This window comes from Pantherophis guttatus, chromosome 4, assembly GCF_059756535.1.
Source record: "Pantherophis guttatus breed Tessera chromosome 4, ASM5975653v1, whole genome shotgun sequence".
Lineage (NCBI taxonomy): Eukaryota > Metazoa > Chordata > Lepidosauria > Squamata > Colubridae > Pantherophis > Pantherophis guttatus.
Window position 1 is genome coordinate 15,380,794 of NC_142066.1, and position 67,649 is coordinate 15,448,442.

The 67,649-nt window shown below is 40.9% G+C and overlaps 3 protein-coding genes and 2 non-coding genes across 5 annotated transcripts; 2 read left to right on the top strand and 3 right to left on the bottom strand.

Moving 5' to 3' along the window:
- Positions 1-3,722: 3,722 nt before the first annotated feature.
- Positions 3,723-25,722, bottom strand: LOC132709187 (vomeronasal type-2 receptor 26-like). Its single transcript, XM_087893355.1, has 7 exons — positions 25,511-25,722; positions 23,804-24,095; positions 20,517-20,648; positions 19,773-20,225; positions 14,314-14,532; positions 12,982-13,108; positions 3,723-4,621 (listed from the first exon to the last, which is right to left on the bottom strand). Exons 1-7 carry the CDS (start codon positions 25,720-25,722, stop codon positions 3,723-3,725), a joined length of 2,334 nt encoding a protein of 777 aa, XP_087749481.1.
- Positions 18,467-18,539, top strand: TRNAM-CAU (transfer RNA methionine (anticodon CAU)). Its single transcript has one exon. It is a non-coding gene; the product is annotated as a tRNA-Met (tRNA).
- Positions 19,042-19,114, top strand: TRNAK-CUU (transfer RNA lysine (anticodon CUU)). The gene has a single exon. It is a non-coding gene; the product is annotated as a tRNA-Lys (tRNA).
- A 2,327-nt stretch (positions 25,723-28,049) lies between the features above and the next one.
- On the bottom strand, positions 28,050-38,496 carry LOC132709195 (vomeronasal type-2 receptor 26-like). Its single transcript, XM_060682182.2, has 6 exons — positions 38,153-38,496; positions 35,785-36,076; positions 34,315-35,184; positions 32,095-32,313; positions 31,592-31,718; positions 28,050-28,976 (listed from the first exon to the last, which is right to left on the bottom strand). The coding sequence occupies exons 1-6, from the start codon at positions 38,362-38,364 to the stop codon at positions 28,078-28,080; spliced, it is 2,619 nt and encodes an 872-aa protein (XP_060538165.2). The 5' UTR covers positions 38,365-38,496; the 3' UTR covers positions 28,050-28,077.
- A 3,706-nt stretch (positions 38,497-42,202) lies between these two features.
- Positions 42,203-46,928, bottom strand: LOC132709188 (vomeronasal type-2 receptor 26-like). Its single transcript, XM_060682135.2, has 4 exons — positions 46,275-46,928; positions 44,576-44,794; positions 44,013-44,139; positions 42,203-43,135 (listed from the first exon to the last, which is right to left on the bottom strand). The coding sequence occupies exons 1-4, from the start codon at positions 46,785-46,787 to the stop codon at positions 42,237-42,239; spliced, it is 1,758 nt and encodes a 585-aa protein (XP_060538118.2). The 5' UTR covers positions 46,788-46,928; the 3' UTR covers positions 42,203-42,236.
- Between the last annotated feature and the right edge of the window lie 20,721 nt (positions 46,929-67,649).

Genomic DNA, 67,649 nt, shown 5'->3' on the forward strand with positions numbered 1-67,649 from the left:
AATCATCAATCAATCAATCAATCAATCTCCCTCTCACATACAAACACAAAGGCTAAATTTAGGCTCCTAATCTTTCGCATATTGTGGTATATGCCCAAAATTATATGACTAGTAGTAGGAAGGGATAAATAATATTATGGTCACTTGGAGGGGTTTCTTTAAAATGTCTATGGATATTCTCAGTCATCCAGGTCATAATCAAACAGATAGAACAGAACAGAACAAAACAAAACAGAACAGAACAGAACAGAATAGAATAGAATTTTTTATTGGCCAAGTGTGATTGGACACACAAGGAATTTGTCTTTGGTGCATATGCTCTCAGTGTACATAAAAGAAAAGATACATTTGTCAAGAATCATAAAGTACAACACTTAATGATATAATCAAATCATATTAGGAAACGGTCAATATAAATTGTAAGGATACCAGCAACAAGGTCTATTATTTGGCTGAGTGGCCTATTGTTCAGAGTTACATACATGAAATTTGTAGCCATATATGTTCTCTAAATCAATGAATGAATTGATGATCAATCAATCAAGTGCGGCCGCACGGGTGGTTATGGGAGCAACGTGGAGTTCCCATGTAACACCTCTCCTGCGCGAGCTGCACTGGCTCCCGGTGGTCTTCCAAGTGCGCTTCAAGGTTCTGGTTATCACCTTTAAAGCGCTCCATAGCTTAGGACCTGGTTATCTACGGGACCGCCTGCTACCACCAATAGCCTCCCACCAGCCAGTACGCTCCCATAGAGAGGGGCTCCTCTGGGTGCCGTCGGCCAAACAATGTCGACTGGCGGCCCCTAGGGGGAGAGCCTTCTCTGTGGGGGCACCTACGATCTGGAACGAGCTCCCCCCGGAGAATCCCGTATCTGCGCACCTTCCGTCGCGCACTTAAGACTTTCCTATTCCATCAATCTGGCCTGGCCTAAATCTTCTCCCCTTTTTAAATGTAAATTTTAATTTGTTTTAAATTATGGGATATTTTAAATTCAGCCAAATTATTTAATTCGTTTTTAATTCATTTTAAATATTTTGTATTTATGTGTTTTATCTCGTGGCTGTTCACCGCCCTGAGTCCTTCGGGAGAAGGGCGGTATAGAAATTTAATTAAAAAAATCAATCAATCAATCAATCAATCAATCAATCAATCAATCAATCAATCTCCCTCTCACATAGAAACACAGAGGCTAAATTTGGGCTCCTAATCTTTCACATATTGTGGTATATGCCCAGGGGTGGGATTCAAAAATTTTAGCATCCAGTTCTATGCCTGGTTGCTGGGCATCATGGACGTGGCCTACTTGGCCTTTTGCTCCACGGCGGGGGTGGGGGGCGTTTTCACCCTCCGCAGGCTATGGAGGCTTCCCTCAAGCATCCAGGATGGTGAAAATGGCCTCCCCTGGGCTCTGCTGACCGTCCGGAGGCTGGAAATGGCCCCATTTGCAGACTTCTATAACTTCAGGGATGCCTGTTTTTCACCCTCCCAGAACCTCCACATGGGCACTGCATTTACATGGTGTCCAAAATGGGTCCTGTGGAGACTCCTGGGAGGGGCAGGATGGGGTTGGGAGGGGCCAACCAGTCTTTACAACTACCAGTTCAGTGAACCAGATGCAAAATTAGTATCTGGTCCACCCGAACCAGTCCGAACCAGCTGAATCCCACCCCTATATATGCCCAAAATTATATGACTACCAGTAGGAATGGATAAATGATATTATGGTCACTCAGAGGGGTTTCTTTAAAACATCTATGGATATTCTCAGTCATCCAGGTCATAATTGTCTCAAAGTTGCTTTTTCAAACGGCAAGGGGACTGTGTCTTTTTTTGTTTGTTTGAGGTAGAAGAAGGTGTTTCACTTCTCCTCCAAGAAGCTCCATCAGTTCTGACTAGATGGTGGGGAGAAAATCCAATTGCTGTTCTGTCCCCGTCTCACACATGCACACAAACAGTCAGCCAGGAGTTAAATAAAGCTTGCAGACAATAAATTCCTTCGATAACAGGATTGGCAGCAACCCAGTAGCTGCTTGCCAAGAACTTTACTCATAGAGAATAAAAACAAATACACAAATCCACAGAATTGTCAAGTCCAGTCGGTATTAAATCCAAGGCAGGCAGATAACATAGTTTCAGAGATACAAGGCGACTCGCTAGTTGTTTAGTTTTGTCCATCACAGAGCCTGAATGGCCACCACACCCCCTTTTATCCCCTGTGGAGGGTGGTCCAGTGACTCAGCTTAATCTCTTGTACGCCTCCTTTTCTGCTGCGTGCGCTTGTCTCTCCGACGCTGGCGTGGATCCAGCCAAGACTTATCTTCGTCACTGTCCGATTGCGACTGCTCGGCGATACCTGGCTCCTGGCCAATCTCTTCTCCTTCGGGAGACACCTGAGGCATTGCCAGAGAGGAGGGTCCTGGAGAGGGAGGCCTGGCCAACTCCTCTCCTTCACTTTCGGAGCCTTCTCCCTCTGATAAGATGGGATCGGGGGTCAGAGTCACAACAATTGCCTTTTGAAAAATCACCTTTGAGGTTTCCTTAAAATATTCCAATGTCACCTATAATTTTTTTCTGTGATACCCTATATAAGACCTGGTTTGCTGCTGCTTATGTGTGCTCAGCAAAGTATCAAAAGCTTTGCTGGGGATCCAGAATATACTGTATTATTGCTTGTATGCATGTAAATGAAATAATGTCTCTTCAAAGAGAACAGCTTGCCTTTGGAAGTTTTGGGAGCTTCATCACTTGAGACTTTCAAGAAGAGATTGGACTGCCATTTGTCAGAAATGGTGTTGGGTCTCCTGCTTGGGCGGGGGGGGGGGTTGAGTTTGAGTTTTATTAAATTTGTATACCGCCCTACTCCCGAAGGACTCAGGCCAGTGAACAGGCACAAGATAAAATACAGAAATACAAAAGTTTAATTTAAAACCAAATTAAATAATATTGGCCCACGACAATTAAAATCCCAATAAATTTAAAACAAATTAAAATTTCAATTTAAAATTTAAAATTTAAAAGAAAGGGGAGAAAAATTAGGCCAGGCCGGCTTGCTGGAATAAGGGTTGGACTAGATGACCTACAAGGTCCTTTCCAACTCTTTTAATCTGTTAATCTGTTAATTTTGTTGCTTTACCTGAGCCTAAATTTGGTCACCACACTATGCTATGTCCTCCTTTTCTAATCCATCTGACAAAACCATAAAAAGGCACGGATTTCCTCTGGATATACTTGTTTTCATCTAAGCAAAGAAATACTTCTTTACGTATATTTAAAGCTTCATGGCATCAAGAACTGCCCATTAAAATGATTGCTCAGGTGGTATCATGCATCTCCCAATTTAATTGGGAATGATGTAAAGTTTCAGAATGACTGTATTATCATCTTCATTGGCAAAAGTCAATTTATCAGCAGTTTTAAATGGGTCAGGAAATCAGTCAACGATCTTCAAAGAATCTTGAAGTTTGTTCTTTGTGTTACTTCTGATGTCTATCTTGATATTAACCCAGTTGTTATGTTACTACTAATGAAAACCCAAAGCTTAATTAAATCATATGGAAAAGTGCTTGCTGAAAAATTAATATACCCTATTCTTCCAAAACCACATAATTCTGAGATGGAAGATGAATTCAGTCAAATATGTATGTACACACACACACACACACACACAGAAGCACAATTCCAAGTAGTTTTGCTTATTCAAAATTGAATCTTGTTCCCTTTTTCTATTTCTTATGTGTTAATTGCTCTCTAGTGTTGAGGTCAGGTCTCAGTATAATTATATAGATTTTCGGGGTGAAGATGCATCCCAGTAAACCAGCACTGGAAGACAGGATAGAGAAGATCTCCACAGCCACCACGTACTTCCCTTTGGTGCTCAGGTAGGTGGGGACAAAGGTCAGCCAAACATTGCAGAAAACCAACATGCTGAAGGTGATGAACTTGGCTTCATTAAAACTGTCTGGCAACTTCCTGGCTAGGAAGGCCACAGTGAAGCTGAGAAGAGCCAAGAGGCCCATGTAGCTCAGGACACAGTAAAACAAGGTGATGGAGCCTTCATGACATTCGACTATCATTTCTCCATAGAGTGTCTCCATGTCTAAATGTGGAAATGGGGGAGATGTACTCAGCCAGATGGCACAAATAGTTACTTGAATGAAGGAACAGAACCAGATAATAGAATAGGCCAACTTTTGCCCCACCCATTTGTGGAATAGGCTCCCTGGCTTTGATGCTAGGAATGCTACGATGACTGTGATGGTTTTGGCCAATATAGAAGAGATCGCAATAGAGAAGATGATGCCAAAATTGGTTTGTCGGAGGAGGCAGGTCATCCTATTGGGCTTTCCAATGAACAGAAATGAGCAGAGGAAACAGAGAAAGAGGGAGATAAGTAGAACATAGGTGAGGTTGCGATTGTTGGCTTTGACAATGGGAGTGTCCCGTTGCTTAATAAAAATTATGAACACCAAAGCTGTAAGTAGGGAAAAAAGAAGAGACAGAGACACCAGAGTAATGCCCAGTGGCTCTTCAAAGGAGAGGAAATGCAATGTCTTTGGAATGCACTCATCATGAGCTTGATTTGGAAATTGATCCTTTGGACAACTGTCACAATTCTCCATGTCTGAAAAGAAGAAAAAAGTTTCTGAACAGACTTAAACTTTTCAGAAGTTTCAGAATTTCTTTTCTGGATTTTCCTGCAATGTACATTTTTTCTATATCCTTTTGTAACTTAGATCAACCTAGATGAGCCATGGTGGCACAGTGGTTAGAGTGCAGAACTGCAGAACTACTTCTGCTGATTGCTGGCGGCCTGCATTTTGGCACTTCAAATCCCACCAGTCTCAAGGTTGACTCAGCCTTCCATCCTTCTGAGGTGGGTAAAATGAGGATCCAGATTGTTGGGGTCAGGAAGCTGACTCTGTAAACTGCTTAGAGAGGGCTGTAAAGCACTGTAAAGTGGTATATCAGTCTAAGTGTTAGTGCTATTGCTAGATTGTAAAAATGAGTACTGTAGGGAAACACTATTTAGATTTTTCTACATATCAATGTTCTTGCTGTGCAGTAGGTTTTATAGCATTTCTGAGCAAAAGAATAGCATGTCCCACTTTCTAAACCTGTGTCAACTAGTGGGAAAGAGAAAAGAGGTGCTTGATACATTAGATCCTGAAAAACGTGCAGTAGTGCTGGAGCAGGAATGTGCAACTTAAACACTCAAAGAGCCACTTGGCCCGTTCCTCACAGAAAACAAAACAATGGGAGCCAGAAAACCTGGGTGGGCGTGGCCAGCCCAGCTCAATGTGACTTACTCCCACCCAGTCACATGACCTCCCCCAGCCATGCCTACCCAGATTCTGTGGCTCCCTGTGTTCTGTTTTCTATGCGAAATAGGTATCTCCACCCCTCTCTCCCCCTCCCTCTCACCTTTATCTTTCTCTCATCTGTCTTTTTTCTCTCTATCTCCCTCTCTATCTCCCTCTTTCTCTCTCTATCTTCCTCTCATCCCTCTCTCTCTCATCCCCCCCCTCTCTCTGTTTCTCTCTCTCTCTCTGTCACAAGTAAATGCCTTATTCTCCATTGTGTAAATAGTACATGAACAGGGTATCAGGGGTTAACTTATTCTTCACCTCTTAATGTATTCATATTTCACCACTCCCATATCTAGCTCCACCCATTGTATATATAAGGAGCTGCATACGTCCATTCTGTGCTTCTATCTGTGAATATTCAGTGAATATAGAATGCCTTATGTAAATAAACAGTGATTTAGTTGAATTGATAATTCTCAACTTATTTATTGAGTCTGATCCTGAAAATATCGTAACAATCTGGTAGCAGAGGATGGTTGAATTGACTCAATAAAAACTTAAACATGTCTAAAAGAGATAGGCCCAACACCAGGGCATACAGCAAAGAAATGGAAGCGGATCAAGAAATAATCGATGAGTCCACGAATGCAATTTCGAGAGAATCTGAAGAATACACCACAGACGACGAAGAAATAATAAATGAAGATGATGACCAAGAAGAAAACGAAATAGAAAACAACGAACTCAGGTCAGAGATACGGAAACTTTTAAAAAGCCAAAAGAGCGATGAAAGTCTCGTCGCGAATCTCCAAGATATACTAAAAAACAACGGAGCAGCGAAAGAGAAGCACATCGCTACTGAAAAATCAAAAGACTCAAAAATAGTGAGTAATATGATTGCAGATGAAAACGCAACGAAGAAGAAAACCAACAATCCCGCGCAAAATTTTGAATGGCAGCTGTCTTGGTTTCAACAGACCCCTAAGATGAGCGAAGCAGAGCCAATCAGAAAGCAGGATTCAAAATATCTGGCGCGAAAAGCCTTACCCGATGCAAAAATGAAAGAGAAAAAAATATATACCTCAGAAGAATCAGACACAGGGAACGAAGAAGATTCAATAGACATGCAAGTAAAATCAGCAATGAAAACGCTTTTTGCAGCATTTGGACCAAAACTGAAGATCACTAAAAGATCAACAAAAAAACAAGCAAACGAGCCAACGCCTCAAAATCTACCCGCTCCTATCCAGACGGCGAGAGCACCGACGCCTGAGCCCAGAGAGCCCTGCAGATACCGCCCCACGCCGCAGACTAATCCAAGGACCAGCACCTTCAGCGAAAGAAAACGAGCGCCCGCTATCACCAGGACTCCAAAGATCGAGCCGGAGACTGATTCATCGGGAGAAGAACAGAGCGAGAGAGCTGCAGCAGCGAGAACCTCTCACGATGACTCCAGAAACAAAATGAGCAACGCGCATGCGCAAGACTACGCAGACAACTTCGGGAGACATGAGATGCGGAGAGAATCATGCAAACTCGTTGCAAGCATCCCCACGCCGTTTTGCAACTTTCGTCATTTGCAAGACCACGGACTACCTCCGGTTGTAAGTAATGGACCCAACAATGTTGGGAATTTACCCAATGACTTTCCAAAGCTGAGAATAGATGGCATTAATTTGCAAGAATGGTATCAGCAGCTCCAGGTTGTCTTTATGAAAGAAAATTTACTCTTCTTTATTACTAACCCCCCAAAAAGACCTTGGACTCTAAAGTTAGATTGCCTACACCATAGAACATTCTTCTTATTAATTTCCAGTGTATCTCCTGCCATGTATCACAGTATTAAGCAAAATCTGACTGTCTCAGAAATTATTCAATGCATGTTTAATTTATTTCACAGTGAAAGTGTAGCCACTACCACAAGAATGTCTAAAGATTTCTTCTCTTCTAGGATAAAGCCAGGGGTTTCCATAAGTGAACATTTAATATCTTTAAACAAAATTAGAGCAGAACTGCACTTAAGGGGGGAAGTAATTTCAGATCAAACGATGAAAAGTGTTATCATCAACTCACTTGACCCATCATGGGATAATTATATGTCACATTTAGACACAATCAATCTAGGATACTTATCCATAGAAAGTCTATCTAACAAGTTAATAGCTGAAGACAATTCAAGGAGGAGTCGTTATAACAACCACATAGAACACAAACAATATAAAAAGGTAGCATTTCAAGAAAGATATCATGAACCATTTAAATGCCACGATTGTGGGTCCAGAGAACATAATAGGAGGGATTGTCCTAAAATTCCAAGAGAAAGACACAGGTCAGAATATAGAAATAGGTACAACAACAGACAATCTTCCATTGATAGACATAGATATAGAAGTCCACCCAACTATAGAGAACGTAGAGGGGGCAGAGACAATTCAAAGGATAGAAAGTCTGGTTCACTGAATGGGCTAGACAAACATGACAACATTAACATACAACAACCAGAGAACAACAATTGGCTTATTGATTCTGGAGCAACCAATCACACTACAAATAATAAAAATATATTATCTTCTTTTGTAGAAGATAAATTTGTAATCAAAGTAGCTAATCAAGAAAAGGTTCAAGTAATAGGTAGAGGGAATGTAATCTTACCAGGCCTAGGAAAAGTAGAGGGGGTATTACTAATACCTGAGATACCTCATAACATACTTAGTGCAATAAAACTAAGCAGAGATTCTGACATTAACATTGTGTTCTCAAAAGGAAAGGCAACATTAGAGAAAAACAGAACAAACATAGGCACAGTAATAATCAAAGGAGGTCTACCTTATTTAATGACAAAGGAGAAATGGTTAAACAACATTGATTCAAATATGGAAGATGACAATGAAATAGATAATGGAGACAATAGTAATAGTGACAATGAGGAACATGAAGTAACTCATAACCACAAAGATACACACAATGGAAAAAAACCTAAAATAGGTAAACCAATTCACGATGAGTGTGCTCATGTCTTACATAGGAAATTAGGACATGCCAGTTTTCCTGTAGTGCAAAAGATGACTGAACATGCAGAAGGTGTTAAAATAAAAAATTGTGAAAACTATTTGGAATGCTCAGTATGTAAATCTACAAAACTCAAAACTAGTCCCAGACCTAGAAAGTCAACGAGATCAACTAACAAAATTTTTGATTTGGTACACATGGATCTAGTTGGTCCATTAACACCATCAATTACTTATAAAAAACGTTACTTTCTAACCATTGTGGATGATTATAGTCATTATGGATTTGTTTACACATTAAAACATAAAGATGAAACCTTTCAGAAATTTAAGGAGTTTTACAAATGTATAGAAACACAACACAATATTAAAATAAAACAAATCATGACAGATAGGGGATGTGAATTCATGTCTAAGGAATTCTCCCAATGGCTAAAAGACAAAGGGATGTTACATTACACATCTAGCCCATTTTCTGCATTCCAGAACGGAGTGGTAGAGAGAAAGAACTCAACATTACAAACCATGATTAGATGCACATTAGAGGATGCTGGCTTAGGTAAACAATTCTGGTCAGAAGCCCTACAATATTCTAATTACACACAAAACAGAACTTGGTCCAGTATTGTAAATAAGACACCGTATGAAGCAATGTATAACAGAAAACCAAAACTAGCACACATGCACATATTTGGAGTCACTGCAGACGTACACATACCTAAACAATTGAGGCGCAAAGGTGAGAACGTATCCAGAAGACTTAGATTTATGGGATACGAGACAGGTACAAAAGGATACAGATTTATCGATAGTAATAACAAATTTATAGTTTCCAGAACAGCTGTGTTCCATGAACAGGCCAACTGGTCTAGAATACATCTTAACGAAATATTCCCAAACACCAACTCAGGCACTAAACTCCAAGAAAAAGGGAATAGAGAAGAACATAGTAACAACACGCATAAAAATAAAGTCAAAACATGGACAAATAGTCAATACAAAATAAGAACAGATTCATTAACAAAAAAGGAAGCGAGGTATATGCAAGACAATGATACTAAACCAGAAAGAGCAATCAGAAGTAGCAGAAACCAAGTGCCAAACAAATATAAAGATTATTAATGCATATGGATAGAGAATCACCAACACCTAACACATATGAGGAAGTGTTAAAACTTCCCCCTGAAGAAAAGAAAAAATGGGACTCAGCCATGAGTAAAGAGATGGATAGTTTACGAGGGCTAAATGTATTCACACCTACAATTGCACCAAAGGACAAAACCATCATTGGCACTAGGTGGATATATAAAATTAAAAATTTAGAGGGAGGCAATACTCTATACAAAGCTAGATTAGTTGCACAAGGTTATGCACAGAAATATCCCGAGGATTATACAGATACATACTCCCCCACAGTAAGAACAGAGAGTGTCAAGACAGCTCTGGTTATAGCATCAGCACTCAACCTCGATGTGTTCCAATACGACATACAGACTGCGTATTTACATGCAAAATTAGATAAAGAAATATATGTGAGGGCACCCCACAGTCAATACACAAACAAAAATGAAACTTGGTTACTAAATAAAAGTTTATACGGGTTGAAACAATCTGGTAAACAATGGTATGATTGTTTAGTAAAAGTACTCAAAACTATGAATTTCAATGCCACTACTGCTGATAATTGTTTCTTTGTCAAAAAAGAGGATGATTCACTAGAATTTGTATTGATCTATGTGGATGATATTTTGTACATAGGTAAACATAATGAAAGGAGAGAAGCATTTGTAACAAAACTGAATGAACATTTTTCATTGAAATCTTTGGGTAAAGTAAATAAGTATCTTGGTGTTCAAATCAGTAAAACCAGAAGAGGATTTAAGCTTTCTCAAAAGGACAAAATCATAGAGCTCTTGAATAAATGTAATTTAAGTAATGCTAAGCCTTGCGATACTCCAATGCAAATTGATTTTTTGAAGAATACAGATGAATCATCCCCTGAATTCAAAGACAATACATTTTACAGGTCAGTCATAGGTTCACTTCTTTATATCTCCAATTGGACTAGACCTGATATTGCTTTGCCTCTCAACTTATTGTCCAGACATGTTAGCAAACCATCACTATACCATTGGGAAGCTGTCAAAAGGATATTAAGGTACTTGAAGAATAGTTTAGACTTCTGTTTGTTATTGGAACCTAATACTGTCAAAGAGCCCATCCTCACATGTTATGCCGATGCGGATTGGGCTGGCAATACCTCATGTAGAAAAAGCACATCTGGTTATTTATTTTTCCTTAACGGTTGTCCAGTTTACTGGTATACTGGCAAAAAAGATCTAGTAGCCACTTCAACAACAGAGGCAGAATATGTTTGTCTATCTAAGGCAGGAAATAACCTTGTATGGTTTAACGATTTACTTTCTGATATTTGGAAGAAACCCATTTTGTCTTTTATTATGCATGAAGACAATAAAGCTGCTATCGAAATATCTAGGTCTGATGCTATTGGACAAAGGTCCAGACATATAGATATAAAGTTTAAACATGTGAGACAATTATCTCAAGATGGATTTATCAAAGCAGTTCATTGTGAAACATCAGAGCAAATAGCTGACATATTAACAAAGCCTTTGCCGTCTAAGCAACATAAATACTTGACTTCTAAATTACATGTCTTATATTGTTCTGAATCTGATTGTAATTGTTGTAATATATCGAATCGGCATTTAGAGGGGGATTTGTCACAAGTAAATGCCTTATTCTCCATTGTGTAAATAGTACATGAACAGGGTATCAGGGGTTAACTTATTCTTCACCTCTTAATGTATTCATATTTCACCACTCCCATATCTAGCTCCACCCATTGTATATATAAGGAGCTGCATACGTCCATTCTGTGCTTCTATCTGTGAATATTCAGTGAATATAGAATGCCTTATGTAAATAAACAGTGATTTAGTTGAATTGATAATTCTCAACTTATTTATTGAGTCTGATCCTGAAAATATCGTAACACTTTCTTTCTCTCATATCTTTCTATTTTTCTCTCTGTCTCCCCCTCTCTGTGTCTCTCTCTATGTCTCTCTCTCTATGTGTGTATCCCCTCACTTTCTCTTGCTCCCTGTCTCTGTGTCTCCTCTAACTCTCTCGGAAAGCCCTCCGTGCTCAAGGCTTTTTGCTACCTGTTTTTCTTCCTTCCTTTTGGAAATCCAGGCTGGCTGAGAAATGAGCAAACCCGCGGTGGAGGCTTCCCTCCTCCTCCTCTCCCTCCTCTCACGACCCCCGGCTGGCTGTGGCGGGGCAGGGATGGTGTGCATGAGAGGGGGAGGAGGGGGAGGAGGAGGGAACCCTCCACCACGGGTTTGGTCATTTCTCAGCCAGCCCGGATTTCCAAAAGGAAGAAAGAAAAATGGGTAGCAAACAGACCCAAGGAGTGCAAAAAAAAAAAAAAAGCACGCTATGCTGCGCAAGGTGCTGCAAGAGCAGCAGGCAGGCTGTGGAGGGGGTGTTGGGTCTTCTCCCTACCCCATGCCAAAGGAAAGCCAGCTGGGCTTTTCCTTCCTTTCTACCCTTCCCCCCATTCAATCCTACTTTGGGACAGAGAAGCACGCGCTGGAAACATGTGTTGAGGCAATGTCGGAGCACATCTTCTGACCCTCCAGTGCTCACCTGCAACTCTCCGCACTCCTCCAGGCCCAGCTTGCTGAGGGGAGGGGGAGTAGCCCTGAGGCCTCTGCTCCCCCCATGGCCATAGCCATCGTGGCCCAGGGAAGAAAACAGAAAGCAGCGCATTTCAACAGCTGTGAGAGCCGGGCCACGCCTCTCCACCATCCAACTCGCCAATGGGGGTGCTTCTGCCAGGCCATCTCCTCCCCCCACTGGGCTGTTGTGCTTGGTGGGGAAGTGGAGGGCTTCCCCATGCCGCCCCCTTCTTTCTCTTGGCCTTGCTGACAAGGGAGGAGGAAGGCCAGGCTTGGGGGATGGCCCCCACCCCACAAGATCTGCCCCCTTCATTCTATCCCAGCTTTTGTGCTGGCGGCAACAGCAAATGTACCGCAATGAAGGAGGAATGTTGTTGTCGCACAAAGGCAAGTAAAGGGGTGCTTCGCTCCTGCACTAAGGCTCTGGTCATGTCACTGCCACAACAGAGAGCCGCAGCAGAGGGCCGAAAGAGCTGCATGCAGCTCCGGAGCCACAGGTTGCCAACCCCCGCACTAGAGGATGGGAGAACAGGAACTGTGCTACTTGATTCCTGTTTCCTTTATGTGATATGCCCATCATATGAATGAGGTTCAACTTCAAGGATAGAGAGAGATGGGGTAGAGCAGGGGCCTCTAACACCCTGGCTGTGGCCCACTACCTATTTAGAACTGTGCCACACAAGATGTGGGTGAGCAAAGGAGGAAAAGGAAAAGGAAGAGACATAAGTGGTGCCTGCTGCTTGCAAAAATGGAGTTGCATGTGCCCAAGACATTGACATAGAACCATCCTCTCTATCCCCCCTGCTGGTCCACCAAACTGGAAAGATTGGAGACCGCTGGGGTAGAGGACATCACTGATGTCTCTTCCTCCTTTGTGATGCATCAATACAGAGAGCAAGAATGTTGAAAAGATTCTTGTTAATGGGATACAGGTTGGTTCCATTGGGATGCCATGAATCTTACCCATTTTTCTGGATATCATCTTTTCTGGACATGGAGCATAAGCATAGCAGCAAAATTTCCGCCCTTCGATCTTGTGCTTTCTTTTTCCAAGAGGACATGGCTCATTACATAAGGAGGGAGGTGGGATCTGTCCCCAAATAAAGAAAAAAGTCAGTATTTTTTTAAAAAAATAATTTTTATTAAACAGTTTTTTTTAAAAAACAAAAAGAGATATTAACACTTTCTTCTTTTCAACAGTTTCGCATCAGTAATCCATACTTATAATTATACATTTTCTCTCTCTTATCTTAGGATATCTTTTATACATGTATTTCTAATATACCATGTATATACCATTATAATGTATATTATACATTATAATGGTATACATGTATATTACAATAATACATGTATATTATTACAATATACATGTATATTATTCTAATTGTTTTATTTACATTTGACATAAATGTGTACACAATTTTCTTTCCACAATTTTTATTCCTTCCCATTTCTTCTTATATTTCTCCACCTAATTCAACCATTCTTTCTTTTGTTTGTTTCCATACACAGCATTTTCTCAACCATCTTTGTTCTTTTGACTTGTTTTGATGCCTTTGTATTGTTTCTTGTTTTAAAAACTTTTAACAATTTATAAACTGCCCAGAGTGACTGACTGTCTGTCCATTTGTTCATCTATCTATCTATCTATCTATCTATCTATCTATCTATCTATCCATCCATCCATCCATCCATCTATCTATCTATCGATCTATCATCTATCTATCTATCTATCTATCTATCTATCTATCTATCTATCATCTATTTATCTATCTATCATCTATCTATCTATCATCTATCTATCTATCTATCTTCTATCTATCTATCTATCTATCTATCTATCTATCTATCTATCTATCATCTATCTATCTATCTATCTATCATCTATCTATCTATCTATCTATCTATCTATCATCTATCTATCTATCAATCTATCTATCTATCTATCTATCATCTATCATCTATCATCTATCATCTATCATCTATCTATCTATCTATCTATCTATCTATCTATCTATCTATCTATCATCCATCTATCTATCATCTATCTATCTATCTATCTATCTATCTATCTATCTATCTATCTATCTATCTATCTATCATCTATCATCTATCATCTATCATCTATCTATCTATCTATCTATCTATCTATCTATCTATCTATCATCTATCTATCATCTATCTATCTATCTATCTATCTATCTATCTATCTATCTATCTATATCTATCATCTATCTAGCTAATTTGAAAGCACCCATCTCCATCTCAGAGCCCATATTATTGTTATGGTACCTGAGTGAATCCATGATGCCACTGGATTTTGTCTTGATGAATATGGAAGTTTTTTCCTTGTGGATCTATTTCACCAACTGGGATGTTGATATAGGAGTTGTTTGGAAAAGTAACCAAATTTACAATGTCAAATCCAGCTTCCAGTGCTCCATCTTCATTTAATTTAATTTCATCTCCAGCATTGTTGTTGAAGGAAATTCTCTGCAGTAATGAATGGAGCTTGCAGAAGAAAAAGAATAAGGGTTAAAGGTTTTAGATGAGATTAGATTCACAGAATTGGAAGGGACCTTGTAGGTCATCTAGTCCAACCCTCCCCCCATCCAAGCAGGAGACCCTACATCATTTCTGACAAATGGCAGTCCAATGTCTTCTTGAAAGCCTCCAGTGATGAAGCTCCCACAACGTCCGAAGGCAACTTCCATTGGTTGATTGTTCTCAGAAAATTTCTTCTTATTTCTAGGTTGAATCTCTCCTTGATTAGTTTCCGTCCATTATTCCATGTCCGGCCTTCAGGCACTTTGGATAATAGCTTGAATCCCCTCCTCTCTGTGGCAGCCCCTCAAATATTGGAACACTGCTATTATGTCTCCTCTAGAACTTCTTTTCATTAAACTAGACATACCCAGTTCCAGCAACTGTTCTTCATAAGTTTAGTCTCCAGTCCCCTAATCATCTTGGTTGCTCTCTGCCCATTTTTGGTTGCTTCTTCTCTGCACTTTAAAGGGAAACAGATTAGCCTCCAAAATGGCTTCAAACAACACCACTTTTTAAGTTTGGAGTCTTTCTTCCCCAGGAATAATGAAGTATAGAGGACTGAAACAATCTAGTTGTTATTTGGACCATAGTCCACCTTATGGACTAAAATCTCTTTTAGTACATCTTGATTTTTTTCAGAGAAGTAGTTGAAAAAGAACAAGATGAAACTATGGGAAGAAAATCTACAGAGAAGTACAAAGGCAGAAGTATGTTAAAGACAAGGTTTGTTGATGCGGGAGGAGGAAATAGCTGAGATGTGTAGAATGAAAATCCTTGGATGAAAATCCTAAAGGGGAAAACGACTCAAGAATCTTGGGAAATTCTGAAAAAATATGATCATAAAAGCCCAAATCAGCACAATATCACTGAGAAAGAAAAACAAGAAATCCAAGAAGAAACCAGCATGGCTGCACAAAGATCTCTCTGACAAATTGAAAGACAAAAAGGACAAGTACAAAAAATGGAAAGGGGGTCACACAACTAAAGCAGAATATCAGCAGATAGCCAGAATCTGCAAAGGTGAAGTCAGGAAAGCAAAGACTCAGAATAAAGAAAGACTTGTAACAAAAGTCAAAGATAATAAAAAAAAAGTTTCTTCCAACATATAAATAACAAGAAACAAATCAAGGAAACAGTTGGTCCACTAAAGAGAGAAGCTGGCAAGGAAGTAACAGGTAAGAGAGAGAAAGCAGAGCTGCTCAACTCATTCTTTGCATCTTCATGCAAAAAGAAACTGTAGCTCAACCTACCAAAAACATAACTGTAAAGGACAGACTAGAAATAAAAGTTAAAATAAGAAAAAAATAGTAAGGAAATACCTGTCTGATCTTGACAAACACAAATCACTGTGAACTGATGGATTATATCTCAGAGGCCTAAAGGAGCTGGCAGATGTCATGTCGGAACAACTTTACCACATCTTTCAAAAATCGTGGAGCACCAGGGAACTACCAGAGGACTGGAAAAGAGCTGATATGGTTCCCATCTTCAAAAAAGGAAAAAAACAAAAACAAAACCCAGACCCAGGAAACTACAGACCAATCAGCCTAATATTAATACCCGGGAAGATACTGGAAAAGATAAAACAAAAACAGATCTGCCTGTCACTGCGTTCTTTGTATTTGCCAGCTGAGCTTCCATTCTGAACATTACGGTAGCTTGCCAGAGAACCGTATCTCTAAGATAATCCTGTCTTGTGATTTCTGAGCCACTGCGCATGTCTACATTCTTTCTTTCTTTCTAACTTCCTGTTTTACATTTTCCGTCTCTGAGATATCACTGCCAGTAAGATGTAATTAGCTAGTTTTTTTTTTACTTTTATAATAAAAATGTTTCTTAGAAGAATACATTTGGGTTTTCTTTCTTTGAGAATATACACCATGGAAAACAAGATCCATTCACCTCTAATTAATTACAGTTTCCCCAGGAGAGGAACGAGGCTGATTCACGCTCCGACACTGCCAGCATATAGAAACAAATAAAGTAATAACTAGCAGTCAGCATGGGTTTGTTAAAAACAGATCATGCCAAATCAATCTTATTTCATTCTTCAACATAGTGTCTAAATTAGTAGACCAGCAAAATACTGTGGACATAATATACTTAGACTTCAGCAAGGCATTCAACAAAGTAGACCACAACCTACTTCTTGGTAAGCTAGAAAAAAGTGGGATAGATAGCATCACCACCATATGGATTCCCAACTGGCTGACAAACCATACTCAACGAGTAGTCCTTAATGGGTCTACGTCTACATGGGGGGAAGTAAGCAATGGGGTCCCACAAGGTTCCATCTTAGGCCCAGTACTCTTCAATATCTTCATAAATGACTTAGATGAGGGAATAGAAGGGGAACTTACCAAATTTGCAGATGATAGTAAGCTGGCGGGAATAGCTAACACCCTAGAAGATAGGCTCAAGATCCAGAAGAATCTTGACAGATTTGAACACTGGGCCCTATCTAACAAAATGAAATTCAATGTAGAGAAAAGTAAAGTCTTATACTTAGGCAAGAAAAACCAAAAGTACACATATAGACTGGGTGAAACCAGGCTTAATAGCACTAACTGTGAGAGGGATCTTGGAGTCTTTACTGGATAACCAGCTAAATATGAGCCAGCAGTGTGCGGCGACAGCCAAAAAAGCCAATGCAATCCTAAATTGCATTAACAGAGGGATACAATCAAGATCAAGGGAGGTACTAATACCACTCTATAAAGCCTTAGTAAGACCACACCTAGAATACTGCATCTGGTTTTGGTCACCACACTATAAAAAAGATGTTGAGACTCTAGGAAGAGTGCAGAGAAGAGCAACCAGGATGATTAGGGGATTGGAGACTAAAACATATGAAGAAAGGTTACAGGAACTGGGCATGGCTAGTCTAGTGAAGAGAAGGACCAGGGGAGATATGATAGAAGTGTTCCAATATCTGAGGGGCTGCCACAGAGAGGAAGGGGTCAAGCTATTTTCCAAGGCACCTGAAGGCCAGACAAGGAATAATGGATGGAAACTAATCAAGGAGACATTCAATCTAGAAATAAGGAGAAATTTTCTGACAGTGAGAACAATCAATCAAAGTAACAGCTTGCCTTTGGAACTTGTGGGAGCTTCATCACTGGAAGCTTTCAAGAAGAGATTAGACTGCCATCTGTCAAAATTAGTGTAGGGTCTGCTTGGGTGGGAGGGGGGGTTGGAGTAGATGAGCTACCATGCCAAAAGCAGGGGGGAGGGCAGGAGGGTTGCAGGTGCATGTGCCCACACCCTTAATTCAATGCGCCCCACCCTAGCGCACATGCGCGTGTGACCCCTGCGCTCCCACTGCTTTTTGTATGCAATGGCATGGTGGGCCCAATAGGCCCATTTTTTTGCCCTCCCCAGGCTCCAGAGGCTTTCTTGGAGCATGGGGAGGGTGAAAACGGCTTCCCCCCCACCGAGGCCCTCCGGAGGCCAGAAATGGCCCATTTTCTGACTTCCAGTGGGCCCGGAAGGCCCAAATATCAGGTGGCTGGTGCATGCATGCGTGCTGCAGCTGAGCTAGGGCAATGCTCACGTGCCCACCAATATGGCTCCGCATGCCACCTGTGGCACGCGTGCCATAGGTTCACCATCACAGACCTACAAGGTCCCTTCCAACTCTGTTAATCTGTAATCTGTAAATTGCCTCCAACAACACCTCTGGGCTGCACATAAAACAGTAAAAAGGATAGGAATTTCCAAATATAAATCAATGAAAAGTCATTTGTGAGTGGAAAAGCTGAGAAATAAAGAATACCAACGCAGAGGATCAAAGAGAGACGAATCAATACACTTTTAAAAGTGATTTAACCCAATTAGCTCTTGCTTCCAAAATAGAACATATCTTCCAGTTTAAAGATGTCACAACTCTATACCATGTGCCTTCTTAGCGCAGTAGGCAGCGCGTCAGTCTCATAATCTGAAGGTCCTGAGTTCGAGCCTCAGAGAGGGCAGAATTTTTCCTTTTAAGGAAGGGGGGGGGGAAAGAGAGTTTTTATTTTAGCGGCATTTTCAAAAAAATGAAATAAAATACCTTGCTGGGGGGAAATTGCAGGACCCAGGCTGAGTCTTCTAAAGGGAGATTTGGAGGTTTTGGATTTAAGGCGGGAGGTAGGAAGACATTGCTGGGACACACACACACACATACACAAATTTATTGGGATCTTGTGCAGGCTTTGCAATTTGGCTGCAAATAGTATGAGAAAAAGATGCAGCCACTTCCTTTAGACCAGTGTTTCCCAAACTTGGGAACTTCAAGATGTATGGACTTCAACTCCCCAAATCCCACAGCCAGCCATGCTGGATGGGGAATTCTGGGAGTTGAAGTCCACACTTCTTAGAGTTCCCAAGTTTGGGAAACACTGCTTTAGATCACCATTGACTTCTCATTGCAATGCACTGACCAATGCATCTCATTGCAGAGTAAAGCTACATAAACAGCAGTAATTCCTAAATGCCCGGCTAGCTTAGTCGGTAGAGCATGAGACTCTTAATCTCAGGATTGTGGGTTCAAGCCCCACGTTGGGCGCACAGCTATTTGCTTGCTTTTTTAAATAGCAGCCTTTCCCTCTCTTTTTAAATAGTTTAAAAAAAACCCCACACACTTTAGCCAGGACACATCACAGAATAAACTGCCCTTGCTGCAATTATCCGGCCCCAGCGATGTTTTACGGTAGGTGGACATCATCTTTTTGAAGATGGAGCGTTCAGAAACAGAATTGAAGGTCTAAAACTGTGTCGGGAATGATAATAATAAAAATGGATGGAAACGGATCAAGGTGACATTCAATCTAGAAATAAAGAGAAATTTTCTGACAGTGAGAACAATCAACCAATGGAACAGCTTGCCTTCAGAACTTGTGGGAGCTTCATCCCTGGAGGCTTTCAAGGGGAGATTGGACTGCCATTTGTCGGGGATGGTGTAGGCAGGGTCTCCTGCTTGGGTGGGGGGTTGGACTAGATGACCTACAAGGTCTCTTCCAACTCTGTTAATTTGTTTAATCTGTAGGCAAAAGACAGTACCTTCAGTGGCTCAATATTTGTAATGTATTAATCTTGAAGAAAGATGAACATCAGTGATATTTAGATAGATAGTCTACCATGATCTGTTGACTCATTAAGTCTTAGCACTCTGTTGTAACCAAGGAGAAGATTTCAAAAGAGCATTGAGAAAGGGAAAATCTTACCTGCCAGGCTTCTACAGTCTTTGATCGCCCTTGATCCCTGTCATTTTGTATCTTCTGATAAGTCCTCCCTGTTTGAGCAGCATGTAAGGCCTGAGCCACAGCATAGATTGCATTATAGATACTGTAACTATGACCAAGTATGCTGGTTTCAAAGAAGGGTGCAATAAGGTCCTCTAGTCTTTCCTCTCCAGTACATTCCTCATCTTGAGAAACACCATTATTTGGTGGCGAACAGCCAAAAGTGTGGCTCCAGAAATCTCTAATAAAGCCATCTTGATTTGCCTCAGACGGGGTGATGTCCTGTATAAATTGTTGGAAACCTGGAAGTTCTCTTGTGCTAATTGAGAAGGAAATTGCCCCATGGAACGCTTGCATATCGACAGCTCTTTGTAAGGAATATAATGTAAAATCATTTTGGGCCATTGTGATCCATATTTTTCGTGTGGAAATTTTCTGTGAGGAATCCGAAGGCATTGGAAATAAAAATTGGATGCCTTGTAAAATAGAGGCCAGCCACGTAAAGACTGTATTTTCTCCATGCATAATAACTGCATTTGCTGTTTTCTCTGTGAACAAAGTAATGTGCCTCAGACAACGATCAATCAAGTCTAATCCTTTAGAAGAATGTAAATTTCTGTCAACCCTTTCAGTGAATTCGGAGCAGATTTTATTTTGAGAGAGCATGGGTTCCAGAGTTTGTATGAAATGTTCTCCATGTTTATCATCTACAATGACAAATCCTACCCACTTCCATCCAAAGTACAGGAAGAGCTGGATTAAACCCTCGTACTGGAGAGCTTCATCGGGGGCCATGCGATAAAAAGGCGGGAAACGCGATTCATCAGTCGCTGCCAATTGAAATGAGCCATATGAAATCTAAAAAAAAGAAAGGAGGTATAAGTGAAAGAGAGGGAATGATAAAGTAAGTGAAAATATCAATGGATGCATTCTATTTCTATTGATTTAAACCACTTTCACTTTTAAAATATGGAAGTTTAATATTTTAATTTAGTTTAGAGATTTCCCCAAAAGGGAAAGATTGTTTTATTTATTTATTTTTTAAATATACTTTATTAAATTTTGCCATTATAAAAGAAAATATACAATCTCTATGTCCTTCAGAGGTACAGTGTTTATACAATTTACGGAATCATACGTTAAATAAACTTCATCTTTGTCTATTCAATATTCTATACAATATAGCTCGTATTTCAAGTGCATAACAAGTCATATCCTGAAATCATGTTTTTGTCTTATTCTTCAACCAGTTGTACCAATTTCCCCATACTTCATAATGTTTAGATTTCTCCTCATCGTTTATCTCACTCGTCAATTTTGCCATTTCTGCGCACTCAAGGATTTTGTTTATTAGTATTTCTTCTGTGGGTATGGATTTGTTTTTCCAGTATTTTGCAAAAGCTAATCTAGCCGCAGTTGTAATCTGGATTATGAGTTGGGTTTTGTTGTTATTTAGGCCATCTCCAGTTATACCCAGGAGGAAGATTTCTGGAGATAGAGCTATCTCCTGTCCCGTTATTTCACAAAGCCAATATCGAATTTTTGACCAGAACCTTTTGGTCTCTGGACAAGTCCACCATAGATGATAGAAGGTGCCGACCGTTTTTCCACATTTCCAACACGAAGCTGAGAGATTAGGAAACATTTTTGCTAACCTAACTGGTGCTAAATACCACATGTGTAACATTTTATAATGATTTTCTCTAAATGTTGCAGATTTTGTCATTTTATAGTTTCTATTCCAGGCCATCTCCCAATCATTGAAATTTAGTCTATATCCCAGATTTTTTTCCCAAATATTTAGCTGGTTTTTTGCTATGGTCTCTGCCCTATCCTCATCTAATAAGAAATTATATATTTTTGCTAACATTTTCTTGTCTATTCCCCAAATAATTTTATCAAAATTTCCATATTTAACTTCTATACCAAATTTGTCTCTATCAATGGATGCATTCTATTTCTATTGATTTAAACCACTTTCACTTTTAAAATATGGAAGTTTAATATTTTAATTTAGTTTAGAGATTTCCCCAAAAGGGAAAGATTGTTTTAATACTTCTCTCTCTCTGTCTCTCTCTCTCTCTGTCTCACCATGTTTTTCTGTGTGTCTCTCTCTCTGTCCCTCTGACTCTTTCTGTCTCTTTGTCTTTTTCTGTCTGTCTGTCTGTCTGTCTGTCTGTCTGTCTGTCTGTCTGTCTCTATACATACACACACAGACATCTATGTCTGTCTGTCTGTCTGTCTGTCTACCCATCCATCTATCCGTCTATCCGTCTATCCGTCCATCCATCCATCCATCCATCCATCCATCCATCCATTCATTTTTAAAATTCCTTCCCTGGCCTAATCCTATTAAGAACAAGGAGAGATTCAACCTGGAAATAAGGAGCAATTTTCTGACAGTGAGAACAATCAATCAATGGAACAGCTTGCCTTCGGAAGCTTCATTGCTGGAGGCTTTCATGAAGAGATTGGACTGCCATTTGTCAGAAATGGTGTAGGGTCTCCTGCTTCGTTGGGGGGTTGGACTAGATGACCTACAAGGTCCCTTCCAATTCTGTTAATCTGTATGATCTGTAAATTTCTATTGTTTCTGTGCTGACTGCATTCCTGCCGTTTTGTTATAGCAACTAAGTATTTGCCTGTAAAATGGTTCTTGGCTGTCCATTAACTGACAGGAGAGAGAAGGGGGAAAAAAACTACACCTCTCTTCTACTTTAAGCCTGAGTTTTAAAGGGGCTAGAATTTTTCTGCTGAGCAAATGTCTATGTGGTTATTTCTTCTTTTTCTTTTCTTTGGTTAATTACAAATGAGCAGGAATATCTGAGGTGTGTGTGTGAGCTATTGGAATCGTTAGGCAGGCAGGCGGCCTTTATATATGGCCGTGATAAGGGGGGCATTTGCACAGGTTCGCCTGGTGCACCAGTTACGCCCTTTCCTAGACAGGGATGCCCTCCATATGGTCACTCATGCTCTCATTATCTCTCAGTTGGATTACTGCAATGCCCTCTACATGGGGCTGCCCTTGGGGTGCACCCGGAGGCTCCAGCTGGTCCAGAATGCGGCCGCGCAAGTAGTTACGGGTGTGTCCCGCTACTCCGATGTGACACCATTTTTGTGTGAGCTGCACTGGCTGCCAGTGATCCTCCGGATCCGCTTCAAGGTGCTGGTACTTACCTATAAAGCCCTTCATGGCACGGGCACGGGGTATTTGCAGGAGCACCTCCTACCGGCCTCCCACTGCCCAGTGCGCTCACATAGGGCGGCCCTCCTCTGGGTCTCCTCAGCCAGACAGTGTCGGCTGGTGGTCCCCAGGATGAAGGCGTTCTCTGTGGTCGCACCGACCCTCTGGAATGGGCTGCCCACCGAGCTCCGGATGGCCCCCGATCTCTGCACCTTCCGTGCTGACCTAAAGACATGGCTCTTTCAGCAGCTTCCCTGATCTGTTGTAGATCTTACTTTGGGGTTTTGGGGGTTTTATATTTGCTTTTAATGTTATTTAAATAATTGTCGGGTTGTTTTATGGTGAGCTGCCCCGATTCCTATGGGAGAAGGGCGGCATATAAATCTGACAATAAATAAAAATAAATAAATTATTCAGCCGGTTCATAGAACTCCACAAAGAGTTAACAAACGGTTCTCCTGAACCGGTGTGAACCAGTTGAATCCCACCACTGTCTATATGTTGTCCTCCCCATGTTTAATATAAAACAGATGTTGTCCACATTATGCTTAAAATGTATGAATTGAAATCAGTGAGGCAGTTAATGATAGCTAGCATAAACCTGTTCCGGTTCAGACAACTAAAATTCTGTACGTCTCGATTCATCTTACTGAAAGCCATGATATACTGAAGAGAAACACGGATTCATCAAAGTCCACCCTTTACCCTCATTTCTTTACATCTCATTAGTGATACTGATAAAGCATCAAGTTACTTGTTGAAGGGGAACTCTAAAAGAGACAATCTGTGTGATTGTCCTAATTTTGAGATCTTTAGTTATGGCTCCAACCTGTGGGATCTTGAAAAGCTGCAAAATTTCTGCCATGCGTATGGATGTTTCGGGACTCATCCCTCCAATGATTCCCATCACTTTCTTTTCAGTCCCACAAATATAGTTGGGGACAATTTTATGCGACTTAAAAAGCAGGTCCAGAGTGGTGCGATAGGTCATTAGTGCATTGGAGTAGCTGTCATAGATATGGAATCCAAGAGTGATGTTGGGCAAGATGTCAGGATCCTTGTTGATCTCCTTCACGGCAAATGCTAAAGCCAAGACGTGTTGGTAGAACTTGGTTACCACACTGTAAAAAAGTCATTTGTTTCAAAAGAGAACTGTGCTATGCATTACATACTAAGGAAGACATATCCAGTGACAGAAATACTACGAGGAAGACACATTGACAAGAGAGCTATGCTGAAATTCACAGTTTTAGGGTTCTTATCCTATATGAAGTGGTTCGTTTAATTGTATCCTTTAACAGATACTTAAACTGATAACCCAAAAAGGATGTGATGGATAACTGATATACCCAGAAATTAGAAATTATACCCAGAAATTAGACTGTCTACTGTTGAACTCACCCATTCCTAAGAGGTCTGTAAGGGGCATGCATAAGTGCACCAATGTGCCTACTGTTCCCTGTCCTACTGTCCCCATTTATTCGTACCCATATCCTGTATTTATAATCATGTTGATACTTATATCTGTTGTTATACATGTTTGACAAATAAAATAAATAAATAGATAAAAAATAAATGTTAAAGGACATGATAGAATAAAAAAGTAATGCATTCCCTTGGAAAAACTGGAGGAACCACGGAAGACTTTAGAGAAGGAAGACAGGATAATGTTCTCAAAATATCTGTATAGTTTTCACGTGGAAGAGATCTACAGAAGAAATCACATTTTTCCTGCCCTTAAAAAAGAGAACTAAATTCATGTTAAAGTTTCCATGCAAGTTTGGGTCCTCCATTCAGTTCCATAATGCAAAAGGGGGAAAAAAAAGCACTTCCTGTCTGAGCAGGGGTTGGACTAGAAGACCTCCAGAGTACCTTCCCACTCTGTGATTCTGTTAAAACATGCATCTTATAATGAAAACAATTCCTGTACAATCAGCTCAAGCATGTTCAGTGTTGTAAAAACTAAACATTTTGCTCCTTGATATGCAACAAAGTAAGGGATAGTAGGAATCATTAGATACTCCATAAGAAAACTCTGAAGAGAAGGCAGGTTATCGAGTTGAAATAAACAGAATGGGTTCACTATTTTTTAATAAGAATCTGAGCTGAGTGGAATAGGACAGGTGGATCACAAACGTCTAAGCGATACATGAAAAAATAGAGACACGGTAGTAAAAACTAGTGCCACCCCAACATTTTGCAAATGATTTTTCATTCCACAGTCAATGCCTCTATTTAAAATATTATAGTGCCTATTAGGTGATAATGAATTAAGGCCGGTTGTTTTTCCTCCAAGTTGGAAGAGCTTTCAGTTCTCAACAGAATATCCGCTTGTCCTGGTCTATCGGATTTTGGCTTAATTAGAAAAGAGGATGTTGAATTAACAAATAATTTCTATATAACCAGCTGCTGTTAAGGATATGCCCCATGATACATTTATATTCATTAACAGTTGATGATGGAACCTCTCTGTTTTACAAAGATGGGGAAAAAAAGCAAGATTAGATTAAAATAAACTAAGAGAGGGATTTCTTACAATGGGAAGTCAACCGATTCCTCAGAAGGATGTTTCTGAAAAGTAACTTTGGGGAACATGTAGTGAACATGAGACACCAATCCACCAATGAGAAGGTCTCCCTCCTGGTACCATTCCTGTGGAATTTGAATGGCTTCATCTCCAGTGCACTTAAGGGGCTGTATCTTTATGGCCAATTCTTGAAACAGTAAAATGGCAATAATCCCCAACATTCCTGCTGATTTGGCTTGTCCTGTATTGCTGTTGCCAACAGCCTTGAGTCAAACAGGATACTATAGAGAGTGAAAGAAATGCTACCTTTGTTGAGATCTGTTTTAAGAATATGTTGCGCCTCATTCATTGATCTGATCTGTTATCTTCAGCCTCCCTTATGTCTGGATGCTCAAAGTGTAAAGGAGAGAGTTGACTTTCAAGTCTAATACCTAATTATTTGCAATATAAAAGACCCCTGGATATGAGGCTTTAGGAGAATTTTAATGGTCTCGTATAATTACTCCAAGATGATGGTCAGTGTATATTTCACAGGTGTGGAGTAATGAAGCTAGTTTCACATAGAGAAATCTGGGAGAATCTGTCAGCTCTGGAATTGACTAGGCATTGGCTGATCAACAATCTAAAAATATTAGCACAAAGCCCACAAGAAATAGATATTTATGCTATGAACACCAAATAGATACAAGATTCTGAGAACCCAAATTTATAGCAACAGCTCTCATATTGACCCTATCATGGTTGGGGAGCACTTCAATCAATTTTGAGGAATGGTCCTCAGCAGGGAGCAATATATTGGAGAGAAATACATATATCTATTCTGAGATTTGCCCTTGCTAGTTCCTTCAGAAGCATCTTGAGAGCCACTGGAAGATTGACCTGGTGACTTAATCATCATGTCTGTGATATCTGGAGAGATGTTGCTGGAGAAAACATGTTTGTGAGCAGAGACCTCTTTCTGTTTACTCTTGGGGATTGAGGAACTGCGCTTGAGGTCTATTATTTGGCTGAGTGGCCTATTGCTCAGAGTTATATACATAAAATTTGTAGCCATATATGTTCTTGAAATGAATGAATGAATGAATGAATCATCAATCAATCAATCAATCAATCTCCCTCTCATATAAAAACACACAGGGTAAATTTAGGCTCCTAATCTTTTGCCTTTTGTGATATATGCCCCAAATTATATGACTAGTAATAAGGTAAAGTGTAAAGGTTCCCCTTGCACATATGTGCTGGTTGTTCCCGACTCTAGGGGGCAATGTTCATATCCGTTTCAAAGCCAAAGAGCTAGTGCTGTCCAAAGACGTCTCCGTGGTTATGTGGCCGGCATGACTAAACGCCAAAGGCGCACGGAATGCTGTTACCTTCCAACCAAAGTATTTTTCTACTTGCATTTTTTTACATGCTTTCGAACTGCTAGGTTGGCAGAAGCTGGGACGGGAGCTCACCCCGTTACGCGGCATTAGGGATTCGAACCTCTGAACTGCTGACCTTTCGATCAACAAACTCAACGTCTTAGCCACTGAGCCACCGCGTCCCTTTATTTATTGATTAATTTTATTCTTCATTTATTTATTTATCCCTTCCTACTACTAGTAGAAAGGGATAAATGATATTGTGGTCACTCGGAGATGTGTCTTTAAAATGTCTACGGATATTCTTAGTCATCCAGGTCATAATTGTCTCAAAGTTGCTTTTTCAAGCGGCAAGTGGACTGTGTCTTTTTTTGTTTGTTTGAGGTAGAAGAAGATGTTTCACTTCTCCTCCAAAAAGCTTCATCAGTTCTGACTGGATGGTGGGGAGAAACAATCCAATTGCCTTTTAAAAAATCACCTTTGAGGTTTCTTTAAAATATTCCAATGTCACCTATAATTTTTTTCTGTGATACCCTATATAAGACCTGGTTTGCTGTTGCTTATGTGTGCTCAGCAAAGTATCAAAAGCTTTGCTGGGGATCCAGAATATACTGTATTATTGCTTGTATGCATGTAAATAAAATAATGTCTCTTCAAAGAGAACAGCTTGCCTTTGGAAGTTGTGGGAGCTTCATCACTTGAGACTTTCAAGAAGAGATTGGACTGCCATTTGTCAGAAATGATGTTGGGTCTCCTGCGTGGGTGGGGGGTTGGACTAGATGACCTACAAGGTCCCTTCCAACTCTTTTAATCTGTTAATTTTGTTGCTTTACCTGAGCCTATGGGAATTATGTAAAGTTTCATAATGACTGTATTATCAGCTTCACCGGCAAAAGTAAATTTATCAGTGGTTTTAAGTGCATCGGGAAATGAGTCAACAATCTTCAAGGAATCTCAAATTTGTTCTCTGTGTTCCTTCTAATGTGTATTCTGAGAGTAACCCAGTTGTTATGTTACTACAAATGGAAAAGCTTAATTAAATGATATGGAACATCTTGCTGAAAAATTAATATACCCTATTCCTCCAAAACCACATAATCCTCAAATAATTCTGAGATGAAAGACAAATTCAGTCAAATATGTATGTACACAGACATAATCAAACACAGTTCCAAGTAGCATTTGCTTATTCAAATTGGAATCTTGTTCCTTTTTTTATTTTTTATGTGTTAATTGTTCTCTAGTGTTGAGTTCAGGCCTCAGTATAATTATATGGATTTTGGGGATGAAGATGCATCCCAGTAAGCTGGCACTGGAAGACAGGATAGAGAAGATCTCCACAGCCACCATGTACTTCCCTTTGGTGCTCAGGTAGGTAGGGACAAAGGTCAGCCAAACATTGCAGAAAACCAACATGCTGAAGGTGATGAACTTGGCTTCATTAAAACTGTCTGGCAACTTCCTGGCTAGGAAGGCCACAGTGAAGCTGAGAAGAGCCAAGAGGCCCATGTAGCCCAAGACACAGTAAAACATGATGATGGAGCCTTCATGACATTCGACTATGATTTCTCCATAGAGTGTCTCCATGTCTAAATGTGGAAATGGGGGAGATGTACTCAGCCAGATGGCACAAATAGTTACTTGAATGAAGGAACAGAACCAGATAATAGAATAGGCCAACTTTTGCCCCACCCATTTGTGGAATAGGCTTCCTGGCTTTGATGCTAGGAATGCTATGATGACTGTGATGGTTTTGGCCAATATAGAAGAGATCGCAATAGAGAAGATGATGCCAAAATTAGTTTGCCGGAGGAGGCAGGTCGCCCTATTGGGCTTTCCAATGAACAGAAATGAGCAGAGGAAACAGAGAAAGAGGGAGATAAGTAGAAGGTAGGTGAGGTTGCGATTGTTGGCTTTGACAATGGGAGTGTCCCGTTGCTTAATGAAGATTATAAACACCAAAGCTGTAAGTAGGGAAAAAAAAAGAGAGAGAGACACCAGAGTAATGCCCAGTGGCTCTTCAAAGGAGAGGAAATGCAGTGTCTTTGGAATGCACTCATCGTGAGCTTCGTTTGGAAACTGATCCTCTGGACAACTGTCACAATTCTCCATGTCTGAAAAGAAGAAAAAAGTTTCTGAACAGGATTAAAATCAGAAGTTTCAGAATTTCTTTTCTGAATTTTCCTGCAATGTACGTTTTTTCTATATCCTTTTGTAACTCTCTAGTCAACCTAGATGAGCCATGGTGGCGCAGTCGTTAGAGTGCAGTACTGCAGATTACTTCTGCTGATTGCTGGCTGCCTGCAATTTGGCAGTTCAAATCCTACCAGGCTCAAGGTTGCCATCCATCCTTCTGAGGTGGGTAAAATGAGGACCCAAATTGTTGGGGGTAATAGCTGACTCTGTAAACTGCTTAGAGAGGGCTGTAAAGCACTGTAAAGTGGTATATAAGTCTAAGTGCTATCACACTTCGCCAATAACATATTCTATTCTATTCTATTCTATTCTATTCTATTCTATTCTATTCTATTCTATTCTATTCTATTCTATTCTATTCTATTCTATTCCTAGATTGTAAAAATGAGTACTGTAGGGAAACACTATTTAGATTTTTCTGCATGTCAATGTTCTTGGAGTGCACTAGTTTTTATAGCATTTCTGAGCAAGAGAATAGCATGTCCCACTGTGTAAAACTGTGCCAGCTAATGGGAAAGAGAAAAGAGATGTTTGAGACATTAGATCCTGAAAAACTTGCAGTAGCGCTAGGGGATAGGAGAACAGGAACAGTGCTACTTGATTCCTGTTTCCTTTATATGATGTGTCCCATCATCCCTGGACCCGGCAGTGTTGGGAAGGTTGTTGAGAGTGTGGTAGCGCGACAGCTCCCCCAGTACCTGGATGAATCGTCGTATCTGGATCCGTTCCAGTCGGGCTTCAGGCCTGGGTACAGCACGGAAACGGCATTGGTCGCGTTGGTTGATGATCTCTGGAGGGCTCGGGACAGGGGCTGTTCCTCTGTCCTGGTCCTATTAGACCTCTCAGCGGCTTTTGATACCATCAACCGTGGTATCATGCTGCACCGGCTAGAGGAGTTAGGGGTGGGGGGCACTGTCCTATGGTGGTTCTCCTCCTTTCTCTCTCACCGGTCACAGTCTGTGTTGACAGGGGGGCAGAGGTCGACCCCGAGGCCCCTTGTATGTGGGGTGCCACAAGGGTCGGTCCTCTCGCCCCTTCTGTTCAACATTTATGTGAAGCCGCTGGGTGAGATCATCCGTGGTTTCGGGGTGAAGTACCATCAGTACGCTGATGATACTCAGCTGTACATCTCCACCCCGGACCACCCCAATGATGCCCTTGAAGTGATGTCCCGGTGCCTGGAGGCCGTGCAGATCTGGATGGGGAGAAACAGACTCAGGCTCAACCCATCCAAGACCGAGTGGCTGTGGTTTCCGACATCCCGATATAGTCAGTTGGTGCCATCACTGACTATTGGGGGTGAGTCACTGGCCCCCACGGAGAGGGTTCGCAACTTGGGTGTCCTCCTGGACTCATGGCTGTCTTTAGAAGAGCACATGACGGCCGTGGCCAGGGGGACTTTTTATCAGGTCCGCCTGATTCGCCAGTTGCGTCCCTTTCTGGATCGGGACTCGTTAAATACGGTCACTCATGCTCTCGTTACTTCCCGCTTGGACTACTGCAATGCTCTCTACATGGGGCTCCCCTTGAGGAGCACCTGGAGGCTCCAGCTGGTCCAGAATGCGGCCGCGTGGGTGGTTATGGAAGCGACATGGCGCTCCCATGTGACCCCCCTCCTGCGCGAGCTGCACTGGTTCCCGGTGGTCTTCCGGGTGCACTTCAAGGTTTTGGTTACCACCTTTAGAGCACTCCATGGCATCGGACAGGGGTATCTACGAGACCGCCTTCTGCTACCAATAGCCTCTCACCGACCAGTATGCTCCCATAGAGAGGGGCTCCTCAGGGTGCCGTCGGCCAAACAGTGTTGACTGGTGGCCCCCAGGGGGAGAGCCTTCTCTGTGGGGGCACCTACCATCTGGAACGAGCTCCCCCCAGAGATACGGAAGATCCCGGACCTGCGCATGTTTCGCCGTGCTCTCAAAACTTTTCTATTTCAGCAAGCTGGCCTGGCCTAACTCCCATTTTTTAAATTTTTTAAATTTTTTAATTTGTGATTTTATAAATTGGGTATTTTAATCTGTGTTTCGGCCGAAATATTTAATAATTTTAAGGGATTTTTTAATATTTGTATTATCTGTATTTTATCTTGGCTGTTCACTGCCCTGAGTCCTTCGGGAGTAGGATGGTATAGAAATTTGATTAATAATAATAATAATAATAATATGAAGGAGGTTCAACTTCAAGGATAGAGAGATGGGTTATAGCAGGGGTTCCCAAATCACTTGGCTGCTGTCTACTATCCGTTTGAAACCGGGCCATGGAAGAGGTGGGTGAGCAAAGGAGGAAAAGGAAGAGACAAAAATTCTTGCAAAAATGGAGTTGCAAGTGCCCAAGCCATTGACATAGAACCGTCCTCTCTATGTCCCTGCTGGTCCATCGAACCGGAAAGGTTGGAGACTGCTGGTGTAGAGGACATCACTATTGTCTCTTCATTTTCCTTCTCTGTGATGCCTCAATACAGTGAGTAATAACGTTGAAGAGATTCTTGTTAACTGGGATACAGGCTGGTTCCATTGGATGCCATGAATCTTACCCATTTGTCTGGATATCATTTTTCCTGGACAGGGAGCACAAGTGTAGCAGCAAAATTTCTGCCCTTCGATCTTGTTCTTTCTTTTTCCAAGAGGACATGGCTCATTACATAAGGAGGGAGGAGGGACCTGTCCACAAATAAAGAAAGAAGTCAGTAGCAATGTTTTACTTATGTTTTTGACTTACAAGCAATGAATAAGAACAAGACTGTTGTTATCCATTTCTGCCATGTAACAGACAATTTAACCTCCAAAAGGTTACCAGAATCTGAGCATCTGTCTCTGTCTCTGTCTCTCTGCCTCTCTCTCTCTCTCTCTCTCTCTGGGTCTGTCTCTCTCTCTCTTTCGGTGCCTCTCTGTCTCTCTGTCTCTATCTGTCCCTCTGTCTCTGTCTCTGTCTCTGTCTCTATCTGTCTGTCTGTCTCTCTCCTACCTACCTATCATCTTTCTATCCCATTTCAAGTCACCCACCTCCCTCTCAGAGCCCATATTATTGTTATGGTACCTGAGTGAATCCATGATGCCACTGGATTTTGTCTTGATGAATAAGGAAAGTTCCTCTTTGTGAATCTATCTCTCCAACTGGAATGTTGATATAGGAGTTGTTTGGGAAAGTAACCAAATTTACAATGTCAAATCCATCTTCTAGTGCTCCCCTTTCATTTAATTTAATTTCATCTCCAGCATTGTTGTTGAAGGAAATTCTCTGCAGAAACGAATGGAGCTTGCAGAAGAAAAAGTATAAGGGTTAAAGGTTTTAGATTAGATTAGATTAACAGAGTTGGATGGGATGTTGTATGTCATCTAGTCCAACCCCCCACCAAGCAGAAGACCCTACACTATTTCTGGCAAATGGCAGTCCAATCTCTTCTTGAAAGCCTCCAGTGATGAAGCTCCCACAACTTCCAAAGGCAACTTCTGTTTCATGGGTTGATTGTTCTCACTGTCAGAAAATTTCTCCTTATTTCTAGATTGAATCTCTCCTTGTTCAGTTTCCATCCATTATTCCTTGTCTGGCCTTCAGGTGCCTTGGAAAATAGGTTGTCACCCTCCTCTCAAATCCTGGAACACTGCTATCATTCACCCCAGGTCCTTCTCTTCACTAGATTAGCCATGCCCAGTTCCTGCAACCATTCATCATAAGTTTTAGCTTCCAGCCCCTTGTTGGATGCTTATCCTACGGTTGGGTAGGTAATATATAGAAAACTATGTTCTGTAACTTTAATTGCTACAAGATGACTAATTGGCTGTGCTAAGCAGACATAAAAGAAGGCAGGAAGTTCATTCACTTCTGCTCCTGCTATTAGAAGGTTGAACTGCTGAAAGGAACTGTGTCTGTGTTACTGAAGAGAACTGGAATTGTAAGCAAACTATGTTTTTGTGTTGAACCGTGATTATTTGAAGAAGTGTTATATTTGTTTCGAGAAGCCAAGTTTGTTTTTTTTTTACTACAAGTAAAGACTCTTTTTTTTCTTACAACGTTCAGAGTCTGTGAGTATCTGTGTGTTTTGCTAAGCAACGTATCTATTCGCTGTCTGGTCCATTGCACCACTTTGTAGAGGGCAGTTTTACCCTCAACATCCCTAATCATCTTGGTTGCTCTTCTCTGCACTCTTTTTAGAGTCTCAACATCTTTTTTATAGTGTGGTGACCAAAACCAGATGCAGTATTCTAGGTGTGGTCTTACTAAGGCTTTATATAGGGGTTTTAGTAATTCACATGATCAGACAGACCTCATTCTGATTTCAGAGACATTCATCTGCTAAACCAGTGTTTGTCAATCTTGGCAATTCTAAGATGTGTGGTCTTCAGCTCCCAGAATTCTCTAGCCAGCCACTCTGATTTCAGAGACATGCTTCTTCTAAACCAGTGTTTTTCAAACGTGGCTGCTTTAAGATGTGTGGACCAATTCCCAGAATTCCCGTGTCAGCATACCCGCTGGGGAACTCTGGGAGTTGACGTCCACACAAATTTTAAACCTGCCAAGGTTGAAAAGCATCGATTTAAGCCATTCTCTTGACACATAGAACATTAATATAGACTAGTATAGGAAGTCTAATTTTCTAAATACTTTTCAAGCAGTAACACTGCTATCATGTCTCCCCTGGTCCTTCTCTTCACTAGACTAGCCATGCCCAGTTCCAGCAATCGTGCTTCATATGTTTTAGTCTCAAATCCCCTAATCATCCTGGTTGCTCTTCTCTGCACTTTTTTGGTTGCTTCTTCTCTGCACTTTAAAGGAAAACAGATTAGCCTCCAAAATGGCTTCAAACAACACCGCTTTTTAAATTTGGAGTGTTTTTTCGTCTGGGAATAAAGAAGTATAAAAGACTGAAAGAGACTAGTTATTATATTGAACCATAGTCCACCTTATGAATTAAAATCTCTTTAGTAGATGTTGTTTTTTTTTAGTGACAATTCAGAGAGGTAGTGGAAAAAGAGAAAGAAGCAGCTTTTGGAAGAAAATTTACAGAGAAGTAGAAAGGCAAAAATATGTTAAAGACTAGTTTTGTTGATGTGGAAGGAGGAGAAAGCTGAGATGTGTAGACAAAAGAAAATACCTTCAGTGGGTCAATATTTGTAATGTATTAATCTTGAAGAAAGATGAACATCAGTGATGCTTAGATAGATGGTCTACAATGTTCTGTTGATTCATTAAGTCTTGGCACTCTGTTGTAACCAAGGAGAACATTTCAAAAGAGCATTGAGAAAGGGGAAATCATACCTGCCAGGCTTCTACAATCTTTGATCGCCCTTGATCCTTTTGTATCTTCTGATAAGTCCTCACTGTTTGAGCAGCCTTTAATGCTTGAGCCACAGCATAGATTGCATTATAAATACTGTAACTATGGCCAAGTATTCTGGTTTCAAAGAAGGGTGCAATAAGGTCCTCAAGTCTTTCCTCTCCAGTACATTCCTCATCTTGAGAAACACCATTATTTGGTGGTGAACAGCAAAAAGCTTGGTTCCAGAAATCTCTAATAAAGCCATCTTGACTTGCCTCAGATGGGGTGATGGCCTGTATAAATTGTTGGAAACCTGGAGGTTCTCTTGTGCTAATTGAGAAGGAAAGTGCTCCATGGAACGTTTGCATATCGACAGCTCTTTGTAAGGAATATAATGTGAAATCATTTTGGGCCATTGTGATCCACATTTTTGGTGTGGAAATTTTCTGTGAAGAATCCAAAGATGTTGGAAGGAAAAATTCGGTGCCTTGTAGAATAGAGGCCAGCCACGCAAAGACTGTATTTTCTCCATGTATAATAACTGCATTTGCTGTTTTCTCTGTGAACAAAGTAATATGCCTCAGACAACGTTCAGCCAAGTCTAATCCTTCAGAAGAATGTAAATTTCTGTCAATCCTTTCGGTGAATTCGGAGCAGATTTTATTTTGAGAGAGCATGGGTTCCAGAGTTTGTAGGAAATGTTCTCCATGTTTGTCATCTACAATGACAAGTCCTACCCATTTCCATCCAAAGTACAGGAGGAGCTGGATTAAACCCTCGTACTGGAAAGCTTCATCGGGGGCCATGCGATAAAAAGGCGGGAAACGCGATTCATCTGTCGCTGCCAATTGAAATGAGCCATATGAAATCTAAACAAAAGAAAGGAGGTATAAGAGAAAGGGAAAATGACAGAGAAAGAGAATGGATGGATATATTCATTTTTTATTGATTTAAACTACTTTATTTTTCAAAATATAGTTGTTTAATAATATAGATTTGGCTTAGAGATCTCCCCAAAAAGGGAGATATCCTTTCTGAATCTTATCTGTCTATTCTCCTCCTCCTCCTCCTCCTCCCCATCCTCCTCCTCTCTTTTTCTTGAAGTTGACTTGAGTATTTGAATTTAAAGAATCAAATCTTTCAGTGCATCCTATGTCAATATTTCTTCTATATGTTGTCCTCCCAATGTTTAATATGAAATCCAAATGTTTGTCCACATTATGCTTAAAAAGTATGAATTGAAATCAGTGAGGCAGTTAATGATATCTAGCATAAACCTGCAGGTTCGGACAACTAAAATTCTGTATGTCTCGATTCATCTTACTGAAAGTCATGATATACTGAAGAGAAACACGGATTCATCAAAGTCCACCCTTTACCCTCATTTCTTTACATCTCATTAGTGATACTGATAAGGCATCAAGTTGTGTGATTGTCCTAATTTTGAGATCTTTGGTTACGGCTCCAACCTGTGGGATCTTGAAAAGCTGCAAAATTTCTGCCATGCGTATGGAAGTTTCAGGGCTCATCCCTCCAATAATTCCCATCACTTTCTTTTCGGTCCCACAAATATAGTTGGGGACAATTTTATGCAACTTAAAAAGCAGGTCCAGAGTGGTGCGATAGGTCATTAGTGCATTGGAGTAGCTGTCATAGATGTGGAATCCAAGAGTGATGTTGGGCAAGATGTCAGGATCCTTGTTGATCTCCTTCGCAGCAAATGCTAAAGCCAAGACGTGTTGGTAGAACTTGGTTACCACACTGTAAAAAAGTCATTTGTTTCAAAGGAGAACTGTGCTATGCATTACATAGTAAGGAAGAATATCCAGTGACAAAAATACTATGAGAAAGACTTCTTGACAAGAAAACTATGCTGAAGTTCAGAGTTTTATGATTCAAGGTTCATATCCTATATTAACTGGATTATTTAATTGTATCCTTAAATCATGATTTTAAATATTTAATATTTAATTAAATACTAAAATATATTTACTGATGTATTTAACATCAGATACCTGTACAATTTTGGACTCACTGGAGAAGAGCCTAATGCTGGGAACGACTGAGGGCAAAAGAAGAATGGGACGGCAGAGAATGAGGTGGCTGGATGGAGTCACTGAAGCAGTTGGCATGAGCTTAAATGGACTCCAGAGAATGGTAGAGGACAGGAAGGCCTGCAGGAATGTTGTTCATGGGGTCGCGATGCGTCGGACATGACTTCGCAACTAACCACAACAACAAGAAGAACAATGTGTACAATTAGCACAGGACCACACAGGCTGTGTGCTCTCTCCACTTCTCTCTATTCACCAATGACTGCATCTCAAAAAATTCCTCTGTTAAAGTACTGAAGTGTGCAGATGATACAACAATGATTGGTCTCATTCGAAGCAATGGTGAACCTTTATACAGATGGGAGGTTGAACAAATTCAACCTTGTGGTGCAATCACAATCAACAATCTTGAACTAAATACACTCAAAACCAAAGAAATGGTGGTAGATTTTAGGAGAAACCCTCCTATACTACCACCTCTTACAATATTAGACAACCCAGTATCAACAGTAGAGTCCTTCAAGTTTCTAGGTTCTATCATATCTCAAGACTTAAAATGGACACCTAACATCAAAAATGTCATTGAAAAAGCACAACAAAGAATGTTCTTTTTGGGCTCAAACTTCCCAAGAAGCAGCTGATTCAGTTCTACAGAGGAATTATAGAGTCTGTCATCTGTACCTCTATAACTGCCTGGTTTGGCTCTGCAACCAAACAAGACAGACACAGACTTCAACGGATAATTAGAACTGTAGAATAAACAATTGCTACCAACCTGCCTTCCATTGAGGACCTGTATACTGCACGAGTCAAAAAGGGGGCTGTGAAAATATCTACAGGCCCCTCACATCCTGGACATAAATTGTTTCAACTTCTACCCTCAGAATGACGCTATAGAGCACTGCACATCAGAACAACTAGACACAAGGGCAGCTTTTTCCCGAATGCCATCACTCTGCTAAAAAAATAATTCCCTCAACACTGTCAACTTATTTACTAAGACTGTATTACGATTATTCTTCTCATCCTTCCTAGTACCTAGTACCTAGTACCTTCCTGTTGTTTTATTTGTTTCCTAGTACAATTTGATTGCTTATTAATAATCTATGACTATGGGTTCAATTTTTTTAAAAATGAGAATCTGAGCTGAGTGGACCAAATTTATCTTACAGCGGGAACTCAGTGGCGAGGAAGTAGTGCTGATGATTATAGCTATATCTTTAGAAATTGATTTTTCCTTCCATGGTGAACTCTTTCTGCTCTTAAAAGGGGATGGTGAAGAGAAGAGGCCCTGTTTCCACCGGTAAAGTTTTGTGTTTCAGCTTTGCATTTTTCTTTCAAAGATTGTGGATCTTTTTGAAATAGGACAGGTGGATCCCAAATCTCTAAGCAAGACATGAAAAAATAGAGACACGATATTAATAAGTAGTGTTACTCCAAGGTTTTGGAAATGATTTTTCATTCCACAGTCAATGCCTCTATTTAAAATATTATAGTGCCTATTAGGTGATGGTGAATTAGGTCCGGTTGTTTTTCCTCCAAGTTGGAAGAGTTTTCAGTTCTCAACAGAATATCTGCTTGTCCTGGTCTATCGGATTTTGGCTTAATTAGAAACGAGGATGTTGAATTAACAAATCATTTCTATATAACAAGCTGCTGTTAAGGATATGTCCATGATACATTTATATTCATTAACAGATGATGATGGAACCTCTCTGTTTTGCAGAGATTGAAAGAAAAGAGCAGAATTAGATTAAAATAAGATAAGAGAGGGATTTCTTACAATGGGAAGTCAACCAATTCCTCAGAAGGATGTTTATCGAAAGTAACATTGGGAGACATGTATTGAACATGAGACACCAATCCACCAATGAGAAGGTCTCCCTCCTGGTACCATTCCTGTGGAATTTGAATGGCTTCATCTCCAGTGCACTTAAGAGGCTGTATCTTCATGGCCAATTCCAGAAACAGTAAAATGGCAATAATCCCCAACATTCCTGCTGATTTGGCTTGTCCAGTATTTCTGTTGCCAGCAGCCTTAATTCAAACAGGATATTATAGAGAGTGAAAGAAATGCTACCTTTGTTGAGATCTGTCTTCAGAATATGTCTTGCCTATTTATTGATCTGATCCATTACCTTAATCCTCCCTTATGTCTGGATGCTCCAAGTCTAATACCTAATTATTAGGCTCCTTTTTCATTTGTAATGTAAAAGACCACTAGATATGAGGCTTTAGCAGAATTCTGATGGTCTTGTATAATTACTCCAAGATGATGAACATTGTATATTTCATAGGTATGGAGTAATGTAGCTAGTTTCACTTAGAGAAATCTGGGAGAATCTGTCAGCTCTGGAATTGACTAGGCATTGGCTGATCAACAGTGTAAAAATATTAGCACAAAGCCCACAAGAAATATATATTTATGCTATGAACAGCAAATAAATACAAAATTCTGAAAACCCAAATTTATGGCAACAGTTCTCATATTGACCCTATCATGGTTGAGGAGCATTTCAACCAGTTTTGAGGAATGATCCTCAGCAGGGAACAATATATTGGAGATATATATCTATTCTGTGATTTGCCCCTGCTGGTTCCTTCAGAAGCACCTTGAGAGCCACTGGAGGATTGACGACTTAATCATCATGTCTGTGATATCTGGAGTGATGTTGCTGGAGCAAACATGTTTGTGAGCAGAAACCTCTTTCTGCTTGCTTTTGGGGATTGAGGAGCTGTGCTTGAGGTCTATAATTTGGCTGAGTGGCCTATTGCTCAGAGTTACATACATGAAATTTATGGCCATATACGTTCTCTAAATCAATCAATCAATCAATCAATCAATCAATCATCAATCAATTATCAATAAATCAATGTCCCCCTCACATACAAACACACAAAGAAGCTAAATTTAGGCTCCTAATTTTTCACATATTGTGGTAGTAAAATGGTTGCATTCACTACCAAATGTATGAGATGCCACCAATTTACTGTATATGAATGGCTGAAAGTGCCTTGTAAGAAAACATTCAGAAAAAGCTGGACTGTCCCAAAATGGTGAGAGGGACAAGACATCATGAGGAACCTGTGACTCAGAAAACCAGATGGTTTCTATTCACTGACCATAGGCCTGTTGTGGCCCACCAGCGGCCAGTAGAGCTGGCAGCAGAGTCGGAAAGTGAGGAGGTTGGGGAGGAATGTGGGCCAGTCCTGGAGTCTAGGGAAGGTTCGGATTGTTAGGTGTTTTGTGCCAGCCACGGCAGTCTCTTCAAAGGCCACCAGATGGGGGCAAAGAGACACCTTGGATCCCACTGGTGGGTTAAGGGGCTCCGGCCCCTGCAGCCCCATTGGGGAAAGTTAATGGCCCTCCGGCCCCCTCACAAACCTTGTAAGGGAGGGGTCAGGGGCCCCTATAAGAACCCCTGCACAGGCGCTGCTCCTCCCCTCTTTTGCCCTTTTTTTACCCTTTCCCTTTTGCCTGCTCTTGTTCTAGTCTGCTATGGGACTGACCCATGGGCTCAATCCAGGCATGGATGCCTCCATGCCTGGGACCTTATTTTACTCCACTTTTACTTCTAAATAAAGACTTAATTTGATTGCATCCTTGCGTGCTGACCTTTTCTTGGAAGCGCCCTCAACGAACCATCGTTCTTCGTGAGATCCCTCACACGGATGATGACTCTGAGTCGGATGCAGAGAGGGGGCCAAGGCCATCTGGTAGTTCTCTGCTGCCTCCGGAGTCTCCGGAATCTGACATCAGCGAGGCAGAAGAACAGCGTGGGCCTGTTTCCAGTGTGCACAGGAACAATTAAGGAAAAAGGGTTGACTTCAGAGTAAGGCTTGGAGATGATTGGCCCCTCTCATAAGACATAAAATAGAAGCGAACGAAACATGAGCTTTTGCAGAAAGCAATTAGTTCAAGAATTGAATTGATTCAAGATTTTAAAATTCTGTGTGTGACTCTTTGCCAAGTTTGGAAATCTGGAAATTAGCTTTTTGGCAGCGTTCCACATGAGATAGGTTGGTGTTGATAACCTTCCTCTGAAAGACAGTTTATCAAGCCTTGCGGACTGTAAGTGAAAGTAATTTACAGCCGTATGAATTAAAGAGGTTTGCCGGGACTAAGTTTGTGCTGCTTACTTTCTAAGGAAGCCTAGGTCAGAACAAGGCCCAAAATAGTATGACTACTTGTAGGAAGGGATAAATCATATTATGGTCACTTGGATGGGTTTCTTTAAAATGTCTATGGATATTCTCAGTCATCCAGGTCATAATTGTCTCATAGTTGGTTTTTCAAAAAGCAAGTGGGCTGTTTTTTTGGTTTGTTTGTTTGAGGTAGAAGAAGATGTTTCACTTCTCCTCCAAGAAGCTTCATCAGTTTTGACTGGATGGTGGGGAGAAATAGTCCAGTTGCCTTTTGAAAAAGCATCTTTGAAGTTTCTTTAAAATATTCCAATATCACCTATAATTTTTTCTTTGTCCCCCTATATAAGACCTGGTTTGCTGTTGCTTATGTGTGCTCAGCAAAGTATCAAAAGCTTTGCTGGGGATCCAGAATATACAGTATTATTTCTTGCATGCATGTAAATAAACAGTAAACAGTAACAGAGTTGGAAGGGATCTTAGAGGTCATTTAGTCCAACCCCCGGAGACCTGTACTAGGGATTCAAACTGCCAAACTGCTGACCTTTTTGATCGACAAGCTCAGTGTCTTAGCCACTGAGCCACCTAGTCGGGCTCATAAAACAGTGTTGTATCTTCAAAGTGATTTTGTTGCTTTACCTGAGCCTAAATTTGCTATCTTTTCTTTTTCTAATCTAGGCAAAGAAATACTTCTTTATATATATTTAAAGCTTCATGCCCCCAAGAATTGCCCATTAAAATAATTGCTCAGGTGGTATCATGCATCTCCCAATTTAATTGGGAATGATGTAAAGTTTCATAATGACTGTCATTATCAGCTTCACCGGCAAAAGTCAATTTATCAGTGGTTTTAAATGGGTCGGGAAATCAGTCAACAATCTTCAAGGAATCTCAAAGTTTGTTCTCTGTGTTCCTTCTAATGTGTATTTTGATAATAACCCAGTTGTTATGTTACTATCAGTGGAAAAGCTTAATGAAATCATATGGAAAACTGCTTGCTGAAAAATTAATATACCCTATTCCTCCAAAAAACAGATATTCCTCAAAGATATTGGCATCCTTCAATCTCAAGAGACTATGGTATCGTGCTCTGGAAAGAGGTGTTAAAACAGCATCTAGTGTGACTAAAAAGGCCAAATCCTCAAAGAATTCTAAGAGGAAAGACAAATTCGGTCAAATATGTATGTACCAGGGATAGGTTCTAAAGTTTTTTACTACCGGTTCTGTGGGCGTGGCTTATTTTGTGGGTGTGGTTTGGTAGTGGTGGTGGGGTAATGTGACTGGGTGGGTGTGGCCAACTTTTTTCTCTTACTTTTAAAAGCATTTTTTCTACAATCTTAAGACGTTGCAGAAAACAATGCTTTGAAAATCCTCTGACGTTCCCAGCTGAGCAATGGGATCATCAGAGGCTTTTTTTTTTACTTTTAAAAGCATTTTTTCAGCTGAAGAGGTTATAGAAAAAATGCTTTTAAAAGTTAAAAAAAAAAGCCAGCTTCTGATGAGGTGGGCGGGGTAAGCGAGGGCGACCGGGCTGGGGACCGGTTTGGAGGTGTGGCCAGCCAATGTATTACCGGTTCTCGGAACTACTACAAATTTTTACTACCGGTTCTTACGAACCGATGTGAACCGGGAGCAACCCAACACTGGTATGTACATACAGACACACACACACAAGCACAATTTGAAGTAGTTTTGCTTATTGAAAATGGAATCTTGTTCCTTTTTTATTTCTTATGCGTTAATTGCTCTCTAGTGTTGAGTTCAGGCCTCAGTATAATTATATAGATTTTGGGAGTGAAGATGCATCCCAGTAAACCAACATCAGAAGACAGGATTGAGAAGATCTCCACAGCCACCACGTACTTCCCCTTGGTGCTCAGGTAGGTGGGGAGAAAGGTCAGCCAAACACTACAGAAAACCAACATGCTGAAAGTAATGAACTTGGCTTCATTAAAACTGTCTGGCAACTTCCTGGCTATGAAGGCCACAGTGAAGCTGAGAAGAGCCAAGAGGCCCATGTAGCCCAAGACACAGTAAAACATGATGATGGAGCCTTCATGACATTCGACTATCATTTCTCCATAGAGTGTCTCCATGTCTAAATGTGGAAATGGGGGAGATGTACTCAGCCAAACAATACAAATAACTACTTGAATGAAGGAACAGAACCAGATAATAGAATAGGCCAACTTTTGCCCCACCCATTTGTGGAATAGGCTTCCTGGCTTTGATGCTAGGAATGCTACAATGACTGTGATGGTTTTGGCCAATATAGAAGAGATTGCAATAGAGAAGATGATACCGAAATTAGTTTGTCGGAGGAGGCAGGTCGCCCTATTGGGCTTTCCAATGAACAGAAATGAGCAGAGGAAACAGAGAAAGAGGGAGATAAGTAGAAGGTAGGTGAGGTTGCGATTGTTGGCTTTGACAATGGGAGTGTCCCGTTGCTTAATGAAGATTATAAACACCAAAGCTGTAAGTAGGGAAAAAAGAAGAGACAGAGACACCAGAGTAATGCCCAGTGGCTCTTCAAAGGAGAGGAAATGCAGTGTCTTTGGAATGCACTCATCGTGAGCTTGATTTGGAAACTGATCCTCTGGACAACTGTCACAATTCTCCATGTCTGAAAAGAAGAAAAAAGTTTCTGAACAGGCTTAAAATCAGAAGTTTCAGAATTTCTTTTCTGAATTTTCCTGCAATGTACGTTTTTTCTATATCCTTTTGTAACTCTCTATTCAACCTAGATGAGCCATGGTGGCGCAGTGGTTAGAGTGCAGTACTGCAGATTACTTCTGCTGATTGTTGGCTGCCTGCAATTTGTCAGTTCAAATCCCACCAGGCTCAAGGTTGACTCCGCCGTCCATCTTTCTGAGGTGGGTAAAATGAGGACCCAAATTGTTGGGGGCAATAGGCTGACTCTGTAAAATGCTTAGAGGGCTGTAAAACACTGTAAAGTGGTATATAAGTCTAAGTGCTATCACACTTGGCAATAACATGTTCTGTTCTGTTCTGTTCTGTTCTGTTCTATTCTATTGCTAGATTGTAAAAATGAGTACTGTAGGAAAGACTATTTAGATTTTTCTGCATGGCAATGTTCTTGGAGTGCACTAGTTTTTATAGCATTTCTGAGCAAGAGAATAGCATTTCCCACTTTGTAAAACTGTGCCAACTAGTGGGAAAGAGAAAAGAGATGTTTGAGACATTAGATCCTGAAAAATGTGCAGTAGCACTAGGGGATAGGAGAACAGGAACAGTGCTTGCAAAAATAGTGCTTGCAAAAATAGAGTTGCATATGCCCAAGCCATTGACATAGAACCATCCTCTCTATGTCCCTGCCGGTCCATCAAACCGAAAAGGTTGGAGACTGCTGGTGTAGAGGACATCACTATTGTCTCTTCATTTTCCTCCTCTGTGATGCCTCAATACAGTGAGCAATAACGTTGAAGAGATTCTTGTTAACTGGGATACAGACTGGTTCCATTGGATGCCTTGAATCTTACCCATTTGTCTGGATATCATTTTTCCTGGACAGGGAGCACAAGTGTAGCAGCAAAACTTCTGCCCTTCGATCTTGTTCTTTCTTTTTCCAAGAGGACATGGCTCATTACATAATGAGGGAGGAGGGACCTGTCCACAAATAAAGAAAGAAGTCAGTAGCAATGTTTTATTTATGTTTTTGTCTTACAAGCAATGAATAAAAACAACTGTTGCTAGTAATTTCTGCCATGTAACAGACAATTTAACCTCCAAAAGGTTACCAGAATCTGAGCGTCTGTCTCTGTCTCTCTGCCTCTCTCTCTCTCTCTGGGTCTGTCTCTCTCTCTGTTTCAGTCCCTCTCTGTCTCTCTGTCTCTCTCTGTCTCTCTTTCTGTCTCTCTGTTTCTGTCTCTCTGTCTCTCTCTGTCTCTCTTTCTCTGTCTCTGTCTCTGTCTCTGTCTCTATCTCTGTCTCTCTGTCTCTCTGTCTCTCTGTCTGTCTCTCTCTTCTCTACCTACCTATCACCTTTCTATCCAATTTCAAATCACCCATCTCCCTCTCAGAGCCCATATTATTGTTATGGTACCTGAGTGAATCCATGATGCCACTGGATTTTGTGTTGATGAATAAGGAAGTTTCCTCTTTGTGGATCTATCTCTCCAACTGGAATGTTGATATAGGAGTTGTTTGGGAAAGTAACCAAATTTACAATGTCAAATCCATCTTCTAGTGCTCCTCCTTCATTTAATTTAATTTCATCTCCAGCATTGTTGTTGAAGGAAATTCTCTGCAGAAATGAATGGAGCTTGCAGAAGAAAAAGTATAAGGGTTAAAGGTTGTAAATTAGATTAGATTAACAGAGTTGGACGGGATGTTGTAGGTCATCTAGTCCAACCCCCCACCCAAGCAGAAGACCCCACACTATTTCTGGCAAATGGCAGTCCAATCTCTTCTTGAAAGCCTCCAGTGATGAAGCTCCCACAACTTCCAAAGGCAACTTCTGTTCCATTGGTTGATTGTTCTTACTGTCAGAAAATTTCTCCTTATTTCTAGATTGAATCTCTCCTTGTTCAGTTTCCATCCATTATTCCTTGTCTGGACTTCAGGTGCCTTGGAAAATAGTTTCTCACCCTCCTCTCAAATACTGGAACACTGCTATCATGTCACCCCAGGTCCTTCTCTTCACTAGATTAGCCATGCCCAGTTCCTGCAACCATTCATCGTAAGTTATAGCTTCCAGCCCCCTAATCATCTTGGTTGCTCTTCTCTGCACTCTTTCTAGAGTCTCAACATCTTTTTTATAGTGTGGTGACCAAACGTGGATGCAGTATTCTAGGTGTGGTCTTACTAAGGCTTTATATAGTGGTTTTAGTAACTCACATGATCAGACAGACCTCACTCTGATTACAGAGACATTCATCTGCTAACCAGTGTTTGTCAATCTTGGCAATTCTAAGATGTATGGACCAATTCCCAGAATTCCTGTGTCAGCATACCCACTGGGGAACTCTGGGAGTTGACGTCCACAGAAATTTTAAACCTGCCAAGGTTGAAAAGCACTGATTTAAGCCATTCTCTTGACACATAGAACATTAATATAGACTAGTATAGGAAGTCTAAATTTCTAAATACTTTTCAAGCAGTAACACCGCTATCATGTCTCCCCTGTCCTTCTCTTCACTAGACTAGCCATGCCCATTTCCTGCAACCGTGTTTCATATGTTTTAGTCTTTAATCCCCTAATTATCCTGGTTGCTCTTCTCTGTACTTTTTTGGTTGCTTCTTCTCTGCATTTTAAAGGAAAACAGATTAGCCTCCAAAATGGCTTCAAACAACACCGCTTTTTAAATTTGGAGTGTTTTTCCCTCTGGGAATAAAGAAGGATAAAAGACTGAAAGAGACTGGTTATTATATTGAACCATAGTCCACCTTATGAATTAAAATCTCTTTAGTAGATGTTGATTTTTTTTTAGTGACAATTCAGAGAGGTAGTGGAAAAAGAGAAAGAAGCAGCTATGGGAAGAAAATTTACAGAGAAGTAGAAAGGAAAAGTATGTTAAAGATCAGTTTTGTTGATGTAGAATGAGGAAAAAGCTGAGATGTGTAGACAAAAGAAAATACCTTCAGTGGGTCAATATTTGTAATGTAGTAATCTTGAAGAAAGATGAACATTGGTGATGCTTAGATAGATAGTCTGCAGTGATCTGTTGACTCACTAAGTCTTGGCACTCTGTAGTAACCAAGGAGAACATTTCAAAAGAGCATTGAGAAAGGGGAAATCATACCTGCCAGGCTTCTACAATCTTTGATCGCCCTTGATCCTTTTGTATCTTCTGATAAGTCCTCACTGTTTGAGCAGCCCGTAATGCTTGAGCCACAGCATAGATTGCATTATAGATACTGTAACTATGGCCAAGTATTCTGGTTTCAAAGAAGGGTGCAATAAGGTCCTCTAGTCTTTCCTCTCCAGTACATTCCTCATCTTGAGAAACACCATTATTTGGTGGTGAACAGCAAAAAGCTTGGCTCCAGAAATCTCTAATAAAGCCATCTTGACTTGCCTCTGATGGGGTGACGGCCTGTATAAATTGTTGGAAACCTGGAAGTTCTCTTGTGCTAATTGAGAAGGAAATTGCCCCATGGAACATTTGCATATCAACAGCTCTTTGTAAGGAATATAATGTGAAATCATTTTGGGCCATTGTGATCCAAATTTTTGGTATGGAAATTTTCTGTGAAGAATCCAAAGGCGTTGAAAGGAAAAATTGGGTGCCTTGTAGAATAGAGGCCAACCACATAAAGACTGCATTTTCTCCATGTATAATAACTGCATTTGCTGTTTTCTCTGTGAACAAAGTAATGTGCCTCAGACAACGATCAATCAAGTCAAATCCTTCAGAAGAATATAAATTTCTGTCAACCCTTTCGGTGAATTCGGAGCAGATTTTATTTTGAGAGAGCATGGGTTCCAGAGTTTGTATGAAATGTTCTCCATATTTGTCATCTACAATGACAAGTCCTACCCATTTCCAGCCAAAGTACAGGAGGAGCTGGACTAAACCCTCATACTGGAAAGCTTCGTCGGGGGCCATGCGATAAAAAGGGGGGAAACGTGATTCATCAGTCACGGCCAATTGAAATGAGCCATATGAAATCTAAACAAAAGAAAGGAGGTATAAGAGAAAGGGAAAATGACAGAGAAAGAGAATGGATGGATATATTCATTTTTTATTGATTTAAACTACTTTATTTTTCAAAATATAGTTGTTTAATAATATAGATTTGGCTTAGAGATCTCCCCAAAAAGGGAGATATCCTTTCTGAATCTTATCTGTCTATTCTCCTCCTCCTCCTCCTCCTCCCCATCCTCCTCCTCTCTTTTTCTTGAAGTTGACTTGAGTATTTGAATTTAAAGAATCAAATCTTTCAGTGCATCCTATGTCAATATTTCTTCTATATGTTGTCCTCCCCATGTTTAATATGAAATCCAAATGTTTGCCCACATTATGCTTAAAAAGTATGAATTGAAATCAGTGAGGCAGTTAATGATAGCTAGCATAAACCTGCAGGTTCAGACAACTAAAGTTCTGTATGTCTCTATTCATCTTACTGAAAGCCATGATATATTGACGAGAAAGACGGATTCATCCTTTACTCTAATTTTTTTTACATCTCTCTACTGATAAACCATCAAGTTGCTTGTTGAAGGAGAACTCAAAAAGTGACAATCTGTGTGATTGTCCTAATTTTGAGATCTTTAATTATGGTTCCAACCTGTGGGATCTTGAAAAGCTGCAAAATTTCTGCCATGCGTATGGAAGTTTCAGGGCTCATCCCTCCAATGATTCCCATCACTTTCTTTTCAGTCCCACAAATATAGTTGGGGACAATTTTATGCAACTTAAAAAGCAGGTCCAGAGTGGTGCGATAGGTCATTAGTGGATCAGAATAGCTGTCATAGATGTGGAATCCAAGAGTGATGTTGGGCAAGATGTCAGGATCCTTGTTGATCTCCTTCGCAGCAAATGTTAAAGCCAAGACGTGTTGGTAGAACTTGGTTACCACACTGTAAAAAAGTCATTTGTTTCAAAGGAGAACTGTGCTATGCATTACATAGTAAGGAAGACATATCCAGTGACAAAAATACTATTAGAAAGACTTATTGACAAGAAAACTATGCTGAAGTTCAGAGTTTTATGATTCAAGGTTTATATCATATATTAACTGGATTATTTAACTGTATCCTTAAATCATCCTTTTAAATATTAAATATTTAATTAAATACTAAAATATATATACTGATGTATTTAACATCAGATACCTGTACAATTTTGGACTCACTTGAGAAGAGCCTAATGCTGGGAACGATTGAGGGCAAAAGAAGAAGGGCAGAGAATGAGGTGGCTGGATGGAGTCACTGAAGCAGTTGGCATGAGCTTAAATGGATTCCAGGGGATGGTAGAGGACAGGAAGGCCTGCAGGAATGTTGTTCATGGGGTCGCGATGCGTCGGACATGACTTCGCAACTAACAACAACAACAACAACAAGAACAATACGTACAATTAGCACAGGAGGCCACAGGCTGTGTGCTCTCTCCACTTCTCTTCATTCTATACACCAATGACTGCATCTCAAAAAATTCCTCTGTTAAAGTACTGAAGTGTGCAGATGATACAACAGTGATTGGTCTCATTCGAGACAATGGTGAACCTTTATACAGATGGGAGGTTGAACAACTTCAACCTTGTGGTGCAATCACAATCAACAATCTTGAACTAAATACGCTCAAAACCAAAGAAATGGTGGTTGATTTTAGGAGAAACCCTCCTATACTACCACCTCTTACAATATTAGACAACACAGTATCAACAGTAGAGTCCTTCAAGTTTCTAGGTTCTATCATATCTCAAGACTTAAAATGGACACCTAACACCAAAAATGTCATTGAAAAAGCACAACAAAGAATGTTCTTTCTGGGCTCAAACTTCCCAAGAAGCTGCTGATTCAGTTCTACAGAGGAATTATAGAGTCTGTCATCTGCACCTCTATAACTGCCTGGTTTGGCTATGCAACCAAACAAGACAGACACAGACTTCAACAGATAATTAGAACTGTAGAATAAACAATTGCTATCAACCTGCCTTCCATTGAGGACCTATATACTGCACGAGTCAAAAAGGGGGCTGTGAAAATATCTACAGACCGCTCACATCCTGGACATAAATTGTTTAAACTTCTACCCTCAAAATGATGCTATAGAGCACTGCACAACAGAACAACTAGACACAAGGGCAGCTTTTTCCCGAATGCCATCACTCTGCTAAAAAAATAATTCCCTCAACACTGTCAACTTATTTACTAAGACTGTATTACTATTTTTCTTCTCATCCTTCCTAGTACCTACTGTATCTCTTCCCACTTATAACTATAACCATGTTGCTTGTATCTTTACACTTTATATTGTTTTATTTGTTTCCTAATACAATTTGATTGCTTATTAGTAACCTATGACTATCGCTAAGTTTTGTATCTTATGATTCTTGATGAATGTATTTTATTTTTCTTTGTGTACACCGAGAGCATATGCACCAAAGACAAATTCCTCATGTGTCCAATCACACTTGGCCAATAAAGAATACTATTCTATTCTGAAACAAAATAAGGGATAGTAGGAATCATTAAATAATAAATAAGAAAACTCTGAAGAGAAGACAGGTTATCGAGTTGGAAGAAATAGAACCGGTTCAATTTTTTTTTAAATGAGAATATGAGCTGAGTGGACCAAATTTATCTTATAGCGGGAACTCAGTGGCGAGGAAGTAGAGCTGATGACTATAGCTATATCTTTAGAAATTGATTTTTCCTTCCATGGTGAACTCTTTCTGCTCTTAAAAGGGGATGGTGAAGAGAAGAGGCCCCATTTATACTGGTAAAGTTTTGTGTTTCAGCTTTGCATTTTTCTTTCAAAGATTGTGGATCTTTTTGAAATAGGACAGGTGGATCCCAAATCTCTAAGCAAGACATGAAAAAATAGAGACACAGTTCTCAACAGAATATCTGCTTGTCCTGGTCTATCGGATTTTGGTTTAATTAGAAAAGAGGATGTTGAATTAACACATCATTTCTATATAACAAGCTGCTGTTAAAGATATGTCCATGATACATTTATATTTGTTAACAGATGATGATGGAACCTCTCTGTTTTACAGAGATTGAAAGAAAAGAGCAGAATTAGATTAAAATAAGATAAGAGAGGGATTTCTTACAATGGGAAGTCAACCGATTCCTCAGAAGGATGTTTATCAAAAGTAACATTGGGAGACATGTATCGAACATGAGACACCAATCCACCAATGAGAAGGTCTCCATCCTCGTACCATTCCTGTGGAATTTGAATGGCTTCATCTCCAGTGCACTTAAGAGGCTGTATCTTGATGGCCAATTCCGGAAACAGTAAAATGCCAATAATCCCCAACATTCCTGCTGATTTGGCTTGTCCAGTATTGCTGTTGCCAACAGCCTTGATTCAAACAGGATACTATAGAGAGTGAGAGAAATGCTACCTTTGTTGAGATCTGTCTTTAGAATATGTCTTGTCTCATTTATTGATTTGATCCATTACCTTAAGCCTCCCTTATGTCTGGATGCTCCGAGTCTAATACCTAATTATTAGGCTCTTTTTTCATTTGCAAAATGAAAGACCACTAGATATGAGGCTTTAGCAGAATTCTAATGGTCTTGTATAATTACTCCAAGATGATGGGCATTGTATATTTCACAGGTATGGAGTAATGTAGCTAGTTTCACATAGAGAAATCTGGGAGAATCTGTCAGCTCTGGAATTGATTAGGCATTGGCTGATCAACAGTCTAAAAATATTAGCACAAAGCCCATAAGAAATATATATTTATGCTATGAACAGCAAATAGATACAAGATTCTGAGAGCCCAAATTTATGACAATCATTCTCATATTGACCCTATCATGGTTGGGAAGCATTTCAACCAGTTTTGAGGAATAATCCTCAGCAGGGAACAATATATTGGAGATATATATCTATTCTGTGATTTGCTCCTGCTGGTTCCTTCAGAAGCACCTTGAGAGCCACTGGAGGATTGACCTGATGACTTAATCATCATGTCTGTGATATCTGGAGAGATGTTGCTGGAGCAAACATGTTTGTGAACAGAGACCTCTTTCTGTTTGCTTTTGGGGATTGAAGAACTGCGCTTGAGGTCTATAATTTGGCTGAGTGGCCTATTGCTCAGAGTTACATACATGAAATTTATGGCCATATACGTTCTCTAAATCAATCAATCAAATCAATCATCAATCAATTATCAGTAAATTAATCTCCCCCTCACATACAAACACACAAAGAGGCTAAATTTAGGCTCCTAATTTTTCACATATTGCGGTAGTAAAATGGTTGCATTCACTATCAAATGTATGAGATGCCACCAATTTATATGAACTGCTGAAGTGACTTGTAAGAAAACATTCAGAACAAGCTGGACTGTCCCAAAATGGTGAGAGGGACAAGACATCATGAGGAACCTGTGACTCAGAAAACCAGATGGTTTCTATTTACTGACCATAGGCCTGTTGTGGCCCGCCGGTGGCCAGTAGAGCTGGCAGCAGAGTTGAACAGTGAGGAGGTTGGGGAGGAATGTGGGCCAGTCCTGGAGTCTGGGGAAGGCTCGGATGATGAGCCTTGGCCTCCGCTGCAGAGTGGGGGCCAAGGCCATCTGGTAGTTCTTTGCTGCCTCCAGAGTCTCCGGAGTCTGGCATCAGCGAGGCAGAAGAACAGCGTGAGCCGTTTCCCAGTGTGCGCAGGAACAACTAAGGAAACAGAGTTGACTTGGGAGTAAGGCTTGGAGATGATTGGCCCCTCTCATAAGACATAAAAGAGAAGTGAACGGGGGCTTCCGGTGATTTCATACTGAATGGAGGACTAGGAATGGTGAAGCTGCTGATCCTAGTTTTCCCTTTTCTGTGTCTGGTGGTTGTTCCTGCGCCATCGTGAGCCATCGTGAGCCATGGAGAGGTTCGTGAAGAAGGGGAGGCATCGGGGCATGCGAGGAGGTGGCTCTCCCGCATGCTGGCAGATTTCTTCTCAGGGTGCCAGCGTAGAAAGAGGGCGGCATGGGATCGCCCCGAAATCGTGACTACGCCGCTTGGAGCGGGAAGCCCGCCAGCGTGGTGTAAGAACTCTGCTTTATTAAGTTAGCTTCGAGCTGATTGAACCTCCTGCCTAAGATACATATAAGATTTGCCATTTACTGGGAGAGCGGCTGAGATGGAGAAACGCTGTCTTGTAAACTTCTTGCTGCTAGCTGTTATTCCCCCCTCAGAAGCGGCCATTGATCTCCCTTTGAACTCTGATATTATCCCTATAACTCCCTTTGAACTCTGATATTATCACCCCCTCCCCCCCTTTTTTTGTCTGTTGGATGAGGAATAATTGCTTGATCTTGTTGGAATTTGCGATTGGAGACATAGTGAAATTTTCTCTTTTACTTCTTTCTTTGTTACATTATCAGAAGAGGTGAGCTTTTTGCTACATCATGACTTGACACTTTTTTTCTTCCCCACTGCTGAAGACAGAGATTGCCCTTGGGTGGTCTTGTACTGCCACCTAGTGGTTGATCTGGATATTACAACTAAAAGGGAAGGAAAAGAAAGGAAAGGAGGGGAAAAAAGATATATTATACACTGCCTCATAGTAAACATTGAAAATTGAATAATTTGGATGTATCAAGAGCTGATGAATTAACTTATTTGATTTAAAAGACTTGATTAACATATTTATTTAATAAAGAGCAGAGGAACAGTGGTTGTTTTCAGTTACGTCTACATCTTCAACTATTACCACAACAAATAAGAAAGTCATCTGTTCGATACATTTAGTTTCTAGAAGAACATCGGAAGATATGTCGGCGACGGGGAAGATGCACTCTATGCAGGCTCTTCAAAATATGTTACAAACCATCCAGGAATTGATGGCTAAGAATCAAGAGTCGACAGCTAAGAACTTCGAGGACTTGGGAGCAGACGTGAAAGCAGAAATGAGAGGGGTTAAGGAAGAAATTAAAGAGATGCAAAGTGAATTGGGAGATATACGACAGACATTAATACAACAAGAGGAAAAAATGAAGGAGATAGAGAAGAAGACGGAGAGATGCGAAGGACGGATGGACAGTTGGGAGAAGAGACAAATAACGATAAATAGGGACTTAGAGGAAGAAATAATTTTTTTGGAGATGGAGAAATCTTTTTTCTTAGAATACAGAATGTGGCGGAAGAGAAAGGTGAAAACCTGGATGACATTGTAGGAGAAATAGTTGCAGAAACTTTGGAGGCGGATAGATTCATGATCCAATGGGATATTGATGAGTCCTTTAGAGTATTCACTAGCTACACAAAAAGGAACAATCTCCCTCAGGAAATTCATGTTTGTTTTAATAAGAAAGCCTTGTGTGAAGAATTTTATAAATGAACAAGGGATCAAACTATTGCATATAAAGGCCAACAGACAATAGTTTTGAAACAAATTCCACGTCGGGTAAGAGAACAGAGACATAGATATCAATTTTTGATGACTTTCCTGAGGAAAAACGCAATTTCATATCGTTGGCTGTTACCTGAAGGCTTATTGATGACATGGAGGGATAAGAAAGTGAGGATTTGGAGTCTTCAAGAAACAAGAGAACTCATGGAACAACAATTTAATTTGTCAGAATTAGATGTTGAAGGAGAAGGGGAAAGTAGAAGCCTGGAGGAATCGCAAGAGGAAGAAGAGGTAGAGGAGAGGGGAGAAGGAAAGGCGGGAAAGAAGGGTGGGGGAACACGAAAAGTTGAGGAATTAACAGCGCCTCAGAGGGAGACAAGACAAACAGCTAAGAAGGCTACAACAGCGGGAAAGTAAAAACTTTGGTGAGAAAAGGAGATGGGGGAATTAGTACGTTTGATATCTGTAAATATTAATGGTTTAAATGCTCCTAATAAGCGTAGTAGGATTTTGAATAAATTAAGAAAGGCTAAGTATGATATTGTCTGCATGCAGGAGACCCATATAAAAAAAGATCAAAACCATTTGTTAGAATGCCGGGCGTTGGGTAAAACTTATACCTCATTAGCAGGTCAAAAAAAAAAAAGAGAGATAGTGGTATATGTACTACATCATTTGAAATTCCAACAGGTTTTTGCTGACCAGGAAGGCCGGGTTCTCATGCTTGAAATAGAAATTGCCCAGTGGAAGTCTTTATTGGTTTGTATTTATGCCCCTAATGACAATTGGAGGACTTTTTATCAAAACTTATATGTTAAACTGGGGGAACTGGAATACGAACATGTTTGTTTAGTGGGAGATTTCAATGCTGTAATGGATAGTGTTAAGTTGGGTGAATGAGGACACAGCAAGCCAGGCAGTGAGTGACAACAGCTCTTTATTGTAGGGTGAGAACCCAGCGACTGACCTAGGGAAACAGCTCCCTTTATATACCTTGCAACTGTGGTGGTCAGCCAATCAGCTGAGGGTCAGTTAATTCAAACTTCCTGCCAAACAAACCTATTTACATAACACTCCTCCCCTCCCAGAAGTCACTTTCGGTTTTATTTACATATAAAGTCTCTCAGGTGACCGGGGCGTGTATGTAGCCTGGTCAACCTGCGCAGTTCAGTCGGAGGGGCGGCGTCAACCAGGTCGGAGGGACTCCCTGTTTCTCCCTGCTCCGCCAATGGAACCTCTGAGATTTCCTCGTGGGCGGAGACTTCTCTGGCTGGTGGAAACTCCTCGCTGGGGCGGCTCCGGATGCCAGGATCGTCAGCTAAGTCCTCTGCTGCACTCGGGCTTGACTTAGTTTGTTGTTCTGGCTGGTAGTCAGGGAGCAGTTCGTTGAAGTTTTCCTCAGTGTCTGTTGCGATTCGCCTTCTCAGTTGATCTATGTGCCTGCACCAAACTCTCCTGTCCCCCATGTCTACCCTGTACGATTTGGGCCCCGTGATTTCTGTGATTGTCCCTGCTTCCCAGAGTGGGCCCTTTCCGTAGTTCCTGGCATGGACTGGAGTCTCTATGGTGAACTCCCTGAGTTTCCTCTCCCCCCCTTTGAAAACCTCGGGGGAATAATTGGGATTTAGCCTATCCAGTACGCCTTGGAGCTTCCTCCCCGTTAATAGTTCTGCCAGGCTTCGGCCTGTGGCTGTACATGGTATGGAATGCTGGGCTGTGAGGAATCGATCTATTCTTTCCTGCCAGTCCCCGGGCCTAGGCGTGAGAGGGCCTCCTTGGCTGTTGTTACAAATCTCTCAGCCTGCCCATTACTAGCCGGATGGAACGGGGCCGAGAGGACATGTCTGACCCCCAAATCTGCTAGATATCCCTCGAATTGTGTGGCTGTGAATTGGGGCCCATTGTCTGACACTAGGATGTCCGGTAACCCATGGGTAGCGAATAACTGCCTCAGTTCCCTGATAACTGCGTCAGTGATAGTGGCCCTCATGAGCTTAATCTCTAGCCACTTGGAAAAGGCATCGACTACGACCATGAAGGTCTGACCATGAAACGTGGATCCTGGACCAGGGTCCCTTGGGTCTCTCCCAGTCCCTCACTGGTGCTGACAGTGGATCTGGCCTAGACTCTTGGCAGGGCTGGCATCTCCCCACCCACTCGGTAATGTCTACATCCATGTTGGGCCACCAGACGTAGCTCCTGGCTAGTCCCTTCATACGTACAATCCCAGGGTGCCCCTCATGCAACAGTGTTAAGACTTTTTCCCTTAGGCACAAGGGAACAATAACCCGTTCGCCCCATAGCAAGCACCCCCCTTGCATTGTTAGTTCATCCCATTTGCTCGCATACTGTTTGAATTCCCCACTCCCAGTCTTTTCCGGCCACCCCCTCGTCACCCAACTTGTGACTGTCTGGATCACATGGTCTTTGTTTGAGGCTCTGGCTACCTCTGCTGATGTGATGGGCCCCGAGTCCAAAACATCTATCAGCAGGATGGGGACGCCGGATGTGGGGTCGTCCAGCTTGTCTAGTAGTGGGCAGCGGCTGAGTGTGTCGGCGTTTCCCATGTCCGCCCCTGGTCGATGTACCAGGCGATAGGAGTAGGCTGCGAGGAAAATGGCCCAGCGTGTCATCCTGGGCGATAGGGTTGCCGGTGTTGGTCAATCTCCTGCGATGAGACCCAGGAGCAGCTGATGGTCGGTGATTAGGTCGAAGTCCCTCCCTAACAGGTACTCGTGGAACTTCTTTACTCCCAAGATGGCGGCGAGGGCCTCTTTGTCAAGCTGACTGTAATTCCTCTCAGCGCTTGACAGAGTTCGGGAGTAATAGGCGATGGGCGCCTCTAAGCCATTCGGGAGTCTATGGCTCAGGACGGCTCCCATGCCGAAAGGAGATGCATCATATGCTAAAACAAGGGGAAGCGTTGAGTTGTATTGGATCAAGAAACTCTCGGCTGATAGCAATTTCTTGATGTTTGTAAATGCCCTGTCCTCGGCCTTCCCCCATTTCCATGTGGACTTTTTGGCTAACAGTCTGTGTAGGGGTTCAGCCACTGTTGCCTTGTCTTTTAAGAAGATTGCATAAAAGTTAAGCAGTCCCAGGAACACCTGTAGTTCCACCTTGTCTTTAGGGGTAGGGGCCTCTTGGATTGCCCTGATTTTACTCTTGGTGGGGTATATGCTGGTGCCATCTACTCGGTACCCCAGGAACTCTACGGAGGGGACTGCGATCATGCATTTGTTGCATTTGACCCGGAGTCCAGCATTTCTGAATTTTTCTAAAACCATTCTCAGCCTCCCCCCCAGTTGTTGTTCGTCTTCCGCCGTGATGAGTACATCATCGAAATAGGGAACCACCCCAGGGATCCCTTGCAGCAGCCGCTCCATTGTACTTTGAAAAAGTCCGGGGGCTATGCTGACTTCAAATTGCAGGCGCGTACATTTGAAGGCGCCACTATGCGTTATGATAGTCTGTGCTTCTGCGGTAGCGCCATCTACCGGCAGCTGCTGGTACGCCTGCGCAAGATCAAGTTTAGCGAAGATCTTGCCGGGGCCCAGGGAAAGCAGGAGGTGGTGCACAATTGGGACCGGATAAGCGCTCTGTTGCAGAGCCTTATTAATTGTGCATTTATAATCGGCGCATATGCGCACTGACCCGTCCGGTTTCATGGGTGTCACAATTGGGGTCTCCCATTTGGCGTGGTTGACTGGCACAAGCACCCCTTGCTTTATTAGCTTGTCCAGCTCAATGTCTATCTTGGGTTTCAGGGCGAATGGTACCCTCCTAGGCTTTAAATAGATCGGGGCAACGTTGGGGTCGAGGTTGAACGAGATAGGGGTCCCCACATACTTGCCAAGCCTTTCGTCGAAAATGTCCTGGAACTCTTGCATCAGGTCATCCCTCAGGGTGCTCTGGATGTTCCTCACTCCGGTGAATCCCATGCCCAGGGCTTGAAACCAGTCCATGTCCAGGAGACTTGGGAGCTTGCCGCTGATGATGGTGAGGGGGAGTCTCTCGCTGAACTCCCCGTATTGTACCTGGAACTCACCTATTCCTTCGCCCGGGATGCGGTTCCCTTGGTAATCTTTAAGCCGGCGTTGCTGTGGTTGGAGCTGCCCCTTGTGTGCGCTGGGGATGGCTTTCTTGAGGTTGGCCCATGACATGATGGATATGGGGGATCCCGTGTCGATCTCCATCTGGCATTCATGTCCCTCGATCTCAACCGCAGTGTAGGTCTTCTTGCTGGGTGATGTGCAGGTCTGGCCGACGTAGATGGTGTAGGCTTCTATGTCTTCAATTTTTGTGCCCTTCCGGCTTCCACCATCTTTATTGGGCCTCTGGTGTGGCACCATCTCGGATTGGTAGGTTTGGCCTCGTGGTTTGTGGCCCTGTGCTTGCTTAGCTCTGCAGACTCGAGCGATGTGCCCCCTTTTCTCGCAGAACCGGCAGATGGCATCTTGGAACTTGCAGTTGTGTCGGGGGTGGGGGCCTCTGCAGCTGGCGCAATCATCTCTGGGTCCTCATCGATCTGGCCTGGACTGCTCTGTGCGGTAGACTTCCTCCTCAGACTCCCCTTCACTCTCGGTGCTCACGGCTTCACGGTGCACAGCCGCCGACCTCTGTGCTGTCTGGCCATGGATGGTCCCTTGCAGTCCCTTGCATGGCGGCCTTCACGGATGACTCTTGTGCTCTCGCTTCATCTAGGGCGATGTGCAGGGTCAGGTTCGATCTCGCAAGTAGCTTCTGTTGTAGCCGGCCGTCCCTCACTCCGCAGATTAGTTGCTCTAGGAGCATCTCATCTAGGTCTCGGTACTCACACTGGTTTGCGGCCTTATGCAGGGCAACGATGTACTTGCTGATCGATTCGCCGTCCTGCTGCAGCCTTTGCTGGAACTTGTACCGCTGGACGTACTTGGAAGGCATTGGGGCATAGTGGTCTTTCAGCAGGGTCTGCAGCGTTGACCATGATATGGTGTGGACCAAATTCAGCTCCGCCAAGGCTTCGGCTGTGTCGAACACCCGTGGTCCGCAGTGTCTCAGGAACAGGGCCTTCTTCCACACGTCCGGTAGCCCTTGCAGGTCATTGGCCACCATGAAGCACTTGAACCGGGACATGTAGGACCCTCACTTCTCCTCCTTGGGGTTGAAAGGCGCTGGCGGGGTGTAGGCAGACATTGTTCGCTATTCTCCTGGGCTCCGCTCGCTTGCTCGCCTGGCTGGATTCTGTAGTCGGGCGTTCCGCTTCTCTCTCGGAACATGGTTTCAGCTCTTTTCGGTTGTGGCTTCAGCTCTTCCTTGGCTTCTGGCCTCAAAATCCCATCCTCGTCGCCAATGTTAAGTTGGGTGAATGAGGACACAGCAAGCCAGGCAGTGAGTGACAACAGCTCTTTATTGTAGGGTGAGAACCCAGCGACTGACCTAGGGAAACAGCTCCCTTTATATACCTTGCAGCTGTGGTGGTCAGCCAATCAGCTGAGGGTCAGTTAATTCAAACTTCCTGCCAAACAAACCTATTTACATAACAGATAGAATGCAGGATTATGTCCCAGGAAATATACAAGGAAGGTTGAAGGATATTAAGAGAACATTACCAAAAATATGTAATGATTTAAGGGAGGAATTTGGATTGCAGGATATATGGAGGTTGAGAAATTCCCAATAAAAATCAATATACTTATTTCTCTCCTAGACACCACTCGTGGACCCGAATAGATATGATATGGATGTCTCTTGAGTTGAGGGGGTTGGTCTCGGAAGTGGAAATAGGGCCCAACCAGTGGGCAGACCATAACCCGCTAATGGTAACTTGGAAGATCCCACATTGTAGGAAGGGTAGATGGAGAATGAATATAGGTATTTTGAGAGATGAAGAATTTATGAGTAAATTTAAGAAGGAGTTACATCTTTTTTTTCAGGAAAATAAGAAAGAGGATACTTTCAGTGTAGGCAGTGATGAGGGGATGGTTAATCAAATATATGATTGACAAACGTAGGGCGGGTAGGAAACACCGAGACAACCTCTTGAATAAATTACAACGGGTGGAAGAAAGGATGCAAAATGGATTAACCCAGACAACATTGATAGAGGAAAGGGATTTCTGGCAACACTAGATTAAATTATTAGATCAAGAGGAATTAGCAAATAAAATAAAGTGGACTAAATAACATTTCTTTGAAAGGGCGAACAAAACAGGAAGTTTACCGGCTTAGAAAGGAGCAGGAACAATGGAGAATAGAAGGCCTGAAAGATGTAATTGGGAATCTTCATTGTACTAAGGAAGGCAAGAGAATGGTAGCTCAGGATTTTTTCACACAGCTTTATCAGAAAGGGGAGGAAAATATTTGTGAAATTCGAAAATATTTTGAAAAGACAGACTTGCCTAAAGTCTCGGAAACAATGAAAGGTATTCTTAATGCGGAATTTACGATGGAGGAAGTAGAAACAGTTATGAAAGCACAAGTGAATGGCAAAACCCCGGGTAGAGATGGCCTTCCAGTTGAACTATACAAAATAGTGTTTGAAGTGGTAGGGAAACACATGACAGATTTATTCAATGCAGTTATGAAAGAGGCTCAGGTTCCAGTATCTTGGACTGAGGCTTATATTTCTATTATCCCAAAAGAAGGAGCTGACCTATCTCTTATTAAGAATTATAGACCTATATCATTACTAAATTCCGATTATAAGATATTCGCGGGGGTCCTTGCAGCCAGACTTAGCTGTTTCCTTAACCAATTCATTCATTCAGACCAAAACAGCTTCCTTCCTAATAAATACTTACGAGATAATCTTAGAATTATCATGAATACATTAGAATTTTTCGAAAATCACCCAGATAAACAATTAGCTTTAATTTTTGTTGACGCCCAAAAGGCGTTTGACAGAATCAGTTGGGAATTTATGATTTCTCAATTGGAATATATGGAGTTTGGTGGGAATTTTATTCGGGCAATTTGAGCTATCTACCGGGAGCAGTTTGCAAGAGTTTTCATAGATGGAGAGGAAAAGGAGAGGATTCAAATTTGTAGAGGTACAAGACAGGGATGTCCCCTTTCCCCATTGCTATTTGTATTGACTTTAGAGCCCCTGCTTAGAGAAGTGAGAGGAAATATGGAAATAAGAGGAATGAAGATTAGGCGGGAGGAAGTTAAAGTCCAGGCTTATGCAGACGATCTTGTATTTATCTTGGATCAACCATTGGACTCGGGCCTGAAATTATTACGCTTGATTCGAGAGTATGGGAAGGTAGCGGGATTACTGATGAATGAAGAAAAAACTAAAATCCTAGCGAAGAATATGACTCAGATGCAAAGGCAACAGCTGGAGCAGTTAATGGGTTTAAGAATAACAAATAAAATTAAGTATCTGGGTATATGGCTGACTGCCAGAGGCTCCTCCATAAAGAAGGATAACTATCTTCCTCTTTACAACCAGATGCTCAGAGATCTAGAAAGATGGAAAAATCTCCAGCTATCAATTTTGGGAAGGGTGCAACCATTAAGATGTGCATGTTACCCAAATGGTTATTTCTATTCCAAACAGCCCCAGTAAGGTTGAATAAAGAGTTTTTTACAAATTTGGATAGGAGTATATCCAAGTTTATCTGGCAGGGAAAGAGGCCGCAGATTAGACTTAAAATGTTACAAGAACCCCAAAACAGAGGAGGACTTTGACTCCCAAATTGGGAGCTCTATCACCAAGTAGCGAACTTGATTTGGGTGAAAGAATGGATGATCCTACAAAAGAGACGACTTTTGACATTTGAAGGAGCCGGTCTTCAACATGGCTGGCACTATTTTCTACGGCCTGGAGCATCCGGCCGCCCCAGACACTTTGATGATCACTATTTACGTAGGACTCTTGAGTACACTTGGGAAAAGATTAGAAGAAGAGTATATTCAAAAGTTCCATGTTGGATTTCGGTGCAGGAAGCTCAGATCTACCCGACATTGTATAAAGGGGAGAAAACTTTGACGTATGAAGTTTTTTTGGATGTTCAGGGTAATCCGAAGTCACGAGAATTATTAACTCTTCAAGGATATAAGATAGTCTGGTGGGTTTTTTTTTGTTTTTTTTTATAAATTTTTATTAATAATAAAAAGAAAAAACAAAACCAACATAAATACATAAAATGACATACAAAACTAACAAACATCGATTCAGTCCAATGACTGACTCTTAGAAGTTACTAACGGTGGGGTATTTTCCATTTTTCTATTTGTATCAATGTCTATAATCATCTGTTTACATGGTTATATATATATATATATATATATATATATATATATATATATATATATATATATATATATATATATATATATATAATTGATTCCTTATTTACTACTATACATTTCTATTGATTAGTCATAAATTATCTTTGTATTCCTATTTTTGCCTCCAGCCAGCCGTACCATCTTTGCCATACTAAATAGTAATCAGTATCATCTTTCTCTTGTATTTCTTTTGTAAGCTTATCCAATTCTGCGCATTCTGTAATTTTAGCTATTATTTTGTCTTCTGTAGGTAACTGTTCAGATTTCCAATATTGGGCAAAGAGTATACGTGCTGCTGTGAGGATATGAATGATTAGATATTTTATTTCTTTGGTATAATTTGCTGTGATGATTCCCAATAAAAAGGTTTCCGGTCTCATTTCAAGTTTTTGTTTCGTAATTTCTTCAATCATTGTTTTGATTTGTTGCCAGTATTGTTTTGCCCTTCGGCATAGCCACCAGAGATGGTAATATGTCCCTTTCTGTGATTTACATTTCCAGCACATCGGAGATGTATTTGGGAACATCTTGGCTAGGCGCGCCGGTGGGAGGTGCCATCGGTAGAACATTTTGTAAAGGTTTTCTTTGTAGGGTATGGACAATGTCATCTTATAATTTATCTTCCACAAATTCTCCCACTTATCCAATTCAATAGTATATCCTATGTTTTTGGCCCATGTTATCATGCTTTCTTTGACAACCTCCTCTTCCAATTTGTATTGTAATAGGTACTTATAAATTTTGGTAATCATTTTCTCATCTGCACTTTGTAATATTTTATCCAATTCATTTGGTTCATTTTGGAATCCGAATTGTGCCCGATCAGTTTTGTATCTTGATTCTATTTGCATGTATGGCCACCAATCAATGTCTATACCCTGATTTTGTAATTCTTGTCTTGTTTGTAATTCTCCTTCACTGTTCAGTAGTTCTTTATAAGTCCTCATTTTCGCTATGTCCATGGCATTGGGGTATATTTGTGCTTCCATTGTCGATAGCCATCGTGGGATCTTGGTGTAATGTTTCCTAACCTCTTGCCATGATTTGTACAATGCTTCTCTAATGATATGTTGCTGAAAATACCCATGGTGCTTATCCTTTCCCTCCCAGAGAAAGGCATGCCATCCGCGTTGTAGATCAAAGCCTTCTAGTGATAACATTCTTTTATTCTTAAGATCTATCCAGTCCCTTATCCAGTTTAGCGACGCTGCTTTATAATATAGCTCCCAGTCCGGTAGGCCTAGGCCTCCTTTTTCCCGGGTATCTTGCATACATTTTATTTTAATTCTGGCCCTTTTCCCATTCCAAATAAATTTTGTTGTTATTTTAGTAAGGTCCTTAAAGAAATTCTTTCCTGGCCTGATTGGGGCTACTTGAAAAAGGTAGAGTAATCTAGGGAGTATATTCATTTTTATGGATGCAATTTTCCCTAGGAATAACAGTTGTAATTTATTCCACGTTTCCAGGTCTTTTCTAATTTGTTTCATTAATTTATTGTAATTGTCTTCTCTGATTGTTATTGCTTTGGCAGTAAGCCAGATTCCTAAATACTTTATTCTCTTTACAATTTGTATTCCTAATTTGTCTTCTAGTTGTATCTCTTGTACCTTTGTCAAGTTCTTTGTTAACACTTTAGTTTTTTGTTTGTTAATTTTAAGCCCTGCGACTCTTCCATATTCCTCTATCCTCGCTAAAAGTTTGGCTCCTGTTGTTTCCGGTTGCTCCATTATAAACACCACGTCATCAGCAAAGGCTTGCAATTTGTACTCCTCTTTCCGTGTTCTCAAACCTTTTATTTCGGGGTCTTTCCTGACTTCATTTAATAATATTTCCAAAGAGATTATGAACAATAGTGGGGATAAGGGGCAGCCTTGTCTCACTCCTTTTTGTATATCTAAGTTTTCAGTCATATCTCCATTGATCATAATTTTGGCCGTTTGGAGAGAATATACTCTTCTAATCATTTGTAAAAATTTAGCACCAAAGTCCATAATTTCTAATTGCGATATGAGGAAGTTCCAGTTTAAATTATCAAAGGCCTTTTGTGCGTCTAAGAAGAGTAAGGCTGCTTGTTTATCGTTTCTTTTCTCGTAATATTCCAGGACATTAATAATTGTTCTTATATTATTTTTGATCTGTCTTCTTGGAACAAAACCGTTCTGATCCGTATGTATGTATTTATGAATAATTGTTTTCAGTCTTTGCGTTATGACCAACATGAAGAGTTTATAGTCTACATTAAGCAGTGAAATCGGCCTATAATTTTTAATTTGTGTGGGGTCTGTGTCTTCTTTAGGGATAAGTGTAATGATGGTTTCAGTCCAGGATTTGGGAATTTCTGCCTCTAATAATGCATCGTTGAGAACCAGGAGTAACAGTTCATCCATTGCATTTTGACAGTTCTTATAAAACTCCGTTGGTATACCGTCCGGGCCTGGAACTTCGTTGTTTTTTTGCTTTTTCCTTGCTTCCACCAGCTCAGACATCGTAATTTGTCTATTTAATGCTTCTCTGTGGGACTTCTCTAATTTTGTGATGTTTGTTTTACATAGGTATTCCTTAATGTCTTCCTCCCGAATCTCTTCTCCCTTGTAGAGACTTTGAAAGAAATCTTTAACTATACGTTTTTTGTCTAGGTTGGTATGGTATATTTGTCCTGTTTCGTCTTGCAATTGAAATATTGTTCTCCTTTCTTTTTCTTTTTTCAATTTATACGCTAACCAGCGCCCCGTTTTGTTTGCATGCTCAAAGTGTTTCTGCTTTGCTAATTTAATTTTCTGTGCGATTTCTGTCTGGGTAGTCAGATTGATTCTGTGTTTAGTAAGGTTTAATTTTGCTTTTATTGTTTTGTTTTGGGGGTCCTTCTGCAATTCTAATTCATATGTTCTGAGTTCTTCTAACAACTTATTCCTTGACTGTTGTTTCTCTTTATTTTTTTTTGCCATATACGCGATTGTAAGACCTCTTATATGTGCTTTAATTGTGTCCCAAAGATTTTGAAGTGATGTCTGTTCTTTGGTGTTTATTTGTAGGAACATTTTAACCTCTTTCTCGATCATCTGTATATATTCCTTATCCTTTATTATTCCCGTGTCCATCATCCACCTCCTTTGCTTTCGATGTCCCTTCCATATTATTCTAATGGGGTTATGATCTGCCCAGGTGTTCACTGCTATTTCGATATCTTTTACCTCCTCTCTGAGGTCTGAAGTCATCCAGGCCATGTCGATCCTAGACCATGACTGATGTGGGTTTGAATAATATGTATATTGTTTCGTTTGCATGTTTGCCTCTCTCCATACGTCATGTAGGTGTAGTTCATTGATCATATCCTTGAAGGGTTCCGGTAGAGTTTTCTTTCTGGTTTTACTTTGTTTGGTACTCCGATAATCTTTTTCTATGTCCGTGATTGCGTTGAAGTCTCCTACCATACAGATAGCTTCGTACTCCAGGTCTTTAATTATATTGTGTAGCTTTTTGAAAAAATCATTTTGATTTGCGTTGGGTGCATATATAGATATTAATAGTATTGTTTTGGATTCTGTTTGTATTTCTATTATTAAGAAACGTCCTTCTGTGTCTGCATATATTTGTTTTGTTTTTAGGTATTTCTTCACATATATTACGACTCCTCTCTTTTTTTGGTCTCCAAGCGCTGCATATAGTCTTCCTAATCTTTGATTATCCAATAGTTTTTGATGCTGTCTTTTAATATGTACCTCTTGGAGTGTTATAATATCCATTTCTAGTTTTTGAAGTTTTGTAAATGTGTGTTTTCTTTTTGCTGGTGAATTAAGTCCGTTTATGTTGATTGAAATGAGTTTTAGCTCTTTTTCCATCTCTCTTTATTTATTTATCCGTTGATTGCAGTCTTTTGTTGTTTCTGAGTATCATTTGCGTCTTTTCCCTCGCTCCCTCTCTCTCCATTCTTTCTCTTTCCAATCTTCTCCCCTCTTCTTGGTCTCTTCCTTCTTTCTCCGTCCGCCGTTCCTCTTGCCTCTTAGGACCCTCTTCTTTTCTACTCTCTTGCTCCTCCTCCAGCACGAAGTGTTGATCAAAGAAGTCCTGTGCTTTTCCTACGTTATCAATTCTGTATTTTTTGTCTTCCCAAGTGGTTTTATTCCCAAGTGCATTCCAGGTATAAAAAAGATTTATATAGCGAAGGAGTTTACTATAAAAGACAAGAATTGGATAAGAACTTATTAGAAGGAGGGAAAGGGGTACTATCTAAATGTTACGCATATTTATTGTCTCTGCAGATAGGACAGGATGTAGTGAAGGATTGTATGATAGTGTGGGGGCGAAATTTTGGATATCCCCTTGACTTCCAGCAATGGGAACAGATTTGGTTGAAAAATATGAAATTAACCATGGCCTCTTCATACAAAGAAAACATATATAAAATGGTCTACTGGTGGCATCTCACCCTTGCGAGACTAGCTAAAATGTTTCCCGGGACATCTGCTGCTGTTGGAAATGCGGTTACAGTAATGGAACTTATTTTCACCAATGGTGGATCTGCCCGCAGGCGGTTAAATATTGAAAAAAAATACGGCAATGGATTTTGGAAATTACACAGATTAATTTGGAATTAAGGCCCGAGATTTTCCTGTTGGGGGAAAAACCTTTGAATGTTAAATCAGGTATATGGTTCTTGTTGATTCACATTATTACTGCAGCAAGATTAGCATATGCGCAGGAGTGGAAAAATCAATATTTACTGATGGATTTGAAAATAATATATAAAATTAATGAGTGTGCGGAATCAGATAGTTTAACTAGATTGATCAATGGTAAAAAAGATTCAGAATTTTATAACAGTTGGAAATTATGGTACGATTGGGTCCAGAAAAGGTGGGATAGAATAGATATATGATGATGTATATATATGATGGCAAGTATGTATAAAGGAATGTCTTTATATTTATGGACAATGTACTCATATTACACCATGGTGGCAGGATTGTATATTTCATTTGTGTATTGGTGCATAGAATATATTAATAAAAATTATTTAAAAAAAAAAAAAGAGAAGTGAGCGGGACATGAGCTTTGGCAGAAAGCAATTAGTTCAAGAATTGAATTGATTCAAGATTTGAAAATTCTGCTTGTGACTCTGTGCCAAGTTTGGCCTTGCCCTGCATCTGGAAACTAGCTCTTTGGCAGCGTTCCACATGAGATAGAGTTGGTGTTGATAATCTTCCTCTGAAAGACTGTTTATCAAGCCTTGTGGACTGTAAGTGAAAGTAATTTACAGCCGTATGAATTAAAGAGGTTTGCCGGGACTAAGTTTGTGCTGCTTACTTTCTAAGGAAGCCTAGGTCAGAACAAGGCCCAAAATAGTATGACTAGTAGTAGGAAGGGATAAATCATATTATGGTCACTTGGATGGGTTTCTTTAAAGTGTTTATGGCGATTCTTAGTCATCCAGGTCATAGTTGTCTCAAAGTTGCTTTTTCAAAAAGCAAGTGGACTGTTTTTTGTTTGTTTGAGGTAGAAGATGTTTCACTTCTCCTCCAAGAAGCTTCATCAGTTCTGACTGGATGGTGGGGAGAAATAGTCCAGTTGCCTTTTGAAAAAGCTCCTTTGAAATTTCTTTAAAATATTCCAATGTCACCTATAGTTTTTTTTTCTGTGATACCCTATATAAAACCTGGTTTGCTGTTGCTTATGTGTGCTCAGCAAAGTATCAAAAGCTTTGCTGGGGATCCAGAATATACTGTATTATTGCTTGCATGCATGTAAATAAACAGTAAACAGTAACAGAGTTGGAAGGGATCTTAGAGGTCATCTAGTCCAACTCCCTGCTCATGCAGGAGACCTGTACTAGGGATTCGAACTGCCAAACTGCCGACCTTTCTGATAGACAAT

Coding starts and splice junctions, on each gene's coding strand:
- LOC132709195 (XM_060682182.2), bottom strand. CDS start 38,364: ATGTTGGGGATTATTGCCATTTTACTGTTTCTGGAATTGGCCATGAAG. Junction 36,077..38,152: donor GAATTGGTTGACTTCCCATT/GTAAGAAATCCC, acceptor ACTTTTTTACAG/TGTGGTAACCAAGTTCTACC. Junction 32,314..34,314: donor AGATTGTAGAAGCCTGGCAG/GTATGATTTCCC, acceptor TTCTTCTGCAAG/CTCCATTCGTTTCTGCAGAG.
- LOC132709187 (XM_087893355.1), bottom strand. CDS start 25,722: ATGTTGGGGATTATTGCCATTTTACTGTTTCAAGAATTGGCCATAAAG. Junction 20,226..20,516: donor TGTACTTTGGATGGAAGTGG/GTAGGATTTGTC, acceptor GATTCCTCACAG/AAAATTTCCACACGAAAAAT. Junction 4,622..12,981: donor GATGATATCCAGAAAAATGG/GTAAGATTCATG, acceptor TCTTCTTTTCAG/ACATGGAGAATTGTGACAGT.
- LOC132709188 (XM_060682135.2), bottom strand. CDS start 46,787: ATGTGGTTGGCCTCTATTCTACAAGGCACCCAATTTTTCCTTTCAACG. Junction 44,795..46,274: donor AGATTGTAGAAGCCTGGCAG/GTATGATTTCCC, acceptor TTCTTCTGCAAG/CTCCATTCATTTCTGCAGAG. Junction 44,140..44,575: donor GGCATCATGGATTCACTCAG/GTACCATAACAA, acceptor ATTTGTGGACAG/GTCCCTCCTCCCTCATTATG.